The sequence below is a fragment of the Papaver somniferum genome, chromosome 2 (genome assembly GCF_003573695.1).
Source record: "Papaver somniferum cultivar HN1 chromosome 2, ASM357369v1, whole genome shotgun sequence".
Taxonomy (NCBI): Eukaryota; Viridiplantae; Streptophyta; class Magnoliopsida; order Ranunculales; family Papaveraceae; genus Papaver; species Papaver somniferum.
The window spans coordinates 125338289-125410377 of NC_039359.1; the positions used below are offsets into that span (position 1 = coordinate 125338289).

General features: G+C 37.5%; 2 protein-coding genes across 5 annotated transcripts; one reads left to right on the top strand and one right to left on the bottom strand.

Moving 5' to 3' along the window:
• The first annotated feature begins 2813 nt into the window (after window positions 1-2813).
• Window positions 2814-15552, top strand: LOC113349044 (regulator of telomere elongation helicase 1 homolog). 3 transcript variants are annotated; one of them, XM_026592964.1, is made up of 25 exons: window positions 2814-2996; window positions 3100-3356; window positions 4215-4354; window positions 4543-4624; window positions 4774-4921; window positions 5668-5830; window positions 6773-6949; window positions 7066-7199; window positions 7636-7681; window positions 8557-8701; window positions 8791-8945; window positions 9041-9132; window positions 9218-9325; window positions 9463-9531; window positions 9775-9861; window positions 10620-10679; window positions 10776-10891; window positions 11679-11736; window positions 11812-11917; window positions 12655-12735; window positions 13075-13157; window positions 13274-13867; window positions 14090-14235; window positions 14833-14923; window positions 15227-15552. In XM_026592964.1, exons 1-24 carry the CDS (start codon window positions 2895-2897, stop codon window positions 14894-14896), a joined length of 3213 nt encoding a protein of 1070 aa, XP_026448749.1. In that variant the 5' UTR covers window positions 2814-2894; the 3' UTR covers window positions 14897-14923; window positions 15227-15552. The 3 variants fall into 3 exon arrangements, with proteins under 3 accessions (XP_026448749.1, XP_026448750.1, XP_026448751.1); XM_026592965.1 differs by having other exon boundaries at window positions 13087-13157; XM_026592966.1 differs by lacking the exon at window positions 2814-2996 and having other exon boundaries at window positions 3217-3356; window positions 4204-4354.
• Window positions 15553-18244: 2692 nt separating this feature from the next.
• LOC113349047 (F-box/kelch-repeat protein At3g06240-like) lies at window positions 18245-38333 on the bottom strand. 2 transcript variants are annotated; one of them, XM_026592969.1, is made up of 2 exons: window positions 37140-38333; window positions 18245-19032 (listed from the first exon to the last, which is right to left on the bottom strand). In XM_026592969.1, exons 1-2 carry the CDS (start codon window positions 37975-37977, stop codon window positions 18617-18619), a joined length of 1254 nt encoding a protein of 417 aa, XP_026448754.1. In that variant the 5' UTR covers window positions 37978-38333; the 3' UTR covers window positions 18245-18616. The 2 variants fall into 2 exon arrangements, with proteins under 2 accessions (XP_026448754.1, XP_026448755.1); XM_026592970.1 differs by lacking the exon at window positions 37140-38333 and having other exon boundaries at window positions 18245-18985; window positions 19016-19991.
• Between the last annotated feature and the right edge of the window lie 33756 nt (window positions 38334-72089).

A 72089-nucleotide genomic window follows, 5' to 3' on the forward strand; every position in this document is an offset into this window, starting at 1 on the left:
CCAGTATGACGTATCATAAGCCCTAGACTAAGCATGCATCATCAAGAGAAAATACAATTTAATCAATTTTAGTTTGATGAAACTAATCATAAAGAAATTGCAGAAATTAATTTAAATAAAATTTACCACATATTTATTAGAAAGATGGCTTCCTTCTTCGCTTCCACAATGGGTTTTAGCTCCTCATGTTGGAAACACGCTCAAAACGCTTATTCATTGCGCAAAAAGTGTTTATAAGATGTGAAAATATAATAAAATAGTGAATTTCAACGGAAATTAACGTTGCAAACCCACTGTTACAATTCAAGCGACTCAGAAAGAAGCAATATGTTGCAAATGAACTGTTACAATCCGAACTATCGCAGAAGGACTGTCGTAAAGGGCGAGAATAGGTTATAAGCGAAATATTCTGTGCGTGGTATGTTCTTCTTCTTCCTCTTCTCTGTGCTGGTGAAAAATCAAATCACTACAACTCTATTTTTCTCTCTGATTTCTCCCCCAAAACTCTCCCTCTGCCCTTTCTGATTCCCTGCTCTCTATTTATACACTCAGAAACACCAAGATGCTCCCGAGAAAATGCAAATAATCTCATAATAAATTATGTATAAATCGCGAGAATAATTTTAGTTCTTTAACTCCATTACACGTCTGCTTGGTGTTGACACACTCAAATCTCGTGGAAACACAAGTCCTTGACGTAGCATAACTCGTGCAAGGAATAAATCTACGCGTACTTTCCAAAATCAAACCCAACAGGATCCCGAGTTTTCCTCACTTCCCTATTTTACTTCAAAATCATGTAAACAAACCTATTCTTCTAATTCCAACACACTTACCATCCTAGGTCTTATGTAACAAGCTAGCACAAATTCATTTGAGCGATTAAATCTCGTTAAAACCCTTCAGAAACCCGAACAGAAAAATCCGCAAGTGACAAATTTTCAAACGAGATTTTCCCGCCAAAATTCCCGGGAAGAAGGTGGTATGCTCCATTTCGATGGTGCCTTTAACACTGGGGTGCCTTGGGTGATGCCCTTATCCAAATTTAGGGTGCCTTTATTGAACATCAGAGAGTTATATGTTTCCCTTGTGCAGCCTTTTGGGATGATGTGCTCACTCGTTCCTATTTCAATTTCAGTTTTCAAAAGAAATGGTGCGCGTGAAGATACTCGTTTTCTTAGCTCTAAAGCTTTATCGAATCTAAATATGTTGTATAATCTTTTATATGTATTCTTTGTTAATCTACCCATAATTATACTCATATCGCTCAAGAGATTTTCATTTAAATAATATCAGAGTATATGGGTTTGTTCTGGGATTAGTTTATGTAATTGAGATTCTTAAGATCTTTAATCTAGATTTGGTGCTTCAATTAGTCCGTAATCTTATTAGCTAAGCAGGTGATTAGGTTGGGGCGCTACATATAACTTTATTTTTAATTTTATATTTTTGAAAGCTAGAAATAAATTAAAAAAAAAGTAATATACAAAAACATTAAGAGACGAACAAGAAGTTCCAGACTCAACCAGAAAGAAAAACAATAAACAAACAAGAACTACAAAATATAAGAGAAAACAATACAAAAGCTCAGTGATCCTATCTGAACAAGACTTCCCAATTAAAAATCCAACCATCAAATTTTGAAACCACACTAGGACTATACTTGTGCAATAGGTTTTTGACCGAATCGGATTTGGAGTTGAAATGACAACTATTTTTTTCCCATAACAACCAATGTTGCTGGAATAACAGATCTCTAAGCCAGTGGATGTTGCCATGATCCCGCGTGGATGTAACGAGCTTCTACATCATTTTAATTACGTTTGAGATTAAATTCCAACCTTTATTAGGTTCCAAAACAATTTGATTTTCCACCGAACCATCCTTATCAACAACAAATTTGAAAATCAATGAAAATAAACGTCTCAGTGGCTTATACAAAACTATATATCCGAAAAAGGAGAATCCAGAACCACCACCGACGAAAATATCGAAGTTCTTATACCACAAAAAAGCACATCCGAAAATTCTTACCCAAACACTAGTGCCATAAGAGCGTCCACAATGGACGACTAAAAAGTGGAGCAAACGCATATTTGATATGAAATTCAACCACACTGGGCTGGACTAAAACTAAATTTAGTCGAATTTTAGTGAGTTTCAGAGTAAATTTGAGAGAGAAGCACGACCAAAACTAAATATAGTGGGGACGGTAGTTAAAAGTGCGTTTGAAGGAGGACGGTAATTTAAAGTGCGTTTGAAGGGGAGCGTAGTTTATAATTCCGTTTGGTGGTGACGCGTAGAAGCAATTTACGCTTCAGTGGAATGTGAGTTAAAGGTTCACCCCCATGGGGATCAATATTCTATCACCGCCCCACATGAGGTGAATTATTTGGTTTGGAAAATGAGGTGAATTATTTGGTTTGGGAAACGGAGTTTAAATATCCGCTCAGCTTCAGGCGAAGATTCAAAATGCGCCTGACTATAATTTTAGTCCTTACCCTTGTGTTCAAACCCCCTCAAACCCAAATATCTTTAGTATTTAGTCTGGTTTTTAGTTTTAGCATGGTCGTCCCATTGTGGACGCTCTAGGGACCCAAAGTAAGAACAATTCTGACTTTTCAAAATGAGTACTGTATTTTTTTATTTTTCTTTTAAAGAACTCGTGAGTAATTTTTAAGGTGTAACCCAAACACTCCGCTTACATATTATGGGATGTTATTACTTAAATACCCTCGTTGGCGGGAGCAAGGCACTCTTGTTAAAACCTTGTAGGGTCCCAACCTTGTAAAGGTTTTTCATTTTCTAGGGTTGGTCGGAAACCAGCGTTTCTCTGGATTCATGGTTTTCCCCATATCTTCACGCTCAAAAGGTGAATCATAGGTTGAAAATCGATGCCAATCTACAAAATAAGGGGAATCAATGTCGATTTCCCTTTCGAGGCATACGATTGTCAAATTGTTTACATGGAGAAAGTCATTGAATCTTTACAAACTGTAAGTTCTCCAAACTAAACCCTAATTGTGTGTTTGAGCAGATCTAAATGAATTTTTCTTTTAGTAATAAGAAGTGATTTGTAATTTTTCTTTTGATGTGTAGAAATCTAATGCATTATTGGAGAGTCCAACTGGTACAGGGAAAACATTATGTCTTCTTTGTGCAACATTAGCGTGGAGAAAAAGCTTAGGTGCCTTCTCTCATGGAGTTTCTGCATTTAAAGGTAAAGGAAATAAAGATGATGGACCAAGTTCACAATCTGAAAAGAAAAATACTGGTTTACCTACTATAGTGTACACTTCAAGAACTCATAGCCAGCTCCAGCAAGTTATTCAAGAATTGAAAAGAACTAATTACAGGTTAGACATATATGACTCGCATTGTTTATGGTTATTGTTGCACTATTCGAATGAGTTTGATATCACCATGACTAATCAAACCTCCAAAATGTTGGTTCGCCAAGTTGGGGCGTGGTTTGCAAAGTCAAATCTTCAATCAAATTAGGTTTCACACTTTTCCTAACACTAAAATCTTATAAATAAAGAAGAACATGAAAAAGTCGTGCGACTTTTTTTTCCAATTAGCAGTACAGCCCCGTCGGAAATGTGAAGTTTCCCACACGAGTATTAGTGATATACTGATATATCATCATTTGTGTATTCAGCCATAGTTGCTCTCACTGAAAACCCTATGTGTAAGAACATAGTTATGGGGCTACATGGCCCCGACGAAAGCATAATTTATCAACTTCAGTAATGCTGATATATTATCATTTGGAACTTTTGCCTTAGTTGCTGTCACTGAAAATCCTAAGTGTAACAACATAGTATTGTGTTGCTTGTCTAGAGTGACTCAACGATTTAGTCACTTTTGGTGGTATGCGGTCTGAAGCATTAGCTTTGATGACTATAGGCTCAAACCTTCTTACAAAAAGGCCCTCTAAACCAAGGAAAGAGGGCTGATACCAGCGGGCAGGTTTGCATAACCTTGATTTATTGTAAGATTTTGAACATGCCAAGCTTAATTATTTGTGCCCATATTATTTAAAAACTTATTCCATTTTCTTGCAGTTTTTCTTTTCTTCCAGGCAACTCAAATTATTTGTCCCAGTACCTTTAACTGCTGCATTATTTCGATGTTCTTGTTTGTTTTGATGCTTTATCTTTGCCTGCACGAAATCTGAAGATTTTAACTCCTAAATGTTAGAGAACCTGCAGGCCCAAAATGACTGTGCTAGGTTCGCGGGAGCAGTTGTGCATTCACGATAGTGTAAAAATGCTTCAGGGGAAAGCTCAAACAAATGCCTGTCATTTTATTTGTAAAAAACGCGAGTGCAAGCATCAAAGACAAGTTCCAGGTTTGGGATTTTACCTCGTTTAGATGACTTTTTTTTTTTTTTTCCGACTAACTCTTTTCCATTAGCTGAAAGCTTCTTTGACTTAACTTGAATTTTGATGTTTTGAATCTATTCCACTTTTAATGCTATTTTTTCTTTTTCTTTTTCAGTTTTATGTTACATGTACTGATTCATCTTTTTTCTGTTAGACTATTTAAAGGGTAATCCTTATCTTGGAGACGAACCTGTTGATATAGAGGACCTGGTCAACATTGGAAGAAGTCACGGAGCGTATGTTATCACTCTTTGACATCTTTGTTTTAACAGAGTTAAAGAGCTATTACTAATAGGTTCATTATTAAAATGCTACAAATACATATTCTTGGTTGATATTATTTGTTTTCTTTCACTGAAGTATGGAATCTTAAACCACTTCACAGGTGCCCTTATTACGTATCTCGAGAGCTCCACAAGGTTGTCGATATTGTATTTGCTCCGTATAACTATCTCATCGACCATGGTAACCGCGGTTCTCTTGCAATTGACTTTCAAAATTGTGTACTTATATTCGATGAAGCCCACAACTTGGTAAGACCGCTCATGATTTTTTTCTGTGATAATAGGATTTACCCTATTTTTCTCTTCTCTTCTACGTAAGTACTTTAGTAATACCAATTATCTCTACAATAAAAACAAAAAGGAAGGATATAAAAAGATACTAATTGTAGGAGGCCTGTGCTGCTGTTCACATGCCCTGCACTTGACCTTACTCCTTATATTAGATTTTATACCAAAGAAGTGTCCACTCACAGATGGATTACATGGCCTTTTGTTTTGCTTACTCATTTTACAGTTCAAGAAAAGACCTATTGCAATGATTCTTATGACCATTAACACCAACATGTGGGCATCCCATGGAGATGATCCAACAAATACTGTTGATCTAGGTGATAAGGAAAATTTTCTGATATTGATAAAGAAACCCCTTTGCATCATCTCCACACAATTGCATCAGCAGAGTGTAAGCAGGGTGAAAAAGCACCACACACAAAACCAATTCAACCAACAAAAGGAAAACAGAAAACATTATCTAATTCTTCTTGTACCAAATAAACTGAGCTGAGCACACACCCTGAACTCAATAAATGTTATGAATTGTCAGAGTAAGTATAGAACAGAAAAGGGCATGCAAAACCTGAGTCAAAATGATCCTAATATAAATTATTTCATGCAAGCATGTCATTTTGATTATAGTCTTTGATTTTCCCTTCTTGTTTATTTCATGATATGCAGCTGCTTCTAATGTATGTAGTATATTATCTTTTGGACTGCAGGAAGGCATTTGTGCAGATGCAGCCTCCTTTGACTTGCCATCTGGGCTGCTTACTGCTTGCATATCTGAAGCAAAAAAGTGTATTGACCTTGCTGTTGCAAGGAGGGCAATTGAAAAATCAAATGAAAAATCTCTGAATCCAGATAACTTTGCTATTCTTAAAGGTAAATGAGTAGGCAATTTAAATTCTGATGAATTTGATGGATCCTGCGGACGTTACATAGTACCGATATTGTCCCCACTTTCACCACCTTTGGCCAGACAGGTGTGGGGTTTTAATCGAAAAGGCCTCGGTACTATGTAGGGAGATTCCACACCTTATTAGCGTCCATCTAGAACTCCGGTTATCCCATGTGGGACTAATCTTATGGGCTTGGGTCGAGCCAAATCCCCAACAGAATTGATGGTCCTGATTTCTGTCTGCATGTGGTGCAAGTGTTCAATTTCCTCACTTGCTTGTTAGTTCTAGAGGTTCCTGTTTAAAGTCTGGTAATCTGTTTTCGTTTGTGATTCTGCTTAAGTAAAAGGTCTTATCAAGTTCCCAGCCGAGCTCGACTTCCTTAAGTAATTCAATGAGGATTTTGAGCTCACCTCCCCCAGGTCTCTCTCCTTTTTTTTGCTGCTTCCTTTTCAGTGTTGTAAATGGAAAACCTATTTGAAGCTTCTCTAACTATTTGCATCACGTGCTGTAGTCATTCTATTAGGTGTAGATATACTTCTTTAATGCAGTATGAAATCCCAGTTATAAATATCCAATAATCTGAGTTTTCCCGCTTTTGATATTTCCAAAGACTGAAAATAGTATGCCAATCGTCATAGTTCATACAATGTTTAACGATCAGGTATTTATAAATCAGGAAAGAACTGAGAAGTTACAGTGGGAATCATACCTCTTCTAACAATTTTAAACCCAAAATTTTCAAAATAAATAAATTGTTTGCAAAGCTGCAACATTTTTCTTTAGACCACTCGGTACTGTTGGTCATTTTTCTTCAAAGTTATTTGGTAGAAGGATTTATTTATTCTTTCTTAATACTTTGTTGCCAACATGTTATCGTGTTTATTTTTATTTCATCTATTTTACTTTTACATTTCAATGCTGACAGCTCTCTTACTGAAGCTGGAGAAGCGGATAGCTGAAGTTTCTATTGATTCCAAAGAATTGGGTTTTACTCGACCAGGGCCTTACATATATGAGTTACTTACTGAACTAAACATCACACACGAAACATCAAATATGCTAATCGATACAATTGAGAACGCTTCTTTGCTTCTTGAGGATGGTAAGCTAAATTAGGCTGCTGCCTTGAGCTTTGCTACCTATATGGTGCAGTGTTAAATACTCTTAGACATTTCAGATGGCAAATTTATTTATTTAGTTTTGTTTAATCAAATTTAGCTGAAAGTGCAACTGAAAGTGGATCAAACACCAACAAGCAAAAGAGCACCACAGCATGCCGTCTGGAAAGTATGAGTGACATTCTTAAGACAATCTTCAATAATGGTGAAGTGGCTCATTCAAAATCCTACCGTGTAAGTTGGTGTCTTATGTGATCCTGTAGGATATGGATTATTGCCATTTTCTTACATACCTCATAGTATTGGTGTTGCTGTGTCACTAAGGTCTTTAAGTAACTTAGTGATCATAGCCGCAACTTGAAAGTATTCCTTCTTCCGAGCTGAGTAATATCCATGTAGCCTATCTTTGCATAAAATCACAGCACTTTTACTTCCAAACTGATCAAAAGTTGGGAGGTTATGGCCATCCAGTTTTATCAAGAAACTTAATTAGAAACTTACTAGTACTGGAGCTGCAATTATTCAAACTGTTACTTCATTTGTCTTTCCTATTTTTTTCTAGGACGATCTCTGTGGTCACAACTCAATGTCGATTATCTTCCTGTGGTTCCCTTACATGGGCATAACTGGATGTGTGACTCTGACTTTCTTTGTTTCTTGTTGAATGAAGGTTCATGTGCAAGAAGTTGAAGCCTATGGCTCAGAATCCGTTAAAGGTATAATGCAAACCAATTTTTTGAAGATCAAGAATCAGTGTATATAGTATGTGCTTGATCCATATTTCTCCTTTCAGGTTTTATTATTGTTTTTGATCTTTGTCAACCAGTGGCGAAACCAGGATTCAATATTGAGGGGGGCTAAATATGTATATTTTTTTAGCAAATCAAATGTGTAGATTTTTTTAAAAAAATGCATGCAAACTCGATGATTTTTGGTTCATGTACTACTTTTGGGTGTTTATTTTTTACTACATATGTATAGAGCTAGGGATGTGATACAAATACTAGGACTTGGGTGGGCACAACCATGCAAAATACTAAGACTTGGGTGAGCTAAACTATGCAAATAATTCGGCGGACTAAACTTAAATATTGTGTAGGAGTAACCATAAAGCATGAGATGAGTAAAGGGATGATTACTAATTTTAAATTTTTTTGGGGGCTAGAGCCAGGTCTAGCCCACCCTTGGTTCCGCCACTGTTGTCAACCGATCACTAGGTTATAACATAGTACTGTGTTAATCACTTTATCTTGGTTGTGGTGCAACAACGCTAGTGTGATGATGCTCAGTCACATGCATTAGATGCGATAGTGAAAGTGGTTCTGTTGATGACTGAATATAAAATTCCTTGCAGAATGCATCTGTTGAACATATTCATTCGCAAGCACTCACATAAATCATGACGCTGGCACATGTAACATTGTATCAGAATTGTTAAGATTGTTCTACCTGTATTATAATTTATCCCTTTAATTTCTGTGTTGAACCAAAAAAAAAAAAAAAAAGGAAAAAGAAAAAAGAAAAATGAAAGTGAAGATTCAACCGTCCACAGATCCATTTATAGTTTGTAATGTACTTGGTGCTGTTTTAGCCAAAAAGACATCAAGAACGCTCAGCTGGTGGTGCTTCAATCCTGGGATCACAATGGCTGAATTCTCCAAGTTGGGTGTTGGTTCTATCATTTTAACATCTGGCACATTATCTCCCTTGGACTCGTTTGCGCAGGAACTGAAGTTGTAAGTCTGTTTTATAGTTGTACAATTTATTCTGTCCGTAACATTTCTTGTTCGATTCCTCATACTCAAAAGTGTTTCTTGATTTGTAGAGAATTTCCTATTCGGTTAGAGAATCCTCATGTTATTTCAGCAAACCAAATTTGGGCTGGAGTCGTATCTGGTGGTCCATCTGCTCGCTCTTTTAATTCTTCTTATCGGAATCGAGACTCCATAGAATATAAGCAAGAACTTGGGAATGCTATTGGTACATACAAGACAACAAGATCCCTAAACTGAGTTTGTCTTTTTGTCATAGGTTTAAAAAGCTAATACCTTTTTGTGACTTTCCATGCTCTGCAGCAAATTTTGCTCGGATTGTACCGGATGGGCTTCTTGTTTTCTTCCCATCCTACTACTTACTGGACCAGTGCATTGGTTGCTGGAAGGATTTGGTATTAAATTAATCAAGCTCTTCAACTGTTTGAGTTATTAATCGTGGCTATCATTTAGAAACCGAAATGATAATGAAATATTTAGGGTCATGCAGGCTCCACAACCTCGACCACTATCTGGGAAAGGATATGCAAAAATAAGCAGCCTGTGGTGGAACCCAGGCAATCTTCACTGTTCTCTTCCGCTATTGAGGTAAAAGAAGAACGATAAAAAGAAACGAAAGATCAAATTTTGTTATTTATATACATTTTCTTTGATACAAGATTCTTCTATTATCTTCTGTAGATAAAAATCATCTACTCATTGGGTGGGTGATGGTTCATTTGCAGGACTACGCTACTAAGTTAAAAGACTCCTCTACTTCTGGTGCAATCTTTTTTGCTGTTTGCCGTGGCAAGGTATGTTTTTATGTTCAACATTTTAGTACTCACCCACATTATCTTATTGAAGGATAGCAAGTAAATTTTTTGATTGATTATGTCAGTCCTCTTGTACATGATTCTAACTGTTTGTACTTTCTTTTTTTCTGTGTAATTTGCCTGTTAGGTGAGCAACTTAATTTTTGGATAGATTATGTCAGTCCTCTTTTACATGGTTTTAACTGTTGTATTTTTTTTTATTCAATGTAATTGGCCTGTTAGGTGAGCGAGGGATTAGATTTTGCCGACCATGCTGGGAGAGGTGTCATAATCATTGGTATGCCATTTGCCATGAGGAATGAGCCTAAGGTATTGCCAAAACTTCCATCAGTTCCCCCTTAATAAACCTCCTATGTCATTTGGCACACTAAGTAGTATTTTAGATGTGTTATGAAATTTGTTTTAGGGATCAATATGTTCTTGAGCTGCCTTCTTGAAACAGTCGTGACTGTCCACACATACGCAATGTTCGAGAAGATTGTTTCTGTTCAAAAAATTTATCTAATCTTAGAGCCGATGAGATTCATTCCTGCCTGTCAGAATTCGATCCTTATCTGTCAGTTTAGCCCTCCATCTCCATGTGTAGCTTCTAATTTGTATATTGTTTTAGGCTTTTGGCTTGTTTGGTTTCTGACTACTCCTCAAGTCTTCCTTTTGTTTCGTGGTGGTTTTAACTTGCTAAACCTGACAAGAGATTGAAGTTTCAGGAGATAACTGTACATCTGAAAAATGTGGTCATGATGGGTTTATAAATTTTTTTATGCAGTAAACCTGTGTTATTGACTTTAAGTTTGTAAGGTGAATTATCCATAGTTTATGCATATTGGAGTTCCGAGGATTCCATAGACTTTTTGCTCATGGGTTCTGCAATTACAAACTTGGGTTATGGTGTATCCGCTGTTTGGTGAATGTTTGTTTTATATTCATTCTGTGACACTGAACCAGGCACTGTCTTTATTTGGATATATTCTGTTTTCTTCAATAAAAGTTGTGTTATCTCATATTACCTCTTCATGTGCATGAGGTCATGCTTTAATGGATTTCTTAACCTGATTTTTGTATGGTAGGTTCGTCTTAAACGTGAATACTTGGATCAACAAGCTTTGACACAAAAGAATGGACAAAAGGTGAAAACAATCTGCCCAGATGTGGATCTACACATTGTTCTTATTGGTTATAGTGAATCTCTAGCTAGTCCTATTCTTTAATGGCTAAAGCTGCAGGGTTTGACTGGAGAGGAGTGGTACAGCCAGCAAGCATCAAGGGCTGTCAATCAGGCTGTAGGCCGTGTCATCCGTCATCGCCATGATTATGGAGCAATAATATTCTGTGACGAAAGGTTCAGTTTTACACTAATCTCTGGCTGAAATTTAAGGCAAACCCCCTTCCATATTTGTTTTTAATTAGAGACGTTTAATCAAATATAGAAAAGAACAAGAAAGCAGGATGTAGCCCACACCCTTTCTACAAAGCTAAGGAAATCCCAAGAAAAACCATATACGACCTTAAGTAAGGGATCCCCCATGGTATGGATAAAACTACGCCAACAATCTCCCCAGGAAGGTTAGAAAAATAATTATTACTCTCAACCGGGACGATAAACCAATATAATGAATCCCTCTGTTAACTCAACCCACAAGTAGTGCGACAAATATAAACCAGAGGACAGAAAGTCCTTTAGCATGCTTATCTATATTTTGTTTGTGATTCAAATTCTAAACCTCTAATTGCTGAGTTTAGCGTAGTTTATGTATGAGCAATTATTCCCATTCCGCTGAATTCTGAAAAAAAGTAGCAGTTATGCTATGGTGCAGTAGGAAGTTAAAGGCGTCAAACAAATTTTGGTGATGGATCTCTGTGTTTCTTTAATTGCCACATTGTCCCACTCATATTTTCCAATTTTGATGTTTGTTTCGCATATGTATTAGTTTTAAGTCCCTTTTGCTAGTATTTATGGCTTATTGCTCGTATCCTAAAAGGAAACCCATATTGACACTTGGGAAATGTGTATCAACGAGACTGAGGATCTCTTTCATGTTAGTGTATCAATCCAAAATTCACAGGATTAAGAAGATTGCTATGTTTTAAACTTCCATTTGATAAACCCATTTCTGTTGTGTCCACAGGTTTGCATATCCAAATAATCAGAAGCAAATGTCGCTTTGGATGCAACCTCATATTAAGGTGTGTTTACAGGATTTGTTTTAAACAATTTGGTTCACAAATCCTTATCTCTAAACTTAGCTGCTATGTTGACAGTGCTACTCTAAATTTGGGGAAGCAGTCTTCACATTGACTCGTTTTTTCCGAGATATAAAGATATCTAATCCTATGAAGCCAAAGTCAACACAGAACATAGGAAAGCGTAAGTCTAACATATCCAAGTCCCCTCTTTTATGTTCTATTTGTAATTCTATATTCTGTTTTGCATGTTCTTTTACTCTAGTTGCTTAAAAAGGATACTAGTTTGTCACAAAGACATCATTCGATTTGTCCATGCCTGCAAGGGATTGAGTTTCTAGTATGGTATTGTAGAATCTAGAGCCACTCCAAAAAACTGATGCAAAAAAATAGTATAATTTATAATATAATAGTTGCACAAAAAAATAAGTTCTACTTTTGTCAAATCACTTTCTTTTACCAAATAGAAACAGCATTTGATAATTTATAAAATAAATGGCATGTCGACAATCCTTAGTCCCTTGTGAATCAATCTTGTGTAACTACCAAATTGATTTTCAACAACTCTGTTCAGGAACTATGTTTTTGTATGAGTATGATGTTCTGCTTATGCATGACATGCGTGGTTCAAATTTCTTTTCTTTCCCAATGTCTTCTTTTAGTTAACTACTCATCAGAATTATATTTCCTTGGTTTCTAATGGCAGTCTCAAAATTACTAGATATTGTCTAAGAATCTTTTAGTTGAATTTTCAGTTTTCGTTGTTTATTAATTTCATAATTTTCCTGCGAAGAACGGAAAAAACTATCCCTCAATCAGTCTTTGGAGATTTTTTATTTCTAAACAAATTATTTAAATGGCAGATAAATCTGTGCTCAACAAAAATATTCATCGTTTTTGTTGTTTAATTCTTCTAAGCAGGCTCTCATGCTACAAACTCAATGCTGAATGAACGGATGCAAGATAGTTTATCGGTATTGCAGTCATCAAATCTGGTCCATGGTATGCGTTACATTCCTTGCTTTTAACATTTAGATGCAATCACTGTTGGGAAACCTGATCTTGTCTATCTATTTTAAAAATTTACACCTGGTTTAAGGGTTTGATTGTACATCAAACTGAAAACTGTAGAATCGTTCTGTGTGTAGTCTATACTGTGGTAACAAATAATATTGGCAACCAATCTATCTAATAGATTCATCCGTTTTCAAAGTGCAAACAGATTTTAGCCTTTCATAATGTTTATCATCTACGAAGTCATGAGGTTTAAGGCATATGTTAGCGAGACGTGGTATTGTAATTGCAACTCAATCTAACGTGTGTCTGTTGCTAATTGTGAAGTTTCTCATTTAGGTAACAGTGGCGGGGTAAAGGTCAACGAGTCTCTGGACATGTTTTCTACAATGAAAACGCAAAAGCGTTTGGTAATTTCTAAATGCTGTTGATTTGCAAGCGAATGTTTTACTGTATGATTTTTTTCTCTGATGCGAATACTTTGTTAAAACAACAGTTTCTTACAATAATGACTTTCTCTCTACAGGCTACTTCAACAGAAAATAATGGCTCGGAAGGTTTATTATCTTCTGATCTTGCAGCCAGTAGAAGAAGCAACATTAGTAACCATATGGAAAGAGTTGTAGCTGCCAACCAGTCAATTCTAAGTCCTCACGTCCATAGTAGCCCCTCAACCTTTAATCACTTAAGAGGATTACATAGAGGAAACAAATTGCAGACTTCTAGTTCTGATTCAGAGAGGAATGACCTTCCATATCAGAAATCTGAAGTGGTTGATTTGACTAGTAATTCACATTGGGATGAACAGTTGAGCACATCCAAATTTATTGTAGCCTGTTCTTCAAAGAAACCTAAAATACTGAAGTCGGATACTGATTTAGCATTCAATACAAATTCCTCCGCCAAACATGGAAATCAGTCACAGGTCTCTCAATGCAAGTCAGAAGATCTTGATGATAATAGTATTAGGATTAAAGGTATGCAACATGCGCAAGTAGATACTGTGGTTGTGCTTGAGGATGATATTAGAACAGAGAAAACTGATTTAAAACACAAGCACGTTTCTACTGGTCCTGCACCTAGTGGCGAGGAAACCAGAGGAGCTAATTTTCTGATCAAGGTTAAGTACTCTTAAACCTACTAAGGTTAAGCTTAAGTTAAACTTCTTTAGGTCAATGTTAAGCATCTTTTCAAGTCTTTTGATTTTCTTTGACAACCCTATACATGTTTCGTAGTTAATTTTCTTGTCGCACAATAATTGATTCCGTATCTTCATTAGATTGGAAAAAAAAAAGGACAAAAGTTGGATTGTGGGAGCTGATTTTTCATACTCAATTCATAGGTTCAAGAGAAGCTCACACCCGAGGAATATAAAGAGTTTGTGGGGTATATGAAGGCACTGAAGTCTAAAACGATGAAGATAAATGATGTGCTGCAGTCGATTGTGAGGTTATTTTCCACTCCAGAGAGGTTTCTTCTACTAACAAGGTATATTCTTTACCTTATACTATTTTGCATTGGTTATTTATCTTATTGAGATAGATTTCACGTAATTAGTAAAAAGAACTTGGCTTAAGCAACAATGGCATGGTCTTCATGAGTAAAAGCTTTTTAATGTGGGTGTCTTTATAGTATTATTCAGGCTTGTAAAGCCTCATCACAGAAGCAATCAATTTCTAGCTAAACTTAGTAAGGTATCTCAATCATGTGGTTGGGTTGTGGAAAAAAAACTCTCAAGGTTAACTCTCATTTACAAGCTCATAAATTTAGCGGGAGCCTATTTATAGATTCCAACCATCTTAGAATATAATAGCTAAAGCAATACAAATACATTGTGTGCAGTTCCTTGGAAGTGATCTACCTTACTGTGATAGTGTGTAGCCTCAGACTATTATTCAGTACTTTTAAAATTAAATTATGGATTTCCTATATATTAGACACATAATCAAATCACACTTATCAGGAAAACATTTGCTTGTTGAGCTAATTATGCGTGACAAGGATTCCAGCCAAAGCTACCTGTATTCATATAACTCTTTGAGGCTTATGAGATCTTAACTATTTGATGTATGCCACTTCCACCAGGTTTAAGGATTTTGTCCCTGCAAAGTATCGTCCTATGTACGAGCAGTATCTTAAAAACTCATGATGCAATGTGCATTCAGTAATTGTTTCGGTAAGCAAATATCATCATTGCTGTCATCACTTTCCCTAAAATTGGAACTGTATACTTCTTTTAGTGGCTTTTATAAAAATAAATTCCGATAAAATGTTAAAAATAAATAAATGAACAGTAATATTGTAGTTAGAGAAAGGAATGCTAGTTTGTTAACTGTCACATGCATATATGCCGGTTAATCTATGTCTTTTGCTTCCTATGTTTAGTTTTGCAGCATTTTTTGTTTGGTAGCCTGGTATTCCGTTATAGCCGTCATAGAAAGTTTAAGATGTTTTTTGTATTGTGGATTTACTCATTCAGGAAAGCCTCATGCCAACTCCTGTATTAGCACTCTTGAAGGGACCCAGATATGTGGGAGGTATAATTTCTCTGACTTGTGACGTTGTTCCTATTTTTGAGGTGATTTGCATACTACTTCCGTCACACCACAAGTGAGCTTTGGAGAAGGTTATCCGTACTCTGAGTATCATCATTGCGGTTATTGAAGTAAGAGTTTTGTTTTGGACAAGTCTTAACTGTTAACAGTGTTCTTGAGAGAGCTTCAAATGTAATGAAATTAAATGTGTAATTTTAGAAAAAATCTACCATGTGCACAATTGGTACATGGTAGTATTCTTTTTAGAAAATTGTGCAAAGAATAATTGAGGTATACATGATCTAAGTGTTGACAAGGAAAGAATTGAAAGCCGGTTCAGACTTCAAACGATATTTAGATTTTGGATGGAAATGCTAGACAGGATTTCACAGTTGTGCAGCTTGTGCTTATAAGTTGCCTCCCACTCTCTAACCTCTCCAAGGTCGCTTCACCGAGTTTCAATGACTGACAACTGTTGGTGCTAACTGAGGTTTCAAATCCATGTTTGGAACCTAAACATCTCAAATGGTGCATAAAAATTAAACTTGGTGCTCTATTTTTTTTTTGAACGATTTTTTTGGGACCATGGTTTTCTCGGGGGATCATGGTTTTATTTTGGGTAAAGACATTAGAAGTAAATCTAGGTCACCCCTTATCTAGATATTTATATTAATACCTAAATTATCCTCCTGATTAATTTTGGGTGATGATTAGCTAGTGTTAATAATAGTTAGTGTAATGATTAGTGAGATGATTAAGTTAAAGATAATTAGTGAGATTAAAAAATCAGATGAGTTTTTTTTTTTAAAGAAGTAGAATTATTGAGAGAGTAAAGTTACAGAAGATGAAGAAGAAAAACGTGAAAAACGATGGATTTTACCAACCACAACCGCAGGAACGGTATTTGGGTACCCAGGTATGCCTCAAACTTAGATAATGTTGGTTGAATTGCTCCAAACTTTCAAAAAAATGAATTTTTCTATGTAAATTTGGGCCAGTTCGGTTAACCATATATCAACAACATGTAACCGAACACATCTGAAAGTGTAATTCGGTTACCATATGTCAAGAACATGTAACCGAACACACCTGAAAGTGTAGTTCGGTTACTTTTTCCAAACACGCAGGTTACCGAACTCGCTCGTTAATGGAGGTTTTGGTCGTACAGAGCAATGTTCGGTTACCTAGGATAAAATGGTAGGTAACCGAACTTTGAACTTGACAATTTATTTGAGTACATCTTGTGTGTTCGGTTAGTTCGCAAACTTCAAAGCAACCAAGTTCCCAGCCGAACTTCAGGTTGAAAGTAACCTAGTGTTAGAAGTTCGGTTGGTTCGCAAACTTCAACATATTTTGCGAATCAACCGAACTGGGCTTATAGGTAGAGTTCGATTACAAAGAAAACTTAATAATTCTGCGAACGAACCGAACTTATGGACTTGTATTGTCTAATACAAGGAGTTCGGTTAAAAGTATTTTTTTGCGAATCAATCGAACTTTGAGTTCGGTTAAGAAAAAAATAATTTGTGATAACCGAACTTTTTACTGAAAAGAAAACTCCATTAAACCTCTCTGCAACTTCCATTTTCAACTCATTGATGATTAGTTCTCATTTATTCAACTAAAAACGAATGACAAGTAATGGGTTTGTGAGAATATCTTTGTTAATATTTTACATTAAGCTATATCTATAGTGGTGGTGGTGGTAATCGGTGGTTGTTGGTGGTGATAATTGGAGGAGGTGGTGGTGGTGGTAATCGGCGGCGGTGGGTGGTGGTGGTGGTTATATATATAGAGAGAGTGGTTATTGTGTTGGTTTTAAATTAAATTAGGTTAAGGATAGGTTAGTCATTTCAATGTTTTAGGACACCCCTTATAACTATAGGGAAGGTGGCCTAATAAGACCATGGTCCCTAAAAAATCATTCTTTTTTTTTTTTTCTGTCAAACGTTACTTCAGTGTTACCTGACTTGCTGTAATAAATAACATCACACCCACCTCTGGGCCTAAACATGTCCAGTACTTCCATTCATATTCAGATCAAGCGAGTCAACAATGCACAACCTCTACAAAATTGTAAGATTATTAAAAAAACAGAAAGAGTTGAAAATGTCCAATTGCCTAAAAATGTTAATGAGTTGAAAAGGCTACAGGCTTAAATAGCCAAAAAGTGGACCAGAACCAAGCTGAAGTAAATGAATTCAGCAGATGTATGCCATTACTATGACATTCTATCAATCTACCACTTTTCATGCGCAATGGATGCAAAATGTGGAACAGGGACCAAGAACCCTCAAGCAGTTCATAAGAACTCACAAGCATGCAACAAAAAAGGTCCATTTTTTCAAGCGTAGTACCATTGATTCTAAATCGAGATACATAAAAAGAACTCAGAATAGATGCTATATCTTAATAACTCTGACAGGACACAGACAATAACAAAGAGAGTGGGATCTAGAAGGTTAAATTGTTTAGTCTCTTAACTAGGACAATCAAATTCGTCCAATTGTGTTTTAAAATATCTTAACTCTGGAAAATGTCAGAAGTTTTGTTCTGGTATTCAAGGACTGTGAAGCTCAAATGGATTTTCCAAATCTGCAAGGAGAAACCTACTAGAAAACACAAATGTCATAGTACCTTATAGATCCCAAGGAAATGAACACAATATAAGAATTGCTTTTACATGCACTACTTACTCCACCCAGAAAGACACAAGTACAGTACATGGGAATAGCAACTGCAGTTAATATTCCGCCTAAAGAAAGATTATGCCACCAGCTCAACTCCGAGAAAGCTGGCTGATCATAGTTACAAGGAAATAAATGAACCTAAATATTTAAAGACTGATGACTTAAGGGGGTACTGGAGTCCAACTACATTTCGTTTCATTAAACAATCCAGTAAAATATCCATAAAAGTGCAGTAAGATAACACAAGCATAGTGGTAAGTGGCTAGAAATGCAAAAGTGAAAGTATCATCTAATATTACTACATTAGACAGTAGACAAATTCTTAAACGCTTCTAGTCTCCGGACAAGATTGGATATTCAATTTACACACGAACATTCCAGATGTGAAACGGAAAAAGGAAGATAAAAAAGAAAAAACCCGAGAGATGGGAAAACCTTACTCAAAATGTGGTTGAACAAATAACGTAGCTTTGCTCTAATCGTCCGCCTTAAAATTTATCAAACCCAGTAACTTGGCAGAATGCCTTGTGGTTCCCATATCTTCATTTCTCCCACTACTTCCGTTCAACTCAGGAAAAACTTACTTGTCGATTACAGTATAACATTTTCAGAAGCAGCGTGACCAAACCAGTAAACCGCCCTTCCTCAAGCCTTCCTTCTTGCTTTATAATTCCTTGACTTCCCTGCCTTCCTTCTTGCTTTACAATTCCTTGAGTTCCCTGCCCCTACAAAAGTACCCGACTTAAGGGAAACCAAGCTTGGAACATAACTCTGCATGCCAAATAACTGATGAGTACCACGCATTTGTAGGGCTGCATTCCTTTTATGCTTCGGATCATACAAAAGTACACCATTAGGCACATCAACTTCCTCTCCCTGTAGCTCAAAAAGGATTTCACCCGTCTTGAAAAAATGTAAAGGCATTAAATAACTAACTCCCTTTAGACAATCATCAATGGTGACAATTTTAGTCCAATTTCCTTTATTCTCTCCAAAATCTTTCATCAACCATAACTCTAACTCATTATGAACACCATGTATGAACTCATTATGAACACCATGTATGACACAGATGAGGCAAAGCTTCTCACCAAAAACACTCACATTAAGTCCGACCTTGCCAACTAAACCATCAGGTAGTTCTATTTCATGGACACTCTCATCACAGACATTGAAAGATAATATAAAAGGACTAACTATCCACCCATCCCCATGATTGCGGGTGCGAAGTGCACTAAAATACAGAATTCCGTCAAGATGCACCCCAGGTTTTACATCATAACGTATGCCTGGTATATTTTTCCATGTATTTGTTCCTGACGTATAGATGCTACATGTTGAAAGGTACATTACATGTTCGCTGAGTTCAAACCTGACCAACTTATAATCCCCATTTTTGGAATCATAACCAAATCCATAAGAGTGTGCCTTTTCACCACCGAGCCTCGATTCAGGGCTTGATTTAGGCCTCCACTTAAATTCATCAGGCAGTGTTTGTATTTTCTTAAACTCAGTTGTAGATGGATTCCAGATACAAACATCACGCCTATTAAGTTCTAAGCAGACCAAGCCATTACATGAACCAATAATTTCAACTAATGGTTTCTGAGACTTGAATGGATAATCAATTTCAAGGGTTTTATAATCAGATAATGATAACGAAGAATCACTTCTACTGGCCATGGAATGGACTGAGCTCTTACCATCACTGTTACTACAAATTAAAAGACTAAATTTATCTCTTTCAATAGAATGATCGAGATGCTTTTGAATGAAATTAGGGCTTTTTAATAAAAAGCAAAAATTCTTGTTTACACACCTGAACCTTGCGATGGATTTCAATGGTAATCTCAAGCATATATCCAGTAAGATCCCCTCCGGAAGATGATGACGTGACATATTTGCTTCTTCTCGATGAATGATAAATGCAGAGGAGAGTCAGTGAACTTGTCTTTCGAGTTTAGGGTTTTAAAACAAGGGCGACAACACCTAAGTTTATCTCTCGGGGATATAGTACTAGCAGCATCAATTCATCTTTCGACTTGACAACAGCTATCGCGAATAAGAGGGCATTTCTTATGGGCCGCTTTGCAAATTTCTTCACTCGGCGAGCTACGTACATGGGCCAAGTGGATTTTCCACTGCTAAATGAACTCGGCCTCTAGGGGTGTGAAACGGTGCCCAGCCCAATCACCCGCAAATTTGACATCCGCGGATCAGCGGGTGATACGGAAGGTTGCGAATTAACTACGTATTTTTTTAAAAGAACTAGTGCATGACCCGTGCCGTAACGACACGAGATATGCTAAAATTTTGTTGGTCATGTCTCTACCTTATGTGTTTTTTTATCTCACCAAATTCATTATAAACATTTTCTTCATTTTTTTTTATGTACGGAAGAGCGTATTTGCCAAGAAAAATCATTGCTTTCTAAGTTGATGTAAATAATAAGAACCATACACATCATATGCTAAAAACGATTGTTGTAGTCGCATGATTGGAAACTGCTTGGTGTGAGTAATGAGTATGATGTCACTGGACCAACTTAATCTTAGGTACTGCAGTTGTATACCCTCATTCAATGACTCAGATTTAGTAAGTATTTGATCAACTTTCATAAATAGGATCTTGCATATACAACTTGTTTGTAGTCTTTCAGTGGTGGACATACTTATAGTGCTATGGGTTTGATGATTCATGCCCCCATAGGACCGTGCATGCACTCAAACAACTTACATAACCTCTCTATTTCTGGTGGCCTCGGCTCAACACACCACACACAAATGAACAGAATACCCATCTCTCCCACCTTGTTTATTGCTTGCAAGACCTTTTTCCTTTTCTGGACATGGAAAAAGATATCTTAGTAAGCATCCTTTTCCTTTTTCAAATTCGTGCTAAGAGTTCCAGATTTACTGGGGACCTGCTCCTCCTGAGTCAGAATTCATATTCCATCATTAGACATAGTTTGGTGACTGAACTTGCTCTACGATGCAAAGGTAATTAGAGGTTTCGGGTCAATTTTGTAATGCATATTAAACTTTTGTTCCCTCAAAAGCTTAAATTTCTATATTATGTTGTGCAATAGTGTTTCCAATCGTCCCTGGCCGCATCGTAACGTAAATTAGGAGGAAGTAATTAATGCAGGTTAATTGAATATCTGTTATTTAATATCAAAACAGTAAATAATGCTAGAGTTCGATTTTTTATATCCCGTTCATATCAATGTAGTGTCACTTCAACTATAACTATTTGCTGTGTAAATCCTTCATAACTTGCTCCTCAACTGTCCCAAGTTGCTCAATACACTACGAAAAATCCCCTTCATAGCCGAGATGCAATAAGATGAGTAAGATTTGGGTATTTAACAGTTGATTAGATGTTGGGTTCAAAATCTAAGCGATCCTGAAGATCTATGTTGACTGTCAAGAGATAAATCTTGTTACAAAACTACTTCCTCTGTACAGGACATGTGACTGATGTTCTTTTCGACGCACAAATGGTTGTTTCGATTCCTTAAATCGAACTTACAGTAACGATGATTTAAGCAAGCAAATAGAAGTATCGTAAAGTTTTCGTCTTTTGCCCATAATAACAACGGTTTCATCACTCCGTAGATGATTGAACGCCACACGTGCGGGTTTTAATAGCACATCCATCTTTAACTGTGAACCGTTGGATTATATTGATCTAGGTTGAATCTATACCGCTAGTTGTCTAAGCACATCCATCACGACCTGTTTGTATTATAGAAAAAAGAAAGAAAAAAAAACCAAGACAAACGAGGAGTGGGTTTTGATGCATAAATTGAAGTATTGACATACCAAGTACATGCCCATAACTTTACCTTTGGACATGTACTTGTATAATGTCGTCCTTTCTTGCATGTACTGCATTTTCTATTTGGTTAACTCCTAACGTTTCTTTCGCTGATGCCTGCGGATCTTTGGATTTGATCGGTAAAGGTTTATTAGAGGTGGTATCAGTTAACTTTTCCCCTTGATCGCTACAACCAACCAAATCTTTACAATGCAAATCATTAGTCGAGGCGTTAACAAGAGAACAATTATGTTTTGGGTACAATATTTTTATTAGTTTCCCTTATTGCCCTACGGTGCGGGTGAATCCGCGAATTTCAAATCCCACCCGCAACCAAACCGCTAAAAGTGCGGATTTGAAAATCTCACCCCTGTCTGGCCCATATATCTTGCGGATTGGGTTTCACCCGCAATTTTGCGGACGGATACAGATGAATTCCGCGGTTCCGGACTTTTTGCTCACCCCTATCGGCGACGGATAACCGAATGTTCCATTTCCGTCCGAGTCCATTCGAATCGTTTGGATATTATCCGAGATTTTGGATAACGAATATCTTATCGGATATTCTTACTTTAAATTAACGGATACTGAAAAGACATTATCCTATAAGATAATATCTGATATCCAATACATATGTAATTTTTTTTTGAATAATATATTTAGTTGTTAACTTGGTAATATATGAAGACATAGAGATAAAAAATATTATGGAAGAATAAAAATACAACTAGTTTTGTCGGTTACAAGAAAAGCGGAGACTTTTTCAATTTAGTGTAGAAAAGATCTGAGTTTTGTCTAAATCTGATTTAATGTAATAATTTATATAGTGAAATTTTTGCATTTGATCAGAGTATTTGGTTTATGTAGTTGAATTTCCTTAAGATTTCTTTGATTTTTTTTGTAATTTATGAAATGTAAAGAAAGACTAAATTTTTTTATGTTTTATTACTATGATAAAATACTATCGAATATTACCAGATATTATCGGATATCAGAAATTATTATCGGAACGGATACAAAAAATATATTTGAATATCCATCGGATACTATTGTATGTCGAATATCAGGTAATCCTTATCAGTAACGGATGCGGTAGAGACCATATCCGTTTCGTTAGGTACTGTTAACAGTTCTAGGCGACGGTAAATAAGTGCATGAGAAAGGTAATACTGCACGACCTTAAGTGAGGTGCTGACGGTTGAACTTCAGTAGCGTATGGTCTTTCCTCAGCCATTGGTGTCCATAGTCTAGTTGCCAACTACTGGTTTGCTACAGTAAATAAACTGGGCGACAATACCTATGTTTTATCTCTTGACTTGACTATAGCTATCGCGCATAAGGGCATTTATTTCCTATGGGCCGTTTTGCAAATTTCTTCATTTGAGCTACATCGATGGGCTAAGTGGATTTTCCATTATGCTAAATGAATTGGGCGATCGTAAAGAATTGCATGAGAAAGGTAATACCACACGGTCTTAAGTGAGGCGCTGATGGTTGAACTTCAGCCGTGGACGGTCTTGCCTCAACCGTTGTGTTCAAACTTGAAAAACCGGGGGTCTAACAACCACACCCAATATTTCGCTTAGCAATATGTATGGAAAACTCCAATATAATTCCAAGAGAATCAACTAGACAGTCAGACTCAATAAATGGAAATATATCCAATAGTTGTATCTCTGTTTCACAACGTAATAAGTAAATCAAACAGATAGAAATCCGCGAGCCTGATTATTATGTGAAACAACTTGAATGGTACCAAAGACGAATGTTAAAGTGTCAATCAATATAATCAATAACCAAAGGTTGGATTCACAAATGATTGAACTTACGCACAACCTGTGATATTTCAATTATATAAACAAATATAATGCAGAGAAGAAATAACACAGACACCAAATTTTTTGTAAAACGAGGAAACCACAAATGCAAAAAGACCCCGAGACCTAGTCCAAATTTGAACACCACACTGTATTAAGCCGCTACATACACTATACTCCAAGTTAACTTCGGACTGGAATGTAGTTGAGCCCTAACCAATCTCACACTGATCAAGGTACAGTTGCGCTCCTTATGTATCTGAATCCCAGCAAGACTCTACGCACTTGATTCCCTTAGCCGATCTCACTCACAACTAAGAGTTGCTACGACCCAAAGTCGAAGACTTGATAAACCAATCTGTCTCACATAGAAAAGTCTATCGTATAGATAAATTTGTCTCCCACAGATAAACCTACGAGTTTTGTTCCGTTTTTGATAAATCAAGGTGAACATGAACCAATTGATATATCAGACTTATATTACCGAACAACAGCCTAGAAATATCGATCACCTCACAATGATCTTAATCGTATGGTAGCAAAACAAGATATTGGGGAATCACAAACGATGATACGAAGATGTTTGTGACTACTTTTTATCTTGCCTATCTGAGATTAAATCTCGAGCAAATCTTAGAGAAGATAGTACTCAATACGATAGAAAACAGCAAGATCAGAACACGCAACTACAAAGAAAATAGTTGGGTCTGGCTTCACAATCCCAATGAATTCTTCATATCGTTAACCTACATGGTTTCTTCAAAAACCTAAGGTTGAAGGAGAATCGGCTCTAGTCGCAACTAGTATCACACAGGAGGTGTGGGGATTAGGCTTCCCAATTGCTAGAGTTCTCCTTTATATAGTCTTCAAATCAGGGTTCGCAATCAGTGTTACCTTAGTAACAAAGCATTCAATATTCACCGTTAGATGAAAACCTGATTAGACTCAAGCTAATATCTACAACCACTAGATCGAACTTAGCGTGTTACACACAAGTGGAAAGTGACTTTATTTAGATATGAGTAACCGTACCTAAACGTGTGCACCTTTTGTGACTCAATAATAGTTAACCGAGGTTAGCCATATGAACACTTTCATATCAATCATATTCATCTTAACCATAACTAGTTCAAATAACTCAAATGAAACTAGTTTTAGAGTTGTTCAATTGTTTATATTCTCATAGAAGTATACAAGACACAATTGAAACAAAATCGATTTTGATTCACACGAATCAAGTCATGAACATTATATTCACAGTTTGCAAAAAATTGCATTCCTTATTATATAAATGTATTAGTTCATGAACAAACCGATTTTAGAACATTATCCACTTAGGTATGCATACAGGTACATGTACCTAAATGGACGGACTAAGTTTGGCTTCGCAAGAACGCGAACTATCTTCCAAACTCAGCAGAAATTCCCGGAACAGAACCTCACGCCAGTACGCGTACCATTATGCGTACAAGGTTCCCGGACTTTCACAAAACCAACCAGTACACATATGGGTATGCATACCATGGTTCCCATACTTGGATTACATATATGCAAGTACGCATACTATGCTTATATCCAATTGTTCTAAACTCTCATTTGAACCATTGAAACATTCTCGGAAGACCACAATAGGTGTCTCACACAAATTATTAGCTTCAAAGAAATTTTCAAGTGATCGAATGATCAATACAAAACATTCTGAGTTTACATCAAATGACTATCTCACATAAATCATGTAAGATGTTACCGGGTGATTTTCACATGATCATCTTTTGACTTTCGTCAAGAATATAATATGAACTTAATTAAAGCGAAAGCTTACCAATACATATTTCGAGAAATATGTAAGCGAGTTAAACTCAACCCGAAATATCAAATGTGTATAATTGAAGTCTATATAGCTATACGACTTTTGTCTCAAATAGGAGATAGAGTATATAGACTTTTGAGTGATAGATGAGTTCAAGTCTCCACATACCTTTTGTTGATGAAATTCCAAAAGCTCCCCTTAGTAGTCCTTCGTCTTCAATCTATGAACGCCGTGAATTCTAATGCTCAACTACACTTTCTATCCTAATCGGAGACTTAGCTATAAGTAGACTAGAAATCAAGACTTATAGTTTTGGAAACTAAACTTGACAACAAGCTTGAGATATAAATGCTTGCGAGTTCGACCGAGCAATGCTCTAACAATCTTCCCATTTGTCAATTTTAGTGACAAAAATATCAATACATATGGAATACATAATAAATAGACTTTGCATCTCTCATTCCAAATGCTTGATTTCCTTGGTTCTTCAACATTACTCGAAATCTTCGTTACTTCCAAGCAATCTAGTGATTCTGAATGTGTTCAGCTCAACATCATAGTTGTTGAAGATACGTAGCCATAATAATGAGAAAACAGTTGCTCTCAATCATTGTTATACAGTGTCATAGTATTATTACGCAACATCAAAGTCCAATTGTATCACAACTTTGACAACAATACTATAGTGATATGTATCACTCCCCCTTAGTCAATACTTCATCTCGCATGAAAACCACTCCCCCTTACATAATGATACGTAAACCATACATATTTTTAGTGTGACTACACATTAATTCTCTCTTTTTTTAAATAAAATTGGCAAAGGTACGAAAACTAGTGGGATCCTAATGAAATCTCCATAGAGATACTTCATGACCAAAAGAGAACAACATATCAACTTTGTTTAGATGCAATCATATAGCCAAAACTAAATGCATTTATCAAGGAGTTTATAAAGATACAAGATAACTCCTACAATATTCCACATCAGCAGTCTCTACAAAGATTTGGCAATTAAGCACAAGTTCAATTAAGAACTCTTCCCCATAAAATGTCATTCTCGAAAGAACAACAAGAGCGATGTTACCTTCACAAGAAAAAGAAGGATTTCGTTGGACATTAACAAATCACATGAAACATGAATTTGTATCCAAAATACTCAATTAAATTAACCACAAGAGAACCCATGATTAATTCAATTGGAAATGCTCACATAAGAGAAGTTACGGAACCGCACAATATTTACACAAAGATGTGGATCAGGGAAAGACCTATACTGCGGAATATTCAAAGATTTATTCTATAGACTTAATCTTTGTAGACAAAAGTTCATCCTATCTTCCATCAATATTTGCATAATGACACGATAGGCTTAACTTTTGTTTGTCAAAAGTTCATTCAATCTTTTATTAATATTTGCATAATGACATATGAAAGACTTAACTTTTGACATATATGGGAAACTCATAGTTCACGGTCGCAAACACACATATCCAAAAACAAGTTGCAATATATGAAACCATAAAGATTAATACTGCAAAATCATCTTCCAAATAAACTTTAGAATTTAAATAAATAAATTTAAAAACATTGTAAGATGAAAATCGTTGGAAATAGCTATGTGTACTCACAATAATGGCTATTCCAAACCCTAGTTATCCTTCTTAAAACACAAGAATAAATTTCCATAAGAAGTTTCCTAGACAAAATAAAAATCAACAAAAAACAAAAGACTCCTAAACCAACAAAACCGATCATGAACGACAATCAAAGACCACTTTCGGAATCACCACGAGTCTTGAGTCCTTTGAGATTGTGATTGAAAACATCCACTGCTTCTTCAGAGAAGGTATTCTCATTGAGAAGATATTTAATATGTGTCTTCATGAGAACAAGGTCCGAATTAACCCTTTTCAACTCAGTTCTCAACACATCAAGACCCTTCATAGTCTCAACGAGTTGCAGTTTTGTTCCCTCAAAGTATTTAAGAAAATCATGAACCACTTCAGAAGAAACCATATCCTCATTCTCAACATCCTGATGAGTATAGGCATAATAGCATGAGGCATTAGGATTTTGATCATTATCTTATACTAGGGATCTTTTCTTCCTCCCTTTTGACTCGAAACCAATTCCTTTATCAAGAAAACCTCTTGCAAAACCATTAGAGCGGGAAGATGAAGATATTCTTGGCAAACGACAATAACGTAGAGTACGCGTACGCGACTCAATAGGTTCGGTATTCAAATGCTTTCAAGGAAAGGTAACTTTTAGGATTTCCAAAGACGGTTAGTGAACAAGTAAATGGGTACCGGTACGAACATTATCCTAACCCAACCAAAGACAAAACCAAAACAAAATGTTCCTTAAAACTTTCCTTTCACAAGAAAATTGGCTCAATAAATTTTATATCTCAAAAGAAAAGAAATTTAGAGCACATGAATAGTAGGAACATAATTGGAATGAAGACTTCTTCGAGAGAGAATAAAAATAAAAAAAATTAAGAAAATTCTTGAGATACAGACAATACTAAGGTAATGCAGTCTGTGGACATTAGTTTTGTTATGGACGATAAGAAAATAGCTCAACTAATCAGATTACATTTTTTCTAAAAGTATACCCGATTATTAACACGTCTTACTCAACCTGATTTTTATGAGTAAGCATTCAACCCTTGTGATTAATTAGCACAAGTATGAGCCTTAAGCACACTAAATGAATGGTGGTCACGCTTGAGTCCTTTTTTTCTTCTTCCAATTCTAGGAAAGAATCCTTTTTGATGTGAAAAGTTATCATTAAACTTGCTGTCATCAAAATACGAGACAGAGTTCGATTCTTTACCATAAGAAGTTTGTTCGGAGGATTATGACAACATGTTGGTCAGATCCTTGTATCCTTCAATTATCAAATTAAGGTTGTCCTTCATATCTCCATTATTTCTTCTATCTACATGAACCTTTTTCACATCTTGAACATCATTCTTCTCAACAAGTTGAGAGGGACCATTCTGAAATCTCCTAGACCCAATTGTATTAAAACTACAATTCGTCCGAACATTCAGTGAGCAAATTGAACTGACTTTCCTGGAAGAATTCACAGGGTGAGTACTAAGACCAATAGGTTTAGACATCCGAATGTCAGTTACACCTTTGAGAACTAAATTTAAGGTGTGCTGAAGTCGCACAATAGAATTGTCATTCAACCTTGATTTGCTTTTCCGTTCGATATGTCCTTTTGAATCACAAAAGAGACACACTTTCTGATCACCTAGAGATAAGTGATTAGAGTGAACAGACTTAACGAAATTGTTAGAAGATTTCTTCCTTCCAAGTGATGTGAAGTTTCCTTGATTAGAGGAAGATAGAAACACATCTTTCCCAATTGGAAGGGTTTGCAACTTAGCTTCTGGAACTGAATTTGCACTTGGGTCAGAAGTGATTGGTATAGTGGACTCTTTAGAACATCCTTGAATAGAGAGTTTACTCAAAAGAGGTTCAATTTCCAAAGCATCCTTTTTGAGATCCTCCCCGAGCAAGGTTCGTGAGAAACAAACTTCGGCGTTTTTCTCTCTAAAAGCCTTTGATTTAGAGTCACAATCTTTTACTATACCGATAAGATCATTGACATTGTTTTTCAACCGATTGATTCTATCATCCTGGATTCTAACAAGGTTTAGAATTAGTACACTCTCCCTGGCTGCTTACCTTTCATTAAAAGAGTCGAACTCGTTCGAAAGGTAATTGGGGTAACCATTGTCAGTGCAAGTCTGTTTCATTGGAACAATGAGTTCATCTATATTTGAGATTGACAAATCTTTCTCTTTAATAGATTTCATTGAAACAGAACTTTTGTTCCTGGTGATGCGATTTTCCGAGATAACATTATTGTCCATAGAGTCATATAGCTACAAACACAGACTTATAAGGTCTTTAAACGTGTTTTCCTGCTCTGATACCAATTGAAAAAGCGTGGGTCTAACAACCACACCCAAAATTTCGCTTAGCAATCTGTATGGACAACTCTAATATAATTCCAAGAGAATCAACTAGACAGTCAAACTCAATCAATGGAAATATATCCAAGAGTTGTATCTCTGTTTCACAATGTAATAAAAAAATCAAACAGATAGAAACCCGCGAGCCTGATTATTATGTGAAACAACTTGAATGGTACCAAAGACCAATGTTTAAGTGTCAATCAATATAATCAACAACCAAAGGTTGGATTCACAAATGATTGAACTTACACACAACTTGTGATATTTCAATTATATAAACAAATATAATACGGAAAATAAATAATACACACACCAGAAATTTTGTTAACGAGGAAACCGCAAATTCAGAAAAACCCCGGGACCTAGCCCAGATTTGAACACCATACTGTATTAATCCACTAAAGACACTAGCCTACTCTAAGTTAACTTCAGACTGGAATGTAGTTGAGCCCTAACCAATCTCACATTGATCAAGGTACAATTGCGCTCCTTACGTATATGAATCCCGGAAGGACTTTACGCACTTGATTCCCTTAGCTGATCTCACCCACAACTAAGAGTTGCTACGACCCAAAGTTGAAGACTTGATAAATCAATTTTTCTCACACAGAAAAGTCTATTGTATAGATAAATCTGTCTCCCACAGGTAAACCTATGAGTTTTCTTCCGTCTTTTGATCAATCAAGGTGAACAGGAACCAATTGATATACCAGACTTATATTCCCGAAGAACAGCCTAGAAATATCGATCACCTCACAATGATCTTAATTGTATGGTAGCGAAACAAGATATTGTGGAATCACAAACGATGAGATGAAGATGTTTGTGACTACTTTTTATCTTGCCTATCTGAGATTAAATCTCGAGCAAATCTTAGAGAAGATAGTACTCAATACGATAGAAAACAATAAGATCAGAACACGCAAGCACAAAGAAAATAGTTGGGTCTGGATTCACAATCCCAATGAAGTTTTCAAGTCGTTAACCTACATGGTTTCGTCAAAAACCTAAGGTTAAAGGAGAATCGACTCTAGTCGCAACTAGTATCACACAGGAGGTATGGGAATTAGGTTTCCCAGTTGCTAGAGTTCTCCTTTATATAGTCTTAAAATCAGGTTTGCAATCAATGTTACCTTGGTAACAAAGCATTCAATATTCACCGTTAGATAAAAATCTGATTAGACTCAAGCTAATATCTTTCAAATGTTAGATCGAACATAGCTTGTTACAGACAAAGGAAAAGTGACTTCATTTAGATATGAGTAACCGTACCTAAACGTGTGCACCTTTGTTGGCTCAACAATGGTTAACCGAGGTTAGCCATATGAATACTTTCATATCAACCATATTCATCTTGACAATAACTAGTTCAAATGACTCAAATGAAACTAGTTTTAGAGTTGTTCAATTGTTTATATTCTCATAGAGGTATATAAGACACAATTGAAACAAAATCGATTTTGATTCACACGAATCAAGTCATGAACATTATATCCACGATTTGCAAAAGATTGTATCCCTTATTATATAAATGTATTAGTTCATGAACAAACCGATTTTAGAACATTATCCACTTAGGTATACAAACGGGTACGCGTACCTAAATGACCAGACTAAGTTTGGGTTCGCAGTACGCGAACTGGTACATATACCTTCCAAACTCAGCAGAAATTCCCGGAACTGAACCTCACGCCAGTACGCGTACCGGTATGCGTACAAGGTTCCCGGACTTTTACAAAACCAACCAGTAGGCAAACGGGTATGCATACCATGGTTCCTATTATTCGAAACTCTCATTTCAACCATTGAAACATTATTGGAAGACGATAATAGTTGTCTCACACAAACTATTAGCTTCAAAGCAATTTTTAAGTGATTGAATGATCAATACGAAACATTCCGAGTCTACATCAAATGACAGTCTCACACGAATCATGTAAGATGTTACCAGGCGATTTTCACAAGATCATCTTTTAACTTTCATCAAGAATATAAGATGAACTTGGTTAAAGAGAAAGCTTACCAACACATATTTCAAGAAATATGTAAAGCGAGTTAAACTCAACTGGAAATATCAAATGTGTATAATTGAAGTCTATATATCTACACGACTTTTGTCTCAAATAGGAGATAGAGTAGATATACTTCTGTGTGATAGATGAGTTCAAGTCTCCACATACCTTTTGTTGATGAAGTTCCACAAGCTCCCCTTAGTAATCCTTCGTCTTCAATCTATGAACGCCGTGAAGTTTAATACGACTACACTTTCTATCCTAATCCGAGACTTAGATATAAGTACACTAGAAATCAAGACTTATAGTTTTGGCAACTAAACTTGACAACAAGCTTGAGATAGCAACGCTTGCGAGTTCGACCGACCAGTGCTCTAACAAAACTCTAGTCGCCAACTACTAGTTTGCTACAGTAAAAAAAGTAACTATATTTTTATCATTATATATTCTCATCATTTTAAACACTCGACTCACACAACTCCATTTTTTTTTTGAATATTTTCTCTAATAATTTTTTTCTAATTTTTATTCTACTGTTTGAAATTCCTCAAGAAATGTCCCAAAAAGTTAATACACTTTTTTTTGGAAACCTTATTCGAAGTTGTTATCGATAAGATATGTGCTAATTTAAAAACAAATAGAATATATCAAAAAGGGAAGAGCAGGGCAAGTCTTAGAAGATAATCCAGAAAAATGGTATGCTAAAAGACAGAGGAGACCTCAAGTTTTAAAAGTTAAGAATCGAAAGCTACAAAAACCAAAAAAAAATTGTTCAAGAGCGCGTTGAATGAAAGAAAAGTATAAAATAGAAAATAAAAAATTTGGACCAGGCAACCCCATCTTGTATTAGTAAAAAAAAAATTCTTAGCTTTTTTGGGTACCATATATTGTGAATGTAACTTAATCCCTTTAATAAATACATGCTTTAAAAAAATGGAAGAAACGTCAAATGAAGATAACCAGGAGACCAAGGATTGTAAGAGATTTTTGTTGAAGCCTTTAGTTAAGTTTTTATTATCTAAAAGATGTTATCTTGTAACAAATGAGACAGTAATGTTAATGAATTAGAAAATTTTAGAACTTAAAAAATTTGATTTCCATTACATTTAGAGTTACATTTAATTAAATTGGTCATATTTAATAGACAAAATAACGTGAAAATTAAATTGGATTCAATCCATGCACATAAATTACCAACGACAATATAATAACAATTATATTTATAACGGTCGTTCTTTGAAAATTGCCAATGGCTATATAATAATGGTTCTATTTTTCCTTATGAAATATCGAACAACGATTTTTTTCTCCAAACACAACCGACATTCTCAACCAACATCATCTACCATGTTTTCTAGAAACAAAGGGAAACAAATATCATGTGTCGAAGCCAGAGAGGTTTTCCATTGTGTTTCATGGATAACCACGTTCTGATGCAATGTCGTTGGATGCATTCGAAGTGTCCACAAAAAGGTTATTCATGCATCAGAATGTCCGTTGAATCACAACCGTAAAAGCTCAGGTATTTGCATTGTCAAGATCATAACTGTCTTGAGGAACCATATATGCTAGATGATTCTATGAAGGTTAAGTTAAAGAAGATGAAGAAAAATTATCAACACTGTGCAAAAAATTGAAACATCAATCTAAATTGAAGAAGTTACACTGCGACCACTCTGGAGATGGAGACCACCAAAACAAATATTATCCACAGAGAATTAATGCATGCTCAAAGCCAGGTTGCGAAACCTATATGCATTTCCACACTTCTAATGAAGAAGACACATATGGAAAGCACTTCCAGATATGTCCTAGGTGTTTTATGGTGGAGTTGATTGAGTAAGTCTAGGAACTAACTTACTGTGGTTTTATGTTTTAGTTGTTATGTTTATATTCATTTAATCAATGAAAGTGTCTTTGAGATATTGAGATTGATCAGAGAGAAAATTTGTGCAATCAATAAATTTTTTGTTGATATATTGAAAAATATAGATGGTTATTTAGGCTAAAAACCAAGATTGATTAGTGAGAAAAGTTGAAAAAGTATAAAAGATCGTGAACAAAATGAAGAACTTACACGAAAACAGACATGTACTGCCACTTAGCATGAGCTTCAATATTAGCTGATGGTAGATTCTTAGTTTCGTTTGGTAGATTCTACAAAACGACGATCCGACCTGCGATGTTGTATGGAGCGAAATATTGGGGGACTAAAAACCCGCACATCAGAGAACTACATGCAACAAAGATGCATATGCTGAGGTGGTCTTGCGGACATACAAGGCATGACAGAATCAAAAATGATTGTATATGCAACAAGATTGGGGTAGCACCAATCGAGTATATGCTCACTCAACATCGGCTGCGTTGTTTGGGCATCTCCAACGAAGACCACTAGATGCTCCGGTTCGCATATGATGCACCAAACATGCAGAAGAAAGGATGAAGTGTAGAGGCCGACCAAAATTGACATGGGATGAACTAATCATACGGAATTTGAGCCGGCGGGACATAGAGAAAGAGCCGGCGTTCGACAGAAGTGTGTGGAGACCAACGATCCATGTGCACGAGGTTTGTGAACGGACCTCGACTTTCTCTTTAGCAGGGCGACGTAGAATCACGAAGTTGGTCAAATGCGACCTCAACCGGCAGAACCAAGAGAAAGAGCTAGAGTTCGACAGAAACGCATGAAGAGCATCGACCTATGGGAACGAGGTGTGTGAACTGACCCTCTTCCTTTCGACTGTCTCTTTAGTGGGACTATGTAAATCGTGAACATGTATACCGCTATGGAAGAATTGTGAAGGGGGACTCCCCCGTAGCACTGCAGCTCGCAGGATTGTGAAGGTGGAATCACCCCATAGCTTTGCATCCGGGACATGGAGCAAGTAGACACATTACTTTAATGGTCGCGAATGCACAATCCCATTAAAGTGATGATTACTGCACTCTCTGTACCGAAAACGAGTCGAAGCACATAACGTGTCAATGATTTTCTCTTGTTTTTGTGCAAGTTACTTCTAAGCAGGTGAGCCGGTGTAAAAACTTCGAGCCACACTTTTATGAGATAAAAACTTTACGAGATAGTCTTTAACAAAAGGGTCGTGGAAATAAGATATGCCAAAGTAGCAGCAAAAGATATTGCACAAGGGATTTTTTGTAGTATTATCTGGTGATCATGATAGGTATGAAGACCTAAAGACAAATAGTCGAATAGTTTTACTAATTAATTAACATACTCTTCCCAATTAACACCTCGAAACTGCGCATAGGGTGTTTGTAAAAAAACCTAAATGAATGACCTTTTAGCACCGCGACGGGGACAAAGCCCCGCCATATCGAATCAATATGTAATGCGTCTGACGGAGCGGGGTGAAGCCTAGCCACACCTTCTAGAATAGAGTCTGCAATCAAGGTTTAGTGCATCTCAATGGGGTGATGTGTAGCCGGATTACATGCCAGTTTTGGTAAAAGAAAATTGTATAAAAATTACGAGAAGAAAAATATGCCCAGAAGTCTAGTACTAGTAGTACTCGTTTTAGCAAATTGTGCAAAGAATAATCGAGGTAGATAAAGAAATGAATGCCGGTTCAGGCTTCAAATGGTATCTAGATATTAGATAGAAAATTAGAAATGCTAGAAAGGATCTCACAGTGCTTAAATTTGCCTCCCACTCTCTAACCTCTTCAAGATCGCTTACCGGGTCTCAGTAACCGGCGACTGTTGTTGCTAACTGAGGTTTCAAACGCCTGAAACCTAATTAACTTAAATGGTGCATAAAATTGAACTTGGTGCTTTATATATTTTTGTCAAACGTTACTCTCAATGTTGCTAGAATCAAATTAAATCAAAATCGAGTGATGCAGTGGACATTATCACACCCAAATTTGTGTGAATAAGATCAAACACCCTGTGCCCAAACATGTCAAGTACTTTTATTCATATTCAGATCAAGTGAGTCAGCTAATCACAATCTCTACAAAATTAGAAGATATTACAAAACAGAAAGAGCCAGCAACTGCTAAAGTGTCAATGAGTTAAAAATGGTATCGGACATAGATAGCCAAATAGTGGGTCGAAACCAGGTTGAGGACCCAGACCAAGAACCCTAGAGCAGTTCTTTTTTCAAGTATGAAACAGAACAGGGCCCTTTTCTCAAGCATGGTACCATCGATTCTAAATCAAGATACACAAGAACTCAGAGTAGATGTTCTACCTTAATAACTCTGACAGGGCACAAAAAATAACAAAGAAAGGAACTAGAATGTTAAATTGTTTAGTCTTCACTTGGACAATCAAATTTTCCATTTCAGATATCTTAACTCTGGAAAATGTCAGAAGCTTTGCTCTGGTATTCAAGGACTGTGAAGCTCAAAATCGAGTTTCCAAATCTACAAGGAGAAACCTACTGGGAAACACAATCAAAATCGAGTTTCCAAATCTACAAGGAGAAACCTACTGGGAAACACAAATGTCATAGTAATTCATAGATCCCAAGGAAATGAACACAATATAAGAATTGCTTTTACATGCAATACTTACTCCACCCAGAAAGACACAAGTACAGTACATGGGAATTGCAACTGCAGTTAATATTCTGCCTAAAGAAAGATTATGCCACCAGCTCATTTCCGAGAAAGCTGGCTGATCATATTTACAAGAAAATAAATGAACCTAAATATCCAAACACGGATGAGTTAAGGGGGTACAGAAAACGCATATGTGGAGCCCAACTATATAAGAAAACAATAAACATAACCTTGAAACCAATTTCATTTCATAAGATGTTTGTAAGTTACTCATATATAGATTCCAACCTGTGATAGGATAAAATAAAAAGATTTAACTGCAATTTCAAAAAAGAATAAAAAAAGAACAAATTTCCACATCCATAAAAAGTGCAGTAAGAAAACACAAGCATAGTGGTAAGTCGGTAGAAATGCAAAAGTGACAGTATCATCTAATATTACTACAATAGACAGTGGACACATTCTTAAACGCTTATAGTCTCCGGACAAGATTGGATATTCAATTTACACACACATTCCAGATGTGAAAGGGGAAAAGGAAGATAAAAAAGAAAAAACCTGAGAGATGGGAAAACCTTACTCAAAATGCGGTTGAACAAACAATGTAGCTTTGCTCTAATCGCCCGACTTAAAAATTTACCAAACCCTGTAACTTGGCAGAATGCCTTGCGGTTCCCATATCTTCATTTCTCCCACTACTTCCGTTCTACTCAGGAAAAACTTACTTGTCGATTACAGTATAACATTTTCAGAAGCAGCGTGACCAAACCAGTAAACCGCCCTTCCTCAAGCCTTCCTTCTTGCTTTATAATTCCTTGACTTCCCTGCCTTCCTTCTTGCTTTACAATTCCTTGAGTTCCCTGCCCCCACAAAAGTACCCGACTTAAGGGAAACCAAGCTTGCAACATAACTCTTCATGCCAAATAACTCATGAGTACCACTCATTTGCAGGGCTGCATTCCTTTTATGCTTCGGATCATATAAAAGTACACCATTAGGCACATCAACTTCCTCCTCAACTTCCTCTCCCTGTAGCTCAAAAAGGATTTCACCCGTCTTGAAAAAATGTAAAGGCATTAAATAATTAACGCCCTTTAGACAATTATCAATGGTGACAATTTTAGTCCAATTTCCTTTATCCTCTCCAAAATCTTTCATCAACCATAACTCATTATGAACACCATGTATGACACAGATGAGGCAAAGCTTCTCACCAAAAACACTCACATTAAGTCCGACCTTGCCAACTAAACCATCAGGTAGTTCTATTTCATGGACACTCTCATCACAGACATTGAAAGATAATATAAAAGGACTAACTATCCACCCATCCCCATGATTGCGGGTGCGAAGTGCACTAAAATACAGAATTCCGTCAAGATGCACCCCAGGTTTTACATCATAACGTATGCCTGGTATATTTTTCCATGTATTTGTTCCTGACGTATAGATGCTACATGTTGAAAGGTACATTACATGTTCGCTGAGTTCAAACCTGACCAACTTATAATCCCCATTTTTGGAATCATAACCAAATCCATAAGAGTGTGCCTTTTCACCACCGAGCCTCGATTCAGGGCTTGATTTAGGCCTCCACTTAAATTCATCAGGCAGTGTTTGTATTTTCTTAAACTCAGTTGTAGATGGATTCCAGATACAAACATCACGCCTATTAAGTTCTAAGCAGACCAAGCCATTACATGAACCAATAATTTCAACTAATGGTTTCTGAGACTTGAATGGATAATCAATTTCAAGGGTTTTATAATCAGATAATGATAACGAAGAATCACTTCTACTGGCCATGGAATGGACTGAGCTCTTACCATCACTGTTACTACAAATTAGAAGACTAAATTTATCTCTTTCAATAGAATGATCGAGATGCTTTTGAATGAAATTAGGGCTTTTTAATAAAAAGCAAAAATTCTTGTTTACACACCTGAACCTTGCGATGGATTTCAATGGTAATCTCAAGCATATATCCAGTAAGATCCCCTCCGGAAGATGATGATGTGACATATTTGCTTCTTCTCGATGATGATAAATGCAGAGGAGAGTCAGTGAACTTGTCTTCAGATTTTAGGGTTTTAAAACAAGGGCGACAATACCTATAAGTTTTATCTCTTGACTTGATTACAGCTATCGCGCATAAGGGCATTTCCTATGGGCCGTTTTGCAAATTTCTTGATTTGGTGATACATACATGGGCTAAGTGGATTTTCCACTATGGTAAATGAACTCGGCGACCGTAAAGAAGTGCGTGAGAAGGTGTCAAGAACGTGCTTGATCTTGACTAGACTAAAAGAGTACAAAGAGTAACAGGGAAGAACACGGATAACTTAAACACTTCTACACTCAACTGAGCGCAGTCTCAGATTTTAATTTTTCATTTCTTATCTTCTCTTCACAATCATTGACTCTTAAATACCGAAGAAACCCTAACAAAACCAAACCTAACTTATTACATCCCTACACGTGTGTACATTTCACATGCCAGTAACTCAAAATAAAAACAGATAACGGTAAAAACAGGTTATCGTTTAATGATTGTTGAAACTTAAGACAAGCAGCTAAATGCTATGGGCAGCCAACTCGGGGACACGAGAATACTCCTTCTTCAGAAATCTTTTTCCTCAAAAATTGAACTTAGGAAAATGAGCTTCGACATTAGCAACATCCTCCCATGTTGCATCTTCTGACGTAGTATGGGACCATTGGATTCAAACTTGAGGGGCCATTAACCCTTGTCGAAAATCCTGTCGAAAAATCAGAGCTGCAACAGGGTTGAGCACAATCTCACCTTCTTCATCAGTCGAGAGGAGTACATGAACAGTGATGGCAGACAAACCAATTTTCTTCTTCAATTGTGAGACATGGAATACTTGATGTATTTTGGATGCAGCAGGTAGAGCCAATCTGTAAGCTACCTGACCAATTTTGTGGGTCACCTAAAAAGGTCCATAGTAACGAGATGAGAGTTTAAGATTGCTTCTGATTGTTATTGAGGATTGCATGTAAGGTTGTAGCTTGAGGAATACCTGGTCACCTACCTCAAAAGACTTATAAATTCTCTTCTTGTCAGCAAAAATCTTCATCCTTTCTTGATTTTTTGGATAATGTCTCCTTTAAGATGTCCAACATAGCTTTTCTCTCCTTCAAATAATCTTCAACAGCTGCTACTGAAGAAGTGACCTCCATAGGAAAATCTATGTGGGGAGGGTTATATCCATACAATGCAGTAAAAAGGAGTCAGGTGTTGTACAACCACTCAACAAGTGATACCCATCCGCTCCAATGCTTTGGCCTGTGACCTGAGATGCACCTTAAGTAGCCTTCCAAGTAAGTGTTCACCCTTTCAGTTTGAGCATTAGACTGTGGATGGTAAGAAGTACTCATATCAACCTTGTTACCAAAGATCTAAAAAGTTCTTGCTAGAAGCTACTAGTGAAAACTTTGTCCCTATCAGAGACAATTGAAGCTGGTAATCCATGCAGCTTGAATATATTGTGCAAGAATTCTTGAGCCACAATGAGAGCAGTGTAAGGATGAGTTAAGGCAATAAAATATGCATATTTTGTAAACCTATCAACAATTACCATGATGACATCCTTCTAATTGGACTTAGGAAGTCCTTCAATAAAATCCATAAAAATATGTTGCCAAGCCTGAGAAGGAATTGGAAGTGGTTGTAGAAGGCCAGGTGATTGAACATGCTCAGCTTTGTTTCTCTGACAAGTGTCAAAGTGGCTGACAAATATTGTAGTGTCCTTTTTAAGGCATTTCCAGTAAAAGTAGCTCTTGGCCCTTTGATAACTGCCTTGAATTCCTGAGTGACCACCTACTGCATAAGAGTGAATGAATTCTAACAGTCTCTTTCTTAACTGATGGCCTTCACCAACATAAATCCTCCTTTTGTATCTAATAATTCCATCAGTGTAAGAGTAGTTGGGAACAACAGTGGAACTGAGTAAGAGTTGAGGTATTAATGAAGTGGCTACTTGGTCATTATCATAGCCTTGAATGACTTCTTGTGCCCAAATAGGAGTGAAAAGTGCCACAGACTTGCAGCTACCTGAGTGCTCCTCATAATGGAGCCTTGAAAGTGCATCTGCAGCCTTGTTGTCAATGCCTTCCTTGTACTGGATTGTGTAGTCAAAGCCCAAAAAATTCGTTAGCCATCTTTTTTGTAATACAATAGTGATGTTTTATTCCATGAAGTATTTAATGCTTTGTTGATTTGTGTTGATGAAGAAGTGACGGCCTAAGAGGTAGTGTCTCCATATTGTAACTTCCATGACCACTGCTTGTAAATTCTTTTTCATAAGTAGATAACCCAAGATTATTTGGGCCAAGAGGTTTGCTGAAAAATGCTATGGATTTACCATCTTGCATGAGTACAACTCCAACACCATGAGAACATGCATTTGACTCTACCAAAAATGGTTTTGAAAAATCTGGCAATTCCAAAACTGGTGTAGTGTACATATTATTCTTGAGAGAATTAAATTCATCTAATGCTAAGGAAGACCAATGTAATGCATTCTTCTTTAATAAGTCAATTAGTGGTTTGAAAATTGTGCCATATCCTCTCAATAATAGCCAGTAAGGCCTAATAAGCCTCTTAATTGCTTCAAGTTGGTGGGAACTGGCCAGTTCTGCATGCATTGAATCTTTTCAGGGTGAGCTGCTACCCCTTGAGATGCAATGATGTGACCCAAGTATTGTAGTGAGGACTGAGCAAAAGTACATGTGGAAAACTTGGAAAATAGTTGATGTTGTCTTAGTAGAGTAATAACTATAGAAAGGTGGTGAATATGGTCTTGGAGGTTGGCACTATAAATTAGAATATCATCAAAGAAAATAAGGATAAATTTTCTTAGATGAGGACCAAAGACAGAATTCATTAATGTTTGAAAGGTTGCTGGTGCATTAGTTAGGCCATATGGCATGACTTTGAATTCATAATGCCCATGGTGTGTCCTAAATGCAGTTTTATGAATACCAGGAGCATGGACTCTGATTTGATAATATCATGATTTCAAATCTAGCTTAGTAAAAATTGTGGCACCATGTAATTCATCTAGCAACTCATCAATAATGGGAATAAGAAACTTATCTTTGATAGTAATGTCATTGAGCTTCCTGTAGTCAACACAGAACCCTTAAGTGTTGTCTTTTATAGGAAAAGCAAAGGGGCTCTGGTTATCTTGAATTATGCCTGTCTTCAACATTTCTTGCACCAAGGATTCTACCACTGATTTATGAATGTATGACATTTATATGACCTTAATGTAATTGGTTGAGCATTGAGTTTAAGTTGGATTTTGTGATCCAAACATCTTTGAGGGTGGTAGGTGAGTAGGTTCAGAGAAAACATCTTTGAACTCATCAATGAGGTTGTGGACTTGAGAGGGTTGTGGATATGAAAGAATTTCCCGCCAAGGCAGGTGAGTTCTTCTTAATGAACCTCTTCATAGCAGTACCACTCATGAGCATGAGGGATGGCTTGGATGTAGATCCTTGTAGAATAATAGGCTGACCATTGTGGATGAAAGAAATGGAGAGTTTAGCCAGATTAAATGTTACATCTCCTAATGTGCTAAGCCAATCTGCTCCCAAGAAAATGTCACAACCACCTAATGGGAGAAGTATTAAATCTCCAAGAAATTCATGTCCCTGCATTTGCCAATGTAAATTTTGGCATACACCAGTACTAGTAGTTCTTGCTCCATTTTCCACTATAACTAACATGTGTGTTGTGGGTTGAACTTCACAAGCAAGTTGGTTGACAAGTGCAGAATCAATGAAGCTATGAGTGCTTCATGTGTCAACCAGTACTGTGACAACTTGGCGTTTAATGAATCCTGAGATGCGAACAATATCAGAACTCATTGTGCCTGTAAGAGCATACAAGGATATTTCATGCAACTAAGGAATCTGTATTTTCATCAGTTGGAGGTGGATGAGTAGGGGCCTCTGGCTCATCTTCAGTTAGGACCATAAATAAGAGTCGTGGTCTGCATTTGTGTCCAGAAGTGTATCTGTCATCGCAATTATAGCAGAGGCCTTGAGACGTCTCTTGTCTTGTTTTTCCCTTGATAAACTCTGAACAGATGGTGGAACATACAATGATTTAGGTGGTTGGGAAGGTATTTGTGGAGGAGGAGTGACTGTATTAGAAGTATGAGTGGGTGGGCCGGTAGTGAATTTCTGTGAGGGGTGAGAGTATCTATGAAATAAGTGGTTGTGGTTGGTGGTTTAGGGGGGATAGACTTTGGAAATCGTTTATGTTGAGAGGCTAAAGCACTCTCTTGTAAACGTGCTAGATAGTAGGCTTGTGATAAGGTGGTGGGTTTTTGCATTTCGACAGATAGACGAATATCCTCCTTCAATCCACTCAAAAAACTCATAACAAAATAGTCTTCCTTATAGTGTGGGTTGTTATGAAGCATTAAGTCTTTAAGTGGTTCAAATCTCTCGTAATATGCATCTACATAGTTATTAATTTGTGATAATTTATTGAAGCAACCCACAAAATTTTCATTGGCTAGATCCACAAATCTTTCACAAAGGGAAGAAGAGAAATCAGACCAAGAGATAAAATCTTTACCAATTTGGAAGTCATGGAACCAAGATTCAGCTTTCCCTTCTAGGTGGACAGAAGCAAACCGTGTCTGTTACAGTTCTGGAAATGACTTGAGTTGAAAAAATCTTTCACATATACGTACCCAACCTCTAGGATTATCTTCATCAAATTTAGAAAAATCAATTTTAGAGGCTTTGATGTTTGGGTTTTGTTGGTGGCCTGGTAGAAAGGTATTATGAGATGGACCAGATTGGCCAGAGGATTGTGGTGTTGGAGGTGTGGGTGGTGTGGATATGATCAAATGAGTCATCAAAGCAGTAAATTGTTGTTTTCATTCCTTTGCTAAAGCAATAAGTGTGCTCATTGATTCTTGCTGATCTTTTGCTGCTGCAGCACGAGTTGTACTATCTTTGATATGTAGATCTATTAAAGTCAGCATCATCGTTGTCAGATCCTTGGTGGTAGCGTCCACTACTTTAATTGATGGACCTCCAGTCATTGTAGAATAGAAAAAATATCTTCCGGGTGATACCAATTGTCAAGAACGCGTTTGATCTTGACTAGACTAAGAGGGTACACAGAGTAACATGGAAGAACACATAGAAGTTAAACAGTTCTACACTCAAATGAGCGCAGCCTCATATTTCAATTTTTTATTTCTTATCTTCTCTCTACAATCATTGAATCTTAAATGCCGAATAAACTGTAACAAAACCAAACCTAACTTATTACATCCCTACATGTGTGTACATCTCACACGACAGTAACTCAAACTAAAAACAGATAACGGAAAAACAGGTTATGGTTTAATGATTGCTGAAACTTAAGACAGGAAGCTAAATGCTATGGGCAGCCAACTCGGGGACATGAAAAAAAGGTAATACCGCGTGGCCTTAAATGAGGCGCTGACGGTTGAACTTCAGCCGTGGCCGGTTTTACCGCAGCCGTTGGTGTTCAAAGTCTAGTTGCCAACTACTAGTTTGCTACAGTAAAAAAAGTAACTATATTTTTATCATTATATATTACCATCACTTTAAACACTCAACTTACACAATTTTTTCTTTTTTGAATATTTTATCTACTAAACTTTTTCTAATTTTTATTCTAGTGTTTTAAATTTCTCAATTGAAATGTTCCAAAAAGTTATTACATTTTTTTTTGAAGCCTTATTTGAAGTTGTTATCGATAAGATATGTGCTAATCTAAAAACAAATAGAAAAATAACAAAAAGGGAAGAGCAGGGAAAGTCTTAGAAGATGATCCAGGAAAATGTTCTACTAAAAGCCAGAGAAGAGTTCAAGGTTTAAAAGTTAAGAACCGAACGCTACAAAAACCAAGAAAAAATTGTTCAAGAACACGTTGAATGTTCAAGTTTTAAAAGTTAAGAACCGAAAGCTACAAAAACCAAGAAAAAATTGTTCAAGAACGCGTTGAATGAAAGAAACGTATTAAATGGGAAACCTATCAACAAAACATTTGGACCAGGCAACCCTATTTCTTTTCCTTGACTATGTGGGTACCACATATCAATGTGAATGTAACTTAATCACTTTAATAAATACATGCTTTAAAAAATGGAAGAAACGTCAAATGAAGATAACCAGGAGATCAAAGATTGTACAAGATTTTTTTTGAATCCTTTAATTAAGTTTTTATTGTCTAAAAGATTTTATCTTGTAACAAATGAGACAGTAATGTTAATGAATTAGAAAATTTTAGAACGTAAAATTTTGATTTCCATTATATTTAGAGTTACATTTAATTGGTCATATATTATTTTTTTTTTGATGGAAAGGAAAATTGTATTCATCAAATAACAGAGTAGAAGAGATTTATAACCTCATTTTTGACAAAAATATTGGAAATAACACTAGACTTTAAGACTCTTTGCTGAATATCAGAAGACCTGTGCCTAAGATGCTTTATCCGAGCTTCTTTAGCAATGTAATCCGCTGCATAGTTATATTTCCTGTTTATATACTTTACCTGGGCCTGTGGAAGATTATACATTATTGAGATAGTATACTGAATTGTATTATCCGCGTTCCAAGGAGATTCTTTACAAGCCTTGTTGATCGTTTCCGCCAGTGTTTTGCAGTCTGTTGCTATCGGGACACTAGATAATATATTTTCACTTAACCATGAGGCTGCTTTTAACAAGGCTTTTGATTCTGCATGAAAAGCTGAGGAAGCCCACTCTGATCCCGCTGCAATATGCACGAAAGATTCGTTGTCCACTGAGTAAAGTAGGAAGGCATATCCCATCGTTGAATCTTCTTTTTTAAAAGCCGCATCAATAAAGATTATCCAGTCCGACTTTAAGTCGGACTATTTTTCCTTGGGGATATTTCTTTCTTTGTTCCTCAAATGTTTTTGGATATTTCCTTGAGAATTCTGGTGCAAGAATTTATTGATTTGCTCTATGAGATGATTCGGATTTGGGTTGATTTTTTCGAAAACCACCGAACATTTGTATTTTCAGAATTTATCAGACCATTATAAGAATTTTTGATCCGTGATCCACTCATTTATCCAATTAACTATGGATTGTGAACCAACTCTCGTATTCACTGCTTCTAGAGAAAGACCAAACAAGTGTTGTTCTGATTCTCGCTCCTGTGAATCGCACATTGGGCACTCCGTGTTTATGTATGTATTATGAGCTCCGAGTCTTGAATTAGTTGGGAGGGATTTTTGAGCTAATTTCCAGACAAATAATTTGATTCTCGGAATTACTTGTATCTTTCATATTTTTTCCATGGAAAGGTATTTAGGCTATCGTATTCTTGGTTTTGATTTATAACAAAGTTGTATACATTTTTTGCTGAGAATATTCCTGAGGGGTGATGATGCCATCTGATTTTGTCTTTTTCTTGACTTTTCGGAGAAATGGCTAGAATCTTAGCTTTTATATCTGGTTCAAAGTAGGTATTGAGCTTGTCTTGATCCCAAGTATCTTCAGGAGTTATTAACTCATTTACCCTTTACGGAACAAGATCTTGAATATTAATGGGTTTTTGAATAATATCTGTATTAGGCACCAATTTGTCTTCCCAAATTTTTGTAGAAGCTCCATTTTTTATTTGCCAGACAAAATTACCTTTAATGAGCTCCAGCCCCTTTTTTATGCTAGTCCAAATCCATGATAATTTAGAAGACCTAGAAAATTCCAGAGGATGAGAGTTTGGGAAGTATTTTTCTTCGAGAAGTTGAGCCCAAAGTTGATCTTGGTCTGAAATGAGACGGCTGGCTAGTTTAGTAAGGAGAGCGATGTTAAATTGGTGAGGGTTCTTGATACCTAGGCCTCCTTGAGAAATAGGCTTCAATATGTTGATCCATGCCTTTATATAGCCTCCTCTGCTCTTGGGTTTATTTTTACTCCACCAAAAGTCTCTTTGGATTCTGTCTATTTGATCTAGCGTTTCTTTAGGAAGAGAGAGCACTTGCATCTGGTAAGTTGGAAAGCCTTGAAGGATGGACTTTATTAGAACTGTTCTGCCAGCTTGAGAGAGTAACTTAGATTTCCAACCTTGAATAGTGGCGTAGTATTTTTGTAGCAAAGATTCGAAATTTTCTTTTCTATTTTTATCAAAGAAAAGAGGAGTTCCTAGATATCTATCATTTTTTTGTCATTAAGGGAAATTTTAGAATCTTCGCAATAATTTTCCCATGTTTCGTTGAATTCTATGACTGAAATAGATACCGGATTTTTGGAGGTTTACCATTTGACCCGTAATCTCGCCAAATCTTAATAGAATATCTAACAGGTTTTTTGCCTCGCCTAGGTTAGCTCTTGTGAATAAAAAGAAGTCATCTGCGAAGAAAAGGTGTGAAATATTCAGGGCATCTTTATTTATCTTGAGGCCCAAAATTTTCTTTTCGGAAACTGCTTTTTCTAGAAGTCTAGAAAGAATCTCCATGCATATTAAAAACAGGTATGGTGAAAGCTGGTCACCCTGTCTTAGGTCTCTAGAAGTGGAAAATTTCGGATCTGGTGAGCCATTTAGAAGGATAGAAAATTAAGTGGTTGAAATGCACTGCATTATGAGGTTAACCCACGAAAGACCAAAACCAAACGCTGATAGAGCCGATTTGATGAAATTCCAGTCTACTCTGTCAAAAGCTTTTGAGAGGTCTAATTTTAAAGCGAAATTTCCCTTTGTAGCTTTTGAGTTTTTCATAGAGTGAATAAGCTCATGGGCGATGATAATGTTATGTGTTATTTGTCTCCCAAGAAGAAAAGCAGATTGACTAGGGGATATTATCTTGTTTAAGATAGATTTTAGCCTGTTAGCTAGAATCTTGGATATGATCTTGTAATTGGTCATATTTAATGTCGACAAAATAAAGTGAAAATTAATTTGGATTTAATCCATGTACATAAATTACCAACGACTATAAAATAACAATTATATTTATAACGGTCGTTCTTTGAAAATTACCAACGACTATATAATAAATATTATGGGTATAAACATTGTATTTAACAACCTCTATTTAACAGTGTGTGAATAACCTCTATTTAACATCCTCTAAGAATGTTTCAATGATTGAAATGAGAGTTAAGAATATATAACCTTGAATGGATATAAACATTGTATATGAACTCATACTTGTGTAAGTCCAAAATCCTTGAACTAAAGTATGCATACTTTACTGGTTCAGGAAGTCCGGAAGCTAAGTCCGCGTACCCATACGCGTACTGCCGGAAGTTCACATCCCGTAAATTTCTGCTGGAGTTTGTGAACTGAAAACAAACTCAAACCGGGTACTTAAGTATGCGTACCGGTATGCACACTTGAGTGGGTTATTTTCTAAAAACGGTTTATTCGTGAACTAAGACATATATAAACTAAGAAATGCATATTTGCAAACCGTGGCTATAATGTTCATGAATTGATTCGAGTGAATCAAAATCGTTTTTGCTTAAATTGTGTCTTATATACTTATATGAGATCTAAGCAATTGAAAAACTCTCTAACTAGTTCTTTTGAGTCATTTGAACTAGTTATGGTGAAAATGAATAAGGTTGATATGAAAGTGCTCATATGGCTAACCATTTGGTTAACTACTGTTGAACCAACTAGGTGTACACGTTTAGGTACGGTTACATAAAACTAAATGAACGTGCATTTCATTTGTGTATAACAAGATAAGTTTGATCTAACGGTTGAAAGATATTAGCTTGAATCTAATAAGGTTTTCATCTAACGGTGAATATTGAATGCTTTGTTACAAAGGTAACTTAGATTGCAAACCCTGATTTGGAGACTATATAAATGAGAACTTTAGCAACTGGGAAACCTAATGCCCACACCTCCTGTGTGATACTAGTTGTATAAGCTAGAGTCGCTTCTCCTTTAACCTTAGGTTTCTACCGAGACCCCGTAGGTTAACGACTTGAAGACTTCATTGGAATTGTGAAGCCAGACCCAACTATTTTCTCTGTAGTTGTGTGATCTGATCTTGCTGTTTCTACCGTGTTTAGTGCAGTTAGAATAATTGGCTCGAGATTAATATCTCCGATATGCAAGATAAAAAGTAGTCACAAACATCTTCGTCTTATCGTTTGTGATTCCACAATATATTGTTTCGCTAGTCGATTAAGATTATTGTGAGGTGATTGATATTTCTAGGCTGTTCTTCGGGAATATAAGTCTGGTATATCAATTGGTTCCTGTTCACCTTGATTTATCAAAAGACAGAACAAAACTCGTAGGTATTTCTATGAGAGACAGATTTATCTATTCCTGTAGACTTTTCTGTGTGATACAAATTTGTTTATTAAAGTCTTCGACTTTGGGTCGTAGCAACTCTTAGTTTTGGGTGAGATCAGCTAAGGGAATCAAGTGCGTAGTATCCTGCTGGGATCAGAGACGTAAGGAGCGCAACTGTACCTTGGATCAATGTGAGATTGATTGGGGGTTCAACTACAGTCCATACCGAAGTTAGTTTGTAGTAGTCTAGTGTCTGTAGCGGCTTAATACAGTGTGTGTTAAATCTGGACTAGGTCCCGGGGTTTTTCTGCATTTACGGTTTCCTCGTTAACAAAACTTCTGGTGTCTGTGTTATTTCTTTTCCGCATTATATTTTGTTATATAATTGAAATATCACAGGTTATGTGTTGAATCGATCAATTGGTAAATCCAACCTTTGGTTGTTGATTGAAATTGATTGATCCTTGAACATTGGTCTTTGGTACCGTTCAGGTTAATTTATCTTGTATTAAATCAGACTCGCAGATTTCTATTTGCTTGAGTTGGGATTGGATCGAGAAATTGAGATATAACTCTTTGATATACTTTTTATTAAGATTGAGTCTGACTATCTAGTTGATTCTCTTAAAAGTATATTGGAGTTAGTCCATACAGATTTCTAAGCGAATTATTGGGTGAGGTTGTTGTACCAAACCGTAGCGCCCTGAATTCATGAACATGCTAACATTTCAAAAACCGTCTCACCAACAGTCCCAGTAAATATTAGCAAATGCTCAAAAACTTATTTTTTAAATGTGTTTAACATTGTTATGACTCTCATAAGCACATCTAAGACATCATTTATCACTAAAACACCTTGTGTATGTGCATCATAATTAAAGTCTTAGTGTTTAAATGATACTAGTTCGAAAGGAATATCTGCCAAGAATTATCATTATACACTGTTCCAGTACCCATACCACAATGTATATAATTCTATGTGATTTCAAGACAAACTTCTCACATGCTTACTTGAAATCCTAACTAGAGTTTCATCTAAACAGAGAAAGTGTTTGCTTGAATTAAGTTATCTTAGATTAAATTTTAAGAAACTCTTAGTTTTGAACATCTATAAATAAATATAGAGATTCATTTAACTGGGAAATCCAATTCCTGGCACTTCTTTATCCTAGTTGATTACTAGAGTCGTCTTCTATTTACATAGGTTTCCTCTGAGAAACATAATTAGGCCTACGACTGAAAGGCTTCACTCGGGGATTCGTGAAGCCAGGCCCGATTATCTTTACCTTGATGGTTCATATATCTCGATCTTGTTCTTTCTGCTATCGAGGTTTTAGTAATCTTTTTCAGGAGCGAGATAGATACAAAGATCCCTTCGTCTCAGGCTTTGTGATTCTTCAAGATAGATATCTGAAGATTATTCTTAATTGATTTGTTCACGATTTTTGTTGAGAGGTGGTTAATAATCCATACTTTTCAGCTAACTGAGTGTAAGTATTCTGAAATTTTGAGGTTTGCTAGCTTTGTCTATTGCAAACAGATTTCCAGTCCTTGATCTATTCGATATAAGGGGAAATCAAATATGCTTATCTTTTAGAGGAAGATTGGTATCAAAAGTATTCACTTAGACTAAAGAAACTCTTAGGTTGTAAATGATGTCAACTAAGGGAATCAATTGTGTAGAGCCTTGCGAGGTTCAAGAGATGTAAGGAGCACGACTGCAGCTGAATTTATTGGAGAGTGAATTCGATCTTAACTACATTCGATTCCAAGTTTTGATAGTAGTCTAGTGTTTGTAGCGGCTTAATACAGTTCATTGTTCAAATCTGAACGAGGTCTTGGATTTTTCTACAGTCGCGGTTTCCTCGTTAAAAAAAGTTCTAGTGTCTCGTGTTTTTCCTTTTTCCCATTATATTGTTTATTTTTATAATAGGAGTTGCGCAAGTAGTATGTAATTGATCCTAGTAGATACTTAAATATTAATTTTGACCGATTACGAGTCCCGTTCTTCTAGAATTCGTATCTTGAAAGATAGATAACGAGTTTCATACTTGGCAAAATTCCAATTGTATTATTTGGAATGACTAGATTGATCTTTGATATTGACTTTTTAGATCGCCAAGTACACTTCTTAAGAACTAGGTTCACAGACTCTAGTGTCTATACTTTATGATTGGGAAGAAATAGAGATATAAACTCTATATACATATTATCAAGGATCATTGCAATTGTATTAGGTTTTGTCCATACAGGTTTCCGAACGGAAAAGTTGGTGGTTGGTGTGCCCGGGAAAGTGTATAAAATTGAAGAGCAATGAAAATGGGCCTACAGTAATACCGCAAGTGCACGGTCGTCGGTTGTAGCTCGTGCAAGTACGGGTCGATCCACAGAGACTGGGTGTGTTTGGAGTTTCTAACTATTTGGGCTCTAAATTGCTATTGGGCTTCTAATTGTGCTTTGGGCTTAGTGGGTTTGTTTGTAACAATGAAATGGTTTTGGGCTCAGTGGGATTTATAGTGCACTAGGCTTGGCCTTTGAAGTGAACTGGGACTTTGGTGGACTGAATTGGACTGGGCTTGTGATGTGATTTGAGCCTTGGGTTGAGCTGGGCTTTCACAGTGAACTTTCACAGTAAAAGTGAACTGGGCCTTAGTTTGAGCTAGGCTTCTGAGCTATGAACTAGGCTTTAGCCAAGCAAGAGAACAAATGGGCTTTTAAGTGACATATCTTGAAACTGAAGTAACAAAAGTGTGTGAGAAGGTGACAGTGAACACATCAAAAGCAAAACAATGAACAAGAGCAAACAGAACAAAAGTATCATGAGAAGGTGACAGAACAATGAAACTAAACAGAGAACAAAAGCAAAACAAAATGGAACAAAGTGAAAGTGAGAAGGTGACAGTGAAAGTGATAAAATGTGAAACAATGAACAAGTAAACTAAAACAACAAAGAAACTACTAGGTGATGACAGTGACTGGAAAAGTGACAGTGACACAAAGAATGACAAAGAGATAAAACAAGGCCTAAGCCAAGGGAAATGGCAGGGGAGCAAAATTACAGATACAAAACAGAGAAACAACACAACTAGGTTATGAATCCACCTTGTGACCTAGCCAGATAGTGTAGTTCTAGGTTGAATCCCTAATGGAACTAAGTGACAGTTAAGGCCAACTTAAGATCCTAAGCATACAAAAAGGGAATAGCAAGATAATCAGCTTGCTCAACTGATGTGCTCCTAGTATTGACTGTCTTTTGACAGTACAATCAATCACAAGCACTAGTGAGCACTGATTTCTCCCATTGCTCAATCAATTCAGTGCACTAAGGCTTCTAACCTAACATTCCACTACCTAACAGTCCACTAAAGCTTCATCTGAGCCTAGCTAATGAGAACATGAGAGAACAGATGGAACAACACATGATTAACAGGAACAACACAAAAATTGGAGGGACTGGCTAATCCAGTTCTCCCAAAACATCACATTAACAACAACATCAACAGGACAATAAAACATGGAAAGGAATTAAACACATGAACATTACACAAAACCGAACATGAACATTACACAGTGAATACCAAGAATAGAACATAAACAGAACATCAAAGTTCTGGACACTGGCTATTCCAGCATACCCTACACAACACAACAGTCCCTTCTATTTATACCCACAGACCCAATTTGGGTTTTCCCCCAAATTACAAAATTAGGGTTTGGTGAAAATCAAAATTAAATCAAAATAATCCTACCTAATGTCACTGAATCTACTCAATAACACTCACCCATGCCTCTATTTCTAGTTGTAATCATCAATTCATAAGAATCCCCAATTTGTAAAATTAGGGTTTCCTGTTGAGAAATAGGAATCGAAATTACTCACCTAACAGCTCTGATTTCTTCCCAATAGTCTCAACCCATGCTTCCTCAACGTCTTCTGCTCCTTCCCATGCTTCAATTACATCCATCTCATCAACTTATTTCACCAACTCCACAGCTAGGGATTAGAGGTGTGAAAATGGGTGAAATTAGTCGCTGAGAGGGATATAGGACGTGATATAGGGGATGGGTTTAGTTGGTAGGAGCCATGATGGCTTTGGTGGTGGATGTGGTGGTGGCAGAAGGAGCAGGTGGTGGTGATGGCGTACGAGTTCTGCAGACGGAGAGGGGAAGAAGATGGATTCGATGGTTTTGGGAGAAGGTGTGTTTGGCGATGGGTATAGGTGTTCGATACTTGGGTGTTAGGCGGGTTCAGCGAGGTTTGATGATCTGTGACAAGGAGCGATGGATGGGAAGATGGTAGGTGGATCCAACGGCGATACGGAGGTAAGCGTGGAGAGACCGTCGGATGAAGGGATGTAGCAAAATGGATGACCCAAGATGGAGATGGGAGTTGCGATGTAAAGCGGGGTCTTCGGAGTTTGATGTGCGATGATGGAGCGACCGTAGGATGCTGAAATGCTTCGATCTGACGGTTGAAATCCGAGACGGGCTTGGATAGTGGAAATGTGTTTGAGTAAGGGTTTTGGGCCTTGGGTATGCCAAGCCCATATCTTCTTTAAGGAAAATTCTTCTTCTTCAATCCCACTTCTAGCCTTTTGGTCTTGTGCACAACATTCTTCGCGGCTTCCTTGTGTAATTCCTCCCGGCTTTTCACTACTTTTCTGCTCTTTTCGTTCCGCAATTCATCCAAACTTTATTTACAACCTAAAAATGCAAAATTAATTAATAAAAATATTTATTCTTGAAAACAATGAAGATACAGAATTTGTGTGAAGCTGTTGAAACCTTAGTGCACTGAATTGATTGAGCACATCAACAGCTTCACACAAATATAACAGGAAATAAACGCAAGTGAAACTGTGACACAAAATGAGATACCCCCAAACCTGGATTTTTCAACGGATAAAATTTTGGAAACAAAATCTCGCAGTTTTGGGGGTTCATCATGCACAAGGTCTAGCTCGAAATGAACTTTGCTAGGGACGGGCAAACATGCTAATTCCAACTGTGGCTCCTCAAAGATATTATACTTAGATGCAAAATAGTCCAAAAGGACTTGGGAAGCACATAGTTCCAAACCTAGATTAGGGACTCTCAGAAAAGTTGGTTTGACAATATGGGTACAAACCAAATCTAGGTTGGGTGGAAGGCCATCAGATTGTGACTCATGTAGGAAGATAGGCACATCATTATTAATCACATCAACATCTCCTAAGTCTTCTACAAGTGTCACAACATGCTCACAATCATCAAACAAATTGGCAAGATCACAATCAGAGTCATCAACATCATCAACAGATTCATTCTCATGCATCGGCAAATCAGGAGAAATATCACAATGTGACCTAGGTAGAGAATCAGACACATCAAATATATTTTCATGCATATTAGTGTCTACAGAAGATTCAACTATTCCTATGTCATGCTCATCTTCACAGAATAATTGTACGAATCCCATGTCAATATCAAAATCATATGAATTACAATGAGTATTAGAAAGAACAACATGCATGAAGGTCGAGGGCGAGAAGCCATATGTTTTTGAACCAACAGGTTCCACAATATTTTCATGTTCTTCTAACATATCATCATAATCATCATCATGGTAGCATGCATATTGGTCCTCATTAACAGTGGTGGTGTCGTTAGTCGATTCATGTTCCTCTAAATTAGGTTCATATTCAACATTATTTACATGAATGGGACTAGACACTTCATTAGGGAAAACATACATTTCCTCATGAATTTCCTCCTTTTGTAGGTGAAGCAAAATCTGATCTAAATATGCATGAATTCGTGATGTAGATCTATCATAGTCTTGCTTACTGAGTCTTAAAGCTTCTGTGGTGGAGTCTAAATTCATGGGAGTACAAAATTCTTCATGTTCAAATTGTGGTGAATGGTACATGTGTGCATGGTCATTAGGGTTTACAAAATATTGATCGCAACCCTCAAAGGATTGATTATGGTCTCAATGACTACCATTCTCACAATTTATGGGCATTTCATACCTTGGATTTTCTCTAGATTGCCTAAAATTATGCAAAATATGACAGTTCTCAACAGGGTGGTCTAAACTACCACATGCGGGACATGCATAGATTTCAGGTTGCCTAAGAAAATTAGATGTGACAGATTCCTCATGTGATTGCATTTCTAAAGCTGCGATTCGAGCTTCTAATTGATCCATAAGTGATGATTGTGTGAGTGAGGCTCTAGCAGAATGTTCATTTTCACGTTGCGATGAATGATGCATGTATGAATAGTCATTAGGGTTCATGTATTGCGGCTCGGGACTTTGAAAATGTCCATAATAATTCCTATGACTATTGACATCATGGTCCGTGGAAGGTTCATAACGTGAAGTTTGTCCATATGCAAGTTCTCTAAGGGATTTGTTGCACTCCCCAACTGTAGAAAAAGATCTATTCATGATTGGCTCAAAAGCTAAGTAAAGAATGTACAAAGCTCAGAATTTGGTTTTTAAAGGGTTTGGATTTTTGGGAAAAATTTGGTTTTGGTGGGAGACATTTTTTTTGGTTTTTTTAGAATTTGGGAGCAAGTTTGGTTTTAATGGCTTAAAGAAGAAAAAATTTGGTTGTTAAAATGGGAGCAAGTAAAATTTGGTTTTTGAATGGGAGAAAAGTTTTGGTTTTTGAAATTGGGAGCAAGCCCACTGTTGGTCCTCTAATGGAATGGGAGGAAGGCTGCGGCCCACGAAACACTAAGTTTTAATTTTGAAAGTTTAATTTGGCCCAGTTGGTTAAGGCCCGACGTTTGTTTTAAAACTTTGGTTTCGAGGTCCACTCTTGAGTGGAAACAAGCCCACAATCGGTTACAAGCTCAGCTGGGTTTAAACCCAGAGTCCAAAATACAAGTCCAATGAAAGAATTTAAACAAGCCCACAAATTAAACAAACAAGCCCACAAAAATTAATTACAAACCCAACAGAAAATAAAAAGCCCAAAAATTGGCTTTAATATTACAAGCCCACAATTAAAAATTGGAAGCCCACAATTCGGGTTCTCTGAATGGGTTTACCTTTTTAGCACAGCCCAGCTGCTCTGATATTGTTGCAAAAACCCAGTTGGGCTTTGGTTCTTTTCCTTGGTGGCGTCCTAGCAGAGGAAAAACAGGTTCAGAACAGCAGGTCCAACAGCAAATGAAGTGAAGCAGATGCAGATGCAAATGTTATGCAGTGAAATGCAAAAATAGCTAATAAAACTACAAGAAAAACACAACACCAATCCCCGGCAGCGGCGCCAAAAACTTGGTGTGCCCGGGAAAGTGTATAAAATTGAAGAGCAATGAAAACGGGCCTACAGTAATACCGCAAGTGCACGGTCGTCGGTTGTAGCTCGTGCAAGTACGGGTCGATCCACAGAGACTGGGTGTGTTTGGAGTTTCTAACTATTTGGGCTCTAAATTGCTATTGGGCTTCTAATTGTGCTTTGGGCTTAGTGGGTTTGTTTGTAACAATAAAATGGTTTTGGGCTCAGTGGGCTTTGTAGTGCACTAGGCTTGGCCTTTGAAGTGAACTGGGACTTTGGTGGACTGAAGTGGACTGGGCTTGTGATGTGATTTGAGCCTTGGGTTGAGCTGGGCTTTCACAGTGAACTTTCACAGTAAAAGTGAACTGGGCCTTAGTTTGAGCTAGGCTTCTGAGCTATGAACTAGGCTTTAGCCAAGCAAGAGAACAAATGGGCTTTTAAGTGACATATCTTGAAACTGAAGTAACAAAAGTGTGTGAGAAGGTGACAGTGAACACATCAAAAGCAAAACAATGAACAAGAGCAAACAGAACAAAAGTATCATGAGAAGGTGACAGAACAATGAAACTAAACAGAGAACAAAAGCAAAACAAAATGGAACAAAGTGAAAGTGAGAAGGTGACAGTGAAAGTGATAAAATGTGAAACAATGAACAAGTAAACTAAAACAACAAAGAAACTACTAGGTGATGACAGTGACTGGAAAAGTGACAGTGACACAAAGAATGACAAAGAGATAAAACAAGGCCTAAGCCAAGGGAAATGGCAGGGGAGCAAAATTACAGATACAAAACAGAGAAACAACACAACTAGGTTATGAATCCACCTTGTGACCTAGCCAGATAGTGTAGTTCTAGGTTGAATCCCTAATGGAACTAAGTGACAGTTAAGGCCAACTTAAGATCCTAAGCATACAAAAAGGGAATAGCAAGATAATCAGCTTGCTCAACTGATGTGCTCCTAGTATTGACTGTCTTTTGACAGTACAATCAATCACAAGCACTAGTGAGCACTGATTTCTCCCATTGCTCAATCAATTCAGTGCACTAAGGCTTCTAACCTAACATTCCACTACCTAACAGTCCACTAAAGCTTCATCTGAGCCTAGCTAATGAGAACATGAGAGAACAGATGGAACAACACATGATTAACAGGAACAACACAAAAATTGGAGGGACTGGCTAATCCAGTTCTCCCAAAACATCACATTAACAACAACATCAACAGGACAATAAAACATGGAAAGGAATTAAACACATGAACATTACACAAAACCGAACATGAACATTACACAGTGAATACCAAGAATAGAACATAAACAGAACATCAAAGTTCTGGACACTGGCTATTCCAGCATACCCTACACAACACAACAGTCCCTTCTATTTATACCCACAGACCCAATTTGGGTTTTCCCCCAAATTACAAAATTAGGGTTTGGTGAAAATCAAAATTAAATCAAAATAATCCTACCTAATGTCACTGAATCTACTCAATAACACTCACCCATGCCTCTATTTCTAGTTGTAATCATCAATTCCTAAGAATCCCCAATTTGTAAAATTAGGGTTTCCTGTTGAGAAATAGGAATCGAAATTACTCACCTAACAGCTCTGATTTCTTCCCAATAGTCTCGACCCATGCTTCCTCAACGTCTTCTGCTCCTTCCCATGCTTCAATTACATCCATCTCATCAACTTATTTCACCAACTCCACAGCTAGGGATTAGAGGTGTGAAAATGGGTGAAATTAGTCGCTGAGAGGGATATAGGACGTGATATAGGGGATGGGTTTAGTTGGTAGGAGCCATGATGGCTTTGGTGGTGGATGTGGTGGTGGCAGAAGGAGCAGGTGGTGGTGATGGCGTACGAGTTCTGCAGACGGAGAGGGGAAGAAGATGGATTCGATGGTTTTGGGAGAAGGGTGTGTTTGGCGATGGATATAGGTGTTCGATACTTGGGTGTTAGGCGGGTTCAGCGAGGTTTGATGATCTGTGACAAGGAGCGATGGATGGGAAGATGGTAGGTGGATCCAACGGCGATACGTAGGTAAGCGTGGAGCGACCGTCGGATGAAGGGATGTAGCAAAACGGACGACCCAAGATGGAGATGGGAGTTGCGATGTAAAGCGGGGTCTTCGGAGTTTGATGTGCGATGATGGAGCGACCGTAGGATGCTGAAATGCTTCGATCTGACGGCTGAAATCTGAGACGGGCTTGGATAGTGGAAATGTGTTTGAGTAAGGGTTTTGGGCCTTGGGTATGCCAAGCCCATATCTTCTTTAAGGACAATTCTTCTTCTTCAATCCCACTTCTAGCCTTTTGGTCTTGTGCACAACATTCTTCGCGGCTTCCTTGTGTAATTCCTCCCGGCTTTTCACTACTTTTCTGCTCTTTTCGTTCCGCAATTCATCCAAACTTTATTTACAACCTAAAAATGCAAAATTAATTAATAAAAATATTTATTCTTGAAAACAATGAAGATACAGAATTTGTGTGAAGCTGTTGAAACCTTAGTGCACTGAATTGATTGAGCACATCAACAGCTTCACACAAATATAACAGGAAATAAACGCAAGTGAAACTGTGACACAAAATGAGATACCCCCAAACCTGGATTTTTCAACGGATAAAATTTTGGAAACAAAATCTCGCAGTTTTGGGGGTTCATCATGCACAAGGTCTAGCTCGAAATGAACTTTGCTAGGGACGGGCAAACATGCTAATTCCAACTGTGGCTCCTCAAAGATATTATACTTAGATGCAAAATAGTCCAAAAGGACTTGGGAAGCACATAGTTCCAAACCTAGATTAGGGACTCTCAGAAAAGTTGGTTTGACAATATGGGTACAAACCAAATCTAGGTTGGGTGGAAGGCCATCAGATTGTGACTCATGTAGGAAGATAGGCACATCATTATTAATCACATCAACATCTCCTAAGTCTTCTACAAGTGTCACAACATGCTCACAATCATCAAACAAATTGGCAAGATCACAATCAGAGTCATCAACATCATCAACAGATTCATTCTCATGCATCGGCAAATCAGGAGAAATATCACAATGTGACCTAGGTAGAGAATCAGACACATCAAATATATTTTCATGCATATTAGTGTCTACAGAAGATTCAACTATTCCTATGTCATGCTCATCTTCACAGAATAATTGTACGAATCCCATGTCAATATCAAAATCATATGAATTACAATGAGTATTAGAAAGAACAACATGCATGAAGGTCGAGGGCGAGAAGCCATATGTTTTTGAACCAACAGGTTCCACAATATTTTCATGTTCTTCTAACATATCATCATAATCATCATCATGGTAGCATGCATATTGGTCCTCATTAACAGTGGTGGTGTCGTTAGTCGATTCATGTTCCTCTAAATTAGGTTCATATTCAACATTATTTACATGAATGGGACTAGACACTTCATTAGGGAAAACATACATTTCCTCATGAATTTCCTCCTTTTGTAGGTGAAGCAAAATCTGATCTAAATATGCATGAATTCGTGATGTAGATCTATCATAGTCTTGCTTACTGAGTCTTAAAGCTTCTGTGGTGGAGTCTAAATTCATGGGAGTACAAAATTCTTCATGTTCAAATTGTGGTGAATGGTACATGTGTGCATGGTCATTAGGGTTTACAAAATATTGATCGCAACCCTCAAAGGATTGATTATGGTCTCAATGACTACCATTCTCACAATTTATGGGCATTTCATACCTTGGATTTTCTCTAGATTGCCTAAAATTATGCAAAATATGACAGTTCTCAACAGGGTGGTCTAAACTACCACATGCGGGACATGCATAGATTTCAGGTTGCCTAAGAAAATTAGATGTGACAGATTCCTCATGTGATTGCATTTCTAAAGCTGCGATTCGAGCTTCTAATTGATCCATAAGTGATGATTGTGTGAGTGAGGCTCTAGCAGAATGTTCATTTTCACGTTGCGATGAATGATGCATGTATGAATAGTCATTAGGGTTCATGTATTGCGGCTCGGGACTTTGAAAATGTCCATAATAATTCCTATGACTATTGACATCATGGTCCGTGGAAGGTTCATAACGTGAAGTTTGTCCATATGCAAGTTCTCTAAGGGATTTGTTGCACTCCCCAACTGTAGAAAAAGATCTATTCATGATTGGCTCAAAAGCTAAGTAAAGAATGTACAAAGCTCAGAATTTGGTTTTTAAAGGGTTTGGATTTTTGGGAAAAATTTGGTTTTGGTGGGAGACATTTTTTTTGGTTTTTTTAGAATTTGGGAGCAAGTTTGGTTTTAATGGCTTAAAGAAGAAAAAATTTGGTTGTTAAAATGGGAGCAAGTAAAATTTGGTTTTTGAATGGGAGAAAAGTTTTGGTTTTTGAAATTGGGAGCAAGCCCACTGTTGGTCCTCTAATGGAATGGGAGGAAGGCTGCGGCCCACGAAACACTAAGTTTTAATTTTGAAAGTTTAATTTGGCCCAGTTGGTTAAGGCCCGACGTTTGTTTTAAAACTTTGGTTTCGAGGTCCACTCTTGAGTGGAAACAAGCCCACAATCGGTTACAAGCTCAGCTGGGTTTAAACCCAGAGTCCAAAATACAAGTCCAATGAAAGAATTTAAACAAGCCCACAAATTAAACAAACAAGCCCACAAAAATTAATTACAAACCCAACAGAAAATAAAAAGCCCAAAAATTGGCTTTAATATTACAAGCCCACAATTAAAAATTGGAAGCCCACAATTCGGGTTCTCTGAATGGGTTTACCTTTTTAGCACAGCCCAGCTGCTCTGATATTGTTGCAAAAACCCAGTTGGGCTTTGGTTCTTTTCCTTGGTGGCGTCCTAGCAGAGGAAAAACAGGTTCAGAACAGCAGGTCCAACAGCAAATGAAGTGAAGCAGATGCAGATGCAAATGTTATGCAGTGAAATGCAAAAATAGCTAATAAAACTACAAGAAAAACACAACACCAATCCCCGGCAGCGGCGCCAAAAACTTGGTGTGCCCGGGAAAGTGTATAAAATTGAAGAGCAATGAAAACGGGCCTACAGTAATACCGCAAGTGCACGGTCGTCGGTTGTAGCTCGTGCAAGTACGGGTCGATCCACAGAGACTGGGTGTGTTTGGAGTTTCTAACTATTTGGGCTCTAAATTGCTATTGGGCTTCTAATTGTGCTTTGGGCTTAGTGGGTTTGTTTGTAACAATAAAATGGTTTTGGGCTCAGTGGGCTTTGTAGTGCACTAGGCTTGGCCTTTGAAGTGAACTGGGACTTTGGTGGACTGAAGTGGACTGGGCTTGTGATGTGATTTGAGCCTTGGGTTGAGCTGGGCTTTCACAGTGAACTTTCACAGTAAAAGTGAACTGGGCCTTAGTTTGAGCTAGGCTTCTGAGCTATGAACTAGGCTTTAGCCAAGCAAGAGAACAAATGGGCTTTTAAGTGACATATCTTGAAACTGAAGTAACAAAAGTGTGTGAGAAGGTGACAGTGAACACATCAAAAGCAAAACAATGAACAAGAGCAAACAGAACAAAAGTATCATGAGAAGGTGACAGAACAATGAAACTAAACAGAGAACAAAAGCAAAACAAAATGGAACAAAGTGAAAGTGAGAAGGTGACAGTGAAAGTGATAAAATGTGAAACAATGAACAAGTAAACTAAAACAACAAAGAAACTACTAGGTGATGACAGTGACTGGAAAAGTGACAGTGACACAAAGAATGACAAAGAGATAAAACAAGGCCTAAGCCAAGGGAAATGGCAGGGGAGCAAAATTACAGATACAAAACAGAGAAACAACACAACTAGGTTATGAATCCACCTTGTGACCTAGCCAGATAGTGTAGTTCTAGGTTGAATCCCTAATGGAACTAAGTGACAGTTAAGGCCAACTTAAGATCCTAAGCATACAAAAAGGGAATAGCAAGATAATCAGCTTGCTCAACTGATGTGCTCCTAGTATTGACTGTCTTTTGACAGTACAATCAATCACAAGCACTAGTGAGCACTGATTTCTCCCATTGCTCAATCAATTCAGTGCACTAAGGCTTCTAACCTAACATTCCACTACCTAACAGTCCACTAAAGCTTCATCTGAGCCTAGCTAATGAGAACATGAGAGAACAGATGGAACAACACATGATTAACAGGAACAACACAAAAATTGGAGGGACTGGCTAATCCAGTTCTCCCAAAACATCACATTAACAACAACATCAACAGGACAATAAAACATGGAAAGGAATTAAACACATGAACATTACACAAAACCGAACATGAACATTACACAGTGAATACCAAGAATAGAACATAAACAGAACATCAAAGTTCTGGACACTGGCTATTCCAGCATACCCTACACAACACAACAGTCCCTTCTATTTATACCCACAGACCCAATTTGGGTTTTCCCCCAAATTACAAAATTAGGGTTTGGTGAAAATCAAAATTAAATCAAAATAATCCTACCTAATGTCACTGAATCTACTCAATAACACTCACCCATGCCTCTATTTCTAGTTGTAATCATCAATTCCTAAGAATCCCCAATTTGTAAAATTAGGGTTTCCTGTTGAGAAATAGGAATCGAAATTACTCACCTAACAGCTCTGATTTCTTCCCAATAGTCTCAACCCATGCTTCCTCAACGTCTTCTGCTCCTTCCATGCTTCAATTACATCCATCTCATCAACTTATTTCACCAACTCCACAGCTAGGGATTAGAGGTGTGAAAATGGGTGAAATTAGTCGCTGAGAGGGATATAGGACGTGATATAGGGGATGGGTTTAGTTGGTAGGAGCCATGATGGCTTTGGTGGTGGATGTGGTGGTGGCAGAAGGAGCAGGTGGTGGTGATGGCGTACGAGTTCTGCAGACGGAGAGGGGAAGAAGATGGATTCGATGGTTTTGGGAGAAGGTGTGTTTGGCGATGGGTATAGGTGTTCGATACTTGGGTGTTAGGCGGGTTCAGCGAGGTTTGATGATCTGTGACAAGGAGCGATGGATGGGAAGATGGTAGGTGGATCCAACGGCGATACGGAGGTAAGCGTGGAGAGACCGTCGGATGAAGGGATGTAGCAAAATGGACGACCCAAGATGGAGATGGGAGTTGCGATGTAAAGCGGGGTCTTCGGAGTTTGATGTGCGATGATGGAGCGACCGTAGGATGCTGAAATGCTTCGATCTGACGGTTGAAATCCGAGACGGGCTTGGATAGTGGAAATGTGTTTGAGTAAGGGTTTTGGGCCTTGGGTATGCCAAGCCCATATCTTCTTTAAGGACAATTCTTCTTCTTCAATCCCACTTCTATCCTTTTGGTCTTGTGCACAACATTCTTCGCGACTTCCTTGTGTAATTCCTCCCGGCTTTTCACTACTTTTCTGCTCTTTTCGTTCCGCAATTCATCCAAACTTTATTTACAACCTAAAAATGCAAAATTTATTAATAAAAATATTTATTCTTGAAAACAATGAAGATACAGAATATGGGATAAAATGTAGAATTAATGCACAAAAGATGAGTTAAATGCCAAGAAAAATATATAGAAATATGCACTTTTTAGCACTCATCAGTGGTGCACTTGGAACCCTCTCCTTTTCACATCTCGTCAAGTTATGGTCAAGTTACCGATACACAAAAGGTTTATGTAGTCTAGTGTTAAAACCTATGTCCAGGTGGATGATTTCACTATGATTTGGATGAGATTACAGGTGTGTGCATGGCTTAATCTCTCAAGAAAAAGATTAGTTAAGTAAACATACTAGACTTATAGTCTCTATGAATCTTATACGCTCAAGTATTTTCTAACCTTTAAAACAACAACTAATTTCTCCTTTTATAGTCCAAGGATTGACAGAGTTTATACATAATTACCACTTCACTATTTTACGAGATGTAACTCGGGATCATGTCTGACTCAGTGATACAAGAGTATCGTAACAACAGTTGAGCGTGTTAATTCTAGATAGTGACGTGAAGATTATATGCACAGAACGAAAGTGATGTGAATATTATATGCACATGAATTTAAAACAACAAATAACAAGAGTATCTAGAGGATACTAGAAGTTGGTCGACAAGCTTTGTTTGATCAACAAGTTTTGAGATTTCCTAATTTAGATAGGATTCCTAGTTTAGATGAGTTCTAAAAACTCATAGTTCAGAAAGTTTACACTCCTATAAAAGGAGGAGATTGTTGGGCTAGAGGGGTAGAGAAAAACGAGAGAGAAGGCAGCCAGTTTATGGTTTGTAATAGAGTTTTTCTTTCACAGTTTAAAGAAGAAGAAGCTAGCAGAATTAATCGTGTTATTTACTTTGTGTTCTTATTCTTTTCTTTATATTTCTCATAACTTTTCTTCACATCAGTATTGACTCTAGGTACCACTGGTCGAATACGTATCAAGTGGTATCAGAGCCACGTTCTGACTTCTAGGGTTAGTTGTGGTGTATGGTCTTAACACTTGAACATCATACGCGATCAGGAGAAGAAAATGTTGTTCTAGCAGACACAAGAAAACCTAGAGGAATTACTAAAACCAAGATGGGAAGTGAAGATGATAAGAGTTCTAAACTAACAGATGAGGACAAGTTTGCTAAACTTGAACTTAAGATACAAGATTTAACAGATACCTTTGTTGCGTTCATGAAAGAAAGTGCTGCCAAACCAGTACCTAAGCATAGAAAAGAAAGTACAAAGGGAGAAAAAGAGAGTTAAAGGAAGATGATGAAGAAAACTCATTTGAAGAAGAAGAAGAAGAAGACGACATAATAAACAAAAACCCATATGGTGGACTGAAAATTTAATTCAAGCTTGAGATCTTTGATTATGATAGAATCATGGAAGCTGAAAAACTTGATGGATGGCTGGATAAGTTGGAAACATATTTCACCGTACACCAACTTGTTGGGTCACAAAAAATCAGTTTTGCAAGTCTGAAACTATCGAACCATGCCTCAACATAGTGGAAGGCCTACAAAAAAAGATATGAAACTGAACACATGACTTGGAAAAAATTTAAGGATCTCTTGCGAAAACACTTTTACCCTATAGGATATTTGGATGAAAGATGGTATAAGTGGCAGCATCTCCGACAACGTTATCAATAGAGTGTTCAAGATTATACTAAAGAATTCTACAACCAAGATTTGAAGTTGGACGTAGATGTTACTAGTGATGAAACTTTCCGGAAGTATAATGGTGGTCTGTTAGATTATATACGAAGAGAGTTGAAAGTTTTCAGTGTACAAAACATTGAAGATGCTATAAGCAAAGTTGTTGCCATTGAGTAGAAGGCTAAAGGTACAACCGGAGCAGACAACAAGAGAGCTGCTGCAAGAGGAGACGATAAGACTCAAAGGAGAATTGAGACAAGTAAAATTAAATATCTATTAGCTGAACGAGAAGAAAAGGTATGTGAGCATTGCAAGGAGAAAGGTCACCTCAAAGACACTTGCTGGATCCTTTATCCCCATCTTAAACCAAAGAAATTGCGTGAGGCTGAACGACAAAGAAGTTTTAAGAGGAACATTATGATAGCAGAAGCTGTGGATACCGAAACAATATCTGAAATAAATCACCCAGATCCAAAACTTTTGATGATGACAAAACTAACAGACGCAGAACAAGTGAATCTACATGAAGAATTGTTCCATGTCAAGATTCAAGTTAAACAAAGTATCGTCGAGGCCATCATTGAATCTGGTAGCCAAAAGAATTTGATTTCAGAAAAACTAGTGGAGCAAATGGGGTTATCAACAACTCCACATTCAAAACCCTACCCGTTAGGATGGATACTGGAAGATACTGAACTTCAGGTAACAACGCAGTGTCGATTCAAATTTGCTATCACTGATAAGTTTATTGATGAAGTTGTCTGTGATGTTGTGTCATTGGATGTAGCACAAGTAATTTTTGGAAATCCATATCTATCGGAACGGAATGTTGTTCTCTATCATAGGGAGCGTGCTTATTTGTTCAAGAAGGATGTAAAGTGAAAAGGCGAGGGTACCCAAATATACCTCAAGCTAAAAAAATTCATACCTATAAGTCCTTTCTCCGAAAGTGATTGTCTATGGACTGAGTCAAGACAATGCAACTAATCGGTTCATATTTCGTGTGATCGTCTATGGATACGAGATCGAGACAATACAACAACAAAGTATGTTTACTTGATAAAAAGGTTCGGACTTAACCAAACACAATAGGATTGCTTATCAAGTAAATAGGAATTAACATTTGTGTAATTTACTTTAATTATAATAAAACAATTATAATGCGGAAAATAAAAGTAAATGACACAACAAGATTTTGTTAACGAGGAAACCGCAAATGCTGAAAAACCCCGGGACCTTTTCCAGAGTTGAATACTCTCAGGATTAAGCCGCTACACAAAATTAAACCAACTTCGTATAGTTGAGACCAAACAACTAAGCCTATAGTTCACATAGTTCCATCTGTATTCCCACGCCTCCAACTTATGAGTATGTCACGTACTTGGAACAATTCCTTTGGTTCGTATTCCAAACAGTAAAGGAACAAAAAATCTGTTTGGTAACAACTCTCTTCAACCAAGTGATGTGAGTTCGACAAAAGCGCTTCTGTTTATCTCAGTAAACTCCTTCATCATGTTCTTAGATCTATCTTATGTTCAACTACCAAAGGTAATTGCTAAGATTTTGCAATCAATACTTTTAATGATAAAGAATTGTATTGATGCTGATCTACACAACTAATCAATCCAATCTACCACAAGGATAAACCGATTATAATTGGATCCTCTTATACCGAAACAAGTATTGTGCACACCAAAGATTATGAACCCCAAATCAGAAATCTTCAATATCTTCGTTGTCTTCAAATATTCTTAGATCTTCAATAAACATCTGCACACAACAACTTGAATCTCTTGTGATCAATCACGCACAGAACGGAGTCTGTTAACAATGGATTATCACAAGATCGTCTTTAGAACTAAAAACAATCTAAAGATCCATGTCGAAACTTCGATCTAGTTTGAGTGAATCTTATATCAGAAGAGAAGATTCTCAAGCATAAACAAACTAGGTGCAATCAAAGTTCAACCACCGTTAGTCAATCAAATCAATCGAAAACACAAGATAAACCGCAATTATTTAGTTTCCCACCAACGGTACTAATATAGCTTCTCAATCCCAAAGAAGACTTTAAACTGAGCGGTCGTTAGAGATTTCGCATGATTAGGTTATTCTCCTCTCCGAATAGGCGGCTACACCAGTAACAACACAACCGAGGAAGTTTGCTGTTACAAAGGATTAGTTTGCTAGAAATGCAAACTGCAAGTATTTATAGACAAGGAAGTTTGGACACCAAGGAATTTCCAAAACCGAAAATATTCTCAAGATATGCAATAATTCCAAATTCGGTTTCCATAATTCCTGGAAATGCTCTGTCCAAAATAATGACCGAAAATCTCTTTGGAAAATTTACAACTAGTAAATGCACATTACTAATTCTTGTTTTCCTAAAATAAAATTAAAAACCTTAAATAAAAGATTCTTAACTTATTTATATTTCGATCCTGGGATTTTCTTCCTTTAGCTATTAAGGAATAACTTTGAACAATAAAAGATAAACATTATTATACGTGTTCAAAGTATGTCGACATCCTTACTTTGTAAGTCCTCTTTCATACTTACAACCTTGAAACCGATTTGCCACACTTCCAAACAAGTTTAGAATTGGTTCATCTGACTTTCAAGAACTATGTGATTGATCAAAAACACTCAATCACAAATCATGGGTTTAACGGTTCTACCAAAACAAGTTTAGGTTCTACCTCCATGTGAGTACTGTGCATAGTCACACTAGCTTCCCAAAATTCGGTTGACTAGGTACTAGGATCGGTTCCCCACATATATATGGTATCTAACTTATATGTGTTGCACATGTCCATAGGATCGGTTCCCGTTTGCCTAGAAACGTGTTGCACATGTTCATAGGATCGGTTCCCCTTTCTGCTAAAAACTTGTTGCACCTCATACAAGGATTAATTCCTCTTTGTGATGTGTTGCAACTCTTACTAGGATAGGTTCCCCTTTACCCAGAGTTGGTCATACACAAATCACAAACCCGATCATACCATCACAGGTGATTACTTAAGATCAGTTTCACTAATAAAAGTCATACCAATACATAAGTCAAGCCTTTGTGAATAGTTTTACCAAGAACATAAACAAGTCATGAGCGGTTATATTAAATCACACATATTGGTTGTTCACAATATATGCAATGAATAACAATACCAATAACGCCTGAAGATTTCCTTTTCGATTCTGTTTATGGGTAAAAATTGTTTCTACTGGTTTTGGTAAATTTGGGTGTGTTGATGAGAAACAAATCTAAACCCTAAACAAATGCACTGCACGGGAGTACTTTTAGATTCGAGAGATCAATCTGTACAATCCTGGCCTAAACCAAGAAATGGTCGTTCCAGTCTTGCTTCGGTCACAAAGTGAAGGAGAAGGGTTGCTCTTAGGGAGGGAAGCAAAGAAGGTGTTGAGACCAGAATGGTTGATTCTAAAGGTGTGGTTGTTTTATGACTTGTATCAGAATATGGAACTGGCTTGTGGAATGTAAGCTATCAGTTCTTTGATATTTTCTGGATACTATGTTGTTGTTAACCAAAAATTTTTGTTTGGTTGAAATAGGTAAAACCTATTTATACAAGTCATATTGAACGCACCCTAATCTCGTAGAAAGTGGGAATGATGGAGTGATGGAGAAGTGGGGTCATGTGTAAATGCCAGAAACCACGTTCCCACTATGAAGAAAACGGGTTAGTTTACACCCGCTACTTTTTGCCGCCACTAACTGCCCTGCTTTCTGACACTTTCTTATAATGGGCATGTTGCACGCCACACATTGTAAACCGCCAGACCAATACCCTGATGAGCATCCCCCAGTTTGTGACATGTTTGATGTCTCGAGTGTTTTCGTGGAAAACGTGTAGCAGATTGCTATGTGTGGCAAGCCAAAGTCAGGAGACTTCCGACAGGAGAATAACATGTGATGCTATTAGGCTTGTCTTGGCTGGTCGCCTAAGACTTGACACAAGCCTGTCAATTATGTGGAAAATTTGGATGCCTGAGATTGTAACTCATGAGAAATCAATGGACACACTCTGTTTGGCGCCAGTAGTGGTATACTGGTGCAGTGGCGCCTCCCTAAATTAGGGTTTGGCATGCCGCAACCCTAATTAGTGCGTGTGACATGTGTCCCCCGGAACGATGACTTTTTTTGTGTAGATGGTGCCATGGACGCGTCAAAGGAATTATAACAGGGCCATAATGTGGGAACGACCACAGACGCAAGGATAGCCATGGGTGGCCATGGCATATTGTAGTGGCAGGTTTAGAGCGACCTGATTGGTCGATAGAAAGAGGGCCGGCAAGCAATATGGACGCGGCCTCATCCCAAATCGTATGGAGCATTTAGAGCGACCTGATTGGTCGATGAAAAGAGGGCCGACAAGCACTATGGACGCGGCCTCATCCAAAATTCGTGTGGCGCATTTAGAGCGACCTGATTGGTCGATGGAAAGAGGGACGACAAGCACTATGGGCGCGGCCTCATTCCAAATTGTATGGCGCATTTAGATCGACCTGATTGGTCGATGGAAAGAGGGCTGGCAAGCACTATGGGCGCGGCCTCATTCCAAATGCGTGTGGCGCATTTAGAGCGGCCTGATTGGTCGATGGAAAGAGGTCTGACAAGCACAAAGGGCACGGCCTCATTCCAAATGCGTCTAGCGGATTTAAAGCGACCTGATTGGTCGATGGGAATTAGGAGACGGTCAGGCAACATGGGGTGTGGCCACTTGCAAGTGGCGCCGACTGGCCTATGGCATGGCCACACCTCCCTTTGTTGCTGCTCCTAGTCCGCGACTCCTTTTATTTCTTGTGTTCTGATTTTGGGTAGGATTTTGCAACTACTAATCCATGGCAGATTAATTTCCTAGTTCACCTAAGCTTAAGTTCGACCGACAGGGTCTAATATACTATGCAGGGTGCAAAATCCTAATTTTTACAAATTAGTCAGAGTAATATCTGAATCTTGTGAATTATAAAAAAATTGATTGAATTTCATGTGTTGGCACAGAGTTCTTAAGTTTATTGCCAGAGAGCAGCATACTTTTTGATTGAGTACTTTTATGCAAGGACCTTAACCTTGATACTTGGAAATTCGTGCTACTCTGCTGCGAGTGAACACAAATTGTCATGCCACATCAATATTAAGGGTTCAACTAGGGAACATAGCATAGGAAAAATACTCGGCAGGCTCCGACATTAGTGAGTAATACAGCTAGGAGCTTATATACTCATTAGGCCCTATACTAGTGAACAATTCATCTAGGAGCTTGAGTTTCAATATAATATGAAGAGAGACATAGGCACTCATCAGATTTTGATATATTTTCTAAATTCTCTGCGGAATATAGACATATCAATGTCTACTACATCTGATGTCGGGTCATGTAGATAGACTTTTACAGTTTTTGCCCTATACTAAAAACCACCATCAACATTAAGTCCCCTGCTTAGCACTTAACAGTGGAATTGTTACGGGGTAAGCATGAGATGGTGACAGACGAGGATAAAAAGTCGAAAAGGGAAGACATGAAGAGATTGTCAAGAAAAATTCGACTGACCTTTAGCAAGAGGCATGAGCGAACGGTGATCTTTGTACTGGCGTGCTGCTAGCTTGGCTACGGAGCGTTGCGTAGCTGGCTTGGCTACGGAGTGTTGCGCGGCTGGCTTGGCCATGGAGAGTTGTAGGTTGAGCGGCTGGCTTGGTTACGGAGCATTGCAGGTTGAGCGGCTGGCTTGGCTACGGAGCGTTGCAGGTTGAGCGGCTGGCTTGGCTACGGAGCGTTGCAGGTTGAGCGGCTGGTTCGGTCATTGAGGTTGGTGCTATGGAGCATTGGCGCTGCGGGCCCAGCTGCCTTCTTCCGTGCATGGTCCAAAAGGAAAGTCTTCCTCTACTCGGATTCCAAAAGTGCTATGCATATAAAAGGGCATGCTAACTTCCTCCCTTTTTACCATTAGCTCGTCTGCTTCTTGTGTTCGTTTGCAGCATCTCGATCATAGGCGTGCCAATCGTCTTCGTATTTTATCTATGAGTGTAATATCCGTGAGTAGTTGATGAAACTTGGACATTTAGCTCGGTATGAATGACGTTCTTTGTCAGCAGCGGCAGAGTAAGCATCAACGGCAACAAAGCAATATCCAATAGTTATAATATGTAGCAAGGCGATCCAGGAGAAATCAAAGTAGGTGCTCTTTTCTCTTTTGCGTATACATCCGCCCAACAGTATCATCGATCTTCTCCAGAATGTGTAATAAGGTTCTGTCTCCAGAAGAATGAGTATCTAACCTCTCCAGTGGATTTCAAAATTTACCAAACTCCATTGCACTCCTGGGATGGTTGGATGAAATATATGCTCGGCAATGATCATGTCAGGGCTAATCTTGGGTAGTGTAGCTGCGTTGTTGATCCTTCCTTGACTTTAAGTTATTTGGTGTCCGGACTGCTGAGCCGGTGTCTGGAAGGCTTATTCTTTCCTTTCTGATTGCGATGATGATATGATGTGGATGCTTGTATGGTCGAAATCTTCCGGAACCGCTGGGTGAAGTAAACGAGCTGAGAGGCGTTCCGTTGCCGACGTGCTGCTATCAAGTCTCCAAGGACTTCATTCCAGTCGACATCCTTTGAAACATCTTCTGAATCTTGGACTATTATATCGAATGGGATGCAATGAGCAGTCCCCAGTTACACTTTTGTATGGTAATAGATCCGATGGCGTGGCCGAATATGTGAATATCTCTGCGACGGGCTTTTGGAGTCTTTGATGCACGTGCACGACTTCATGTTGAGAAATTCCTGCGACTCGTAAATCTTTGACAGTGACGATGATTCTGATATCATAAATAATAACATGGTTTAGGGACATGAGGACATCCTGTGCTGGCAGTCCCCTGTTGTAATTATCCTGAGCCTATTTTCTCTTGAAAGACGTACTTCCATTGCATTTGCTGGTAAGGTGGTTGACGAATTAATGAAGGCGGCAATCTTTTGGATTCGTCATTTGTTGATCAGTGGGCGGGAGTCGCACTTGATAACTCTGCATTGTACCCAACTTCTGGCAGCCCATGCACCCCTTCCATAGGAAATTGGAAATCTAAACACCGAATTTGGCCTTGTCGACGATGCGCGTCTTCATGCAGGCCTTGGGTAGGCAGTGCTGAGTTCTAAGTAGGTGATGCGGCAAACATGGTGTAGTTGGTATGCGTGGCTTGGTGAGGCGCGATTTTCCTCTTTGATTCTTCACTAACAAAAACGCTTATGAATGGCTGAGCCAAATACTGCTTGTTGGTCAGGGGCCTTCCAGACAAGGAGGAGGTGATATCGTTGCACTACATCTTTGAAGAGTGGTGACCTTGTCACGGTCATGACATCTTGGTTGGTTGTCCCTTCTGAGTTGAAAGGTTCTCGACAGTGAACGAATTCCGTGTGTTGAGCCTC

Bases quoted from the DNA above. Each gene is read 5' to 3' on its own strand.
- LOC113349047 (XM_026592969.1), bottom strand. From the start codon at position 37,977: ATGTCACATCATCATCTTCCGGAGGGGATCTTACTGGATATATGCTTG. The intron at 19,033-37,139 runs ATGGTGTTCATA...TCTGTGTCATAC, and splicing joins TTGCCTCATCTGTGTCATAC to ATGGTGTTCATAATGAGTTC.
- LOC113349044 (XM_026592964.1), top strand. From the start codon at position 2,895: ATGCCAATCTACAAAATAAGGGGAATCAATGTCGATTTCCCTTTCGAG. The intron at 3,357-4,214 runs GTTAGACATATA...GAGAACCTGCAG, and splicing joins TTGAAAAGAACTAATTACAG to GCCCAAAATGACTGTGCTAG. The intron at 13,868-14,089 runs GTTAAGTACTCT...CTCAATTCATAG, and splicing joins GAGCTAATTTTCTGATCAAG to GTTCAAGAGAAGCTCACACC.